Source organism: Notamacropus eugenii, chromosome 4 (genome assembly GCF_028372415.1).
Source record: "Notamacropus eugenii isolate mMacEug1 chromosome 4, mMacEug1.pri_v2, whole genome shotgun sequence".
NCBI lineage: Eukaryota > Metazoa > Chordata > Mammalia > Diprotodontia > Macropodidae > Notamacropus > Notamacropus eugenii.
Window position 1 is genome coordinate 410,915,665 of NC_092875.1, and position 72,089 is coordinate 410,987,753.

The following is a 72,089-nucleotide window of genomic DNA, read 5'->3' on the forward strand; positions in this document are numbered from 1 at the left end:
CTCTTTATATTATAGATTCTCAATTAAAAAGAAATCTTCTGATTGTAGTCTATCCACCCATGTGATCATTGCAGTCATGCATCCATTGATTTTTCTATCATTTATATTTCTCCTGAGGTTAAACTATGCAAGAGTCTTAGGGGAAGTGATATAATGTTGTAATTCATTTTGCCTGGGATGACCTACATCTTATACTCCTCAGCTATCCCATGGAACATTCTAATGGTAAGGGAGAGAGAGAGAGAGAGAGAGAGAGAGAGAGAGAGAGAGAGAGAGAGAGAGAGAGAGAGAGAGAGAGAGAGAGAGACAGCAGAGAGAGACAGAGAGAGAGAGACAGAGAGAGACAGAGAGAGACAGAGAGAAGAGAGAGAGAGAGAGACAGAGAGAGAGAGAGAGAGACAGAGAGAGAGAGAGACAGAGAGAGGTAGAGAGACAGAGAGAGAGAGAGAGAGAGAGAGACAGGAGAGAGACACAGAGACAGAGAGACAGAGACAGAGAGACAGAGACAAGAGAGGACAGAGACAGAGACAGACAGAGAGAGACACAGAGAGACAGAGAGAGACAGAGAGAAAGAGACAGAGAGAGAGACAGAGAAGCAGAGACAGCCAAAGAGACAGAGACACTCAGAGACAGCTAGACACACAGAGGGAGACAGAGACAAAGAGAAACTTAAATATATAGATGATTAGATAGGTATATAAATAGATGATGGATGACATGTAGGTAGTTAGGTAGATGACAGATAGATATTTAGATAGATAGACAGATAATAGATAGATAGATAGATCAGAATCATTACTGAAACCCAGCTCCTCCTTACTCTGAGACCAGCACTCTTATTCATCTCACCAGGCAGATACTTTGTTAAAAAATATTTAACATGGCAAATAGCAAAATAACCCTAATTCCTAGGTGATTCCACATTGCATCTCTTCATAGAGAAAAGTAGACAGTTATCCCTTACAACTTATTTAAAGTTCAATACAATAGACATTTCTTTAGTACAAATCATTGTGTTGAATAGAGTTATAAATATAAACATTAAAATTTCCATGCTTTGAAGGAGCTTACATTCCACTATGCAAACATAAGTAAATACCAGATGATCTCAGAGTCCACAGAGCACTATTATCCTGAAAGACTTCTGGAAGGATGTGGCATCCCAAGTTAGACTTGAATAGGAAGGTGAGAATTCTTAGAAGGCAGATGAAGAGATAACATGTACCCTGGTGCTGTGATCCCACAGAGAAGGCACTCAGTATTGTAACCTGATCCCATCTTCATTTATGTGAAGTTTCCCTGTGTCCTTCCACATATCCTTCCTGGAATATTTGCCCATTGTCCTAGAGACCTTTCATTAGGTCTGCAATTATGTCAAGGTTCTGTAATGGTAAGGGTATTTGAAGATCTTAATAGGCCCATGTGATCTTCTATAAGCTTTGGTCCATCCCACAGTCTTAGTCACATGGAGCTGATGGCAGGAGGAGCTTGCTGAATGTGTGGAATAGGAACAGAGAGTGAGGCAGAGATGGGAAAGAGCAGTCAGAGTAGAGCGGAGCAGCTAGCATGAGTGAGAGGGGGAGTGATTTTGCCTAAGAGAACGTGCTTGTGGGGAGACCTGATGGAGGGAAGGCTTGGCAATGGCCCTGCTCCCTGAATTGATAATGTGTATAGATTTCTTTGTTACTGTGATGCGTTTGGCTTTCTGGTGTTTGGATAAATTTCTTGGTTTTATCTTTGAGGAAGAGAGTTTATATTTTGCAAACTTACCCTGGAAATATGCATGCATATCCATAGTGGCTGCTGTGGGTATCTCATTGGTATTATAGCTTCCAGTCTAGTACTTTCTCTTTACATCTTCTATCTTCACCCTAATCTGATCCTACCTTGTTACAGGAGTGGCCCACCTCCTTTGTCAATTGTCCATGTTCTCGATGATGTATTTTTGCTCTATCCCTCATAGAAAGTCATCATTGCTAAAGAAGATTCTCTTTTGATAACCAAACAATGCCCAATTCACCCCAGTCCACAGTTGTCATGGTAGTAACTTTCTTTTAAATGATGCAGAACTTTGTCAAGCACTTTTCAAAATTCACAAATCAGGTATTCTATACAATTGCAAACTTCTCAAGTCAGGGACAATAACTCTATTAAAGGCAGTTTCTAAATAAAGGTGCTTGGTAGGTCATATAACTAGTCTGAGAGACATCAGACTTTGCATTTTTTTTTTCACAATGATAAATTTTTATTTTTCAATCTTTAAAAGTTCTTATTTTAGACAGACTCTTGAACTGGTGGTTCATAGCCATCAGCCCTTTCTACTTCTGTGCCTGTTTCATCTCCTGAAGTTTTTCAGAGCCACCACCTTCACCATGCAGTTCCATTAGCTTTCCCAATTCAAATTTGGACTTCTTGAGCATCTTGACTTTTCAGACAAATACGTCATGGAGAGGATAAATAGACTGGTAAGCCTTTTCTATGTCTTTTCCAATGCTGTCTGGAATTAGTTTATTGACAACTTCTTTCAGGTCTTTTTTCTGCACCTCTTGGGTCATGATTTCCATCATTTTCTTACGAATTTGATGGACCTGTTGGTGCTGGGTATGAGTTCTTAGAGATCTGGTTTTGGTGCTTTTTGAGCAACACAAAAGAGGTGGAACAAGTACCCATCATTAGTTTTGACATCTACATGGGCTTCAATCATGGTCTGCCACTTTTTGACCATGGAGCACATCTAGCTCCAGGTAAGGTCCGTTCCATGGAAATTAGTCAAACAATTTTCACCCTGAACATCTTCTCTAATTAACTTGAACTTATGAAAAGCAACCTCATCATTCTGCAGATCAGCAAGGTTCACTTCAAAACCTGATCCTTGAGACCATTAGAGACAATTTTTGTTCCTTGAGTCCTCCTAACCAGTGTCTTGCCAATATTATGAATGTTGAACATAACTGTTGCTTTTACATCATGCCAATCCTTCTTAGAAAATGAATCAGCCCCTTTCTTCTTGGCTCCTTTTTTTGCCACCTTTGGTGAGATGCTTATTCTTGCTCACCGGCCATCATCCTGCTCTGAAAGCCCAAAGCAGACTTGGCATTTTATTCAACAGTCGATCATGAGGACCAAAATGTGATAGGATCAGCTGTTGGTCCAGCTCTTTGCATAAAGATGGAAATATATACATATAGGTATATCATTCTACTATTTATTGGCTCTGTAGTTGATTGAGTTAAACAACATATAGGTAAAAATAAATAGAATATAACCACTCTTTCCCCTGTCTAATTTATGCTCCCCTGGCTAGCTCTACAGAAATTATAAAAACACCAATATTTACTACTACAATACTAATATTTTAAACAAGTAGTGGCAGCTCCACAAGAATCAATCATTTAGTCAATAAGTTATTTTATTAAGTACCTACTAATTGCCAAGACTATGTTATACACTGAGTATATAAGTGCAAAAGAAACAATAGTCTCTACTCACAAAGAACATACATCCTAATGGGAGAGAAACTAAGTATGATGTATTTACTTCAGTGCTCAGTGATCTCAGTTTTTCAGATAGATTCCTCCAGGCTGCCAGGATAGATGTGAGACCCACTACATGAGAATTTTTTTCTTTTTTTTAAACTTATGGAATAAAATAAGCATTTCCATAAAATAGTATAATAAAAAGATGATTGTACATGAAACTACAAACCTATGATGTACAAGTTGCTATTTCTTTTAAATACATAAAGAAGTTATGTAAATTTCTTTTTTTCTTCCCCCTCCTGCCCTGAAGGAGGCTATCATTAGACACACACACATACACACACACACGTACACATATATGTGTAAAATTATTCTATACATAGTTCTATTTGTCAGTTCTTTCACTGAATGAAGATAATGTCTTTCTTCATAGGTCCTTTATAGTTAATTTGGGTATTAATAGTAATGAAAATGACTTATTCACTCAAAGTCTTTCTTAAAACAATATTGTTATTAATGCATACAATGTTCTCTTGGTTCTATTCATTTCCCTTTTCATTATTTCATGCCAATCTTTCCATGTTTTTCTATGATCATTGAGATCACCATTTCTTAGAGCTCAGTATTGTTCTATCACAATCATGTGCCATAAATTGTTCCCAATAAAAAATGAACATCCTTGCAATTTATAATTCTTTGCTACCACTAAGAGAGCTTCTATAACATTTTTAGAATATAGAGGGTTTTTTTTTTCCTTTTTCCTTCATCATCTTTGAAAATACACCTAGTTGTGGTGTTGCTACTCATTCAGATTGTCCTCTAAAATGTTTGGATTTTCTCACAGATCTACCAACAGTGTATTAGTGTCCCCATTTCCCCACATTCCTTTGAACACTTGTTTCTTTCCACTACAATCATTTTAGCCCATCTGATAGGTATAAAATGAGATCTCAAAGTTCTTTTAATTTACATTTCTTTAATTAATAATGATTTAGACTAATTCTTAACACTCCCTTCTCTTATCACGGAGAAACTCTGTGATATCATGGAGAGAGCTGGATTTAATATAATATCTGCATGACTAACCAAGTCACAACCTCCTTGATCTTTGGTTTTTTATTCTGCAAAATGGGGCTGTTGTTTTCAATACTTACCTCATGAGGTTGCCATTAATGTCAATAAGATCAAAGTATAAAAATGTGCTTTGTAGAATTCGATGTGCTATGTAAATGGAAAACTTTATACTTATATTATTGACAGAAGCTACATATTATTTAATAAAAACCATGAAAAATATTTGAATTAGTTCTTATTATCACTCAGTGCACATTTTTGGTGCTTTATCATTAAGAAGTATGGAGATCATACAACTTGGAAATAAACTATCTCTAGCATTTATTTTGTACTCTCATTTTTTTCCTGTTGTTAGAGATAGCTGTACCTGAGTTGAGATAGACTATTTTAAATTCATATGATATCAAAATGACTACCAATGGATTACATTTGTACAATCCTTCTACCATTCATAAAGTGCTGACTAAGTTCTTTCCTTTGATGTTCACTGTAACCTGTGAGGCAAGCAGGTCAGACATTATAATTTGCCTTTAACAGAAAAAAAAAAAAAAAAAAAAGCAATGACAGATTTAGAGCAGGGAGGAACCTTAGTGGTAATCTAGGGCAATTACTCCACTTTACAGATGAAGACACTGAGGTCTGCTAAGGTAAAGTGACATGATCAAAGTCACATAGTTAGTAAATAGCTGGGATTAAAACTAATGCCTTCAGATGAAAGGCTGTTTTTTCTTCTTTTTCCTATACCCACTTTGTTGTATTTCCCAAGCACTTCTGAACTATGTAAGTCACAGATTTTTCTGTTTGGTATTTTAAAAATCACCCACACATCAAATACATATGTATCTATGCCTATATATATGCATATGTATATTATGTGTGGGTACATAAGCACACAAAAACATACATATGCATATATATGTAGGCATCAATGTGTGTGACTTGACATTTACTTCTCACTATATTTTTGGCTTCCTTGAAATGCCTTCGAGTCAGCACAGTATAATTATGGCTCCATACCAGAGGCTACAAATTGATTCCAAACGAGAGATGTGGTGGGCATATTTGCCAAGGTAGGACCCGCCTCTGTTCCTTTTCATGATGTCAATTTTCTTTGTCCAGGATCTGCTTGATTTCAAGAGGCAAGGCTATATTAACTCAGCAGTATGCCTGCATTCTCCAGTATTTGAGTCTGGCTTGGTTGGATTCATGGTCTGGAATTGCCTGCACAGAAAAGAAAAAAAAATCCAATGAGTAATGCAATTTCTCAGTGAGTGTGAAATTCGACCTGGGGATCCCTTTGGTCTTTGACTCTAGTAATTCTGGAACTGCAATGGGAATTCTTTTTTTCAGAACTTTATGGAAATACCTAGAAAATCCATTGAGCTTATCTGGGATAAAGATGGAAGGGATTCCCCAATTTCTTAATGACTGCTAAGGAAACTTGAGTTTCCTATTCTTACTTGACATGTGATTCTAACTAACTTCTTTCCAAATATTTAAATCTATATATTTTTCTTAATTTCACATAGAACATTGCTATACATAAATAGATGAAGAGACTAGAAAGCCAACAATTCCTGTCAAGAGAGCAGGATTTTACTTCTAGAACTACTGACTATGGGCCTTTAGGCAAATTATATAGGATCTTCCTCTTAAAAACAGTAATGATATACGTCCTTCTTCACAGGGTGATTATGGGAGAACATGAACGAATAAATGCAAAATGACTTTTAAAAATATTTACAGATTAAAAAAGATTGGAGTTGTTAAATAATTAGCATTATTAGTCATTAATGTAGAACTGCTATTGAGATATTAAATATATAAGCATGGGGATATTTTTTTCCAAATGCTGTCAAATAAATAAGATGATAAATATGATTTTAGCTGTGTATCCTTTAACAGAGAAAACTTTTAAAATTACTCAAATGTTTTAGTTGTAATGGAGAATTTGAAATAGCAATAAAATAAAATAAAATAGTTGTCTCTAAACTGCTTACTCAGGTACTTGTCTCTGATGACTAAATAGGAAATATAACTCCAAAAGAATATTTTAAATTTCCTTTAATCTGTTTTCACAATGTCCACATCCCATATCCAAAAAAAGCCAATGACAAGATATTAAAGATAATATTTTCTAAGTCACTCTCCTAAATCCATATGCCTTTTATAAAATAATAAAATTACTTCTAATTTATTTAAAAATTAAAATGTATTTTAATGCTTATATACACGGACTCTGCCTCTATTTACTACATTGCTTCTAATTGTCTACCTAGTATCCTGTGAATCAAGATAAATTGCATGGGATTAAAATAATGAAAGTAACCTATGTCCTCAATATGGAAAAAAGGTTCCTGGAAAATAAGACTAATTATATACTGAATTATTCCCTTGCTAGATTAAAAATACCATTTTCCATGAATAATGTGTTTAACACAACAAAAGAAAACCAGGTATATATCTGTTCCATCATTCTATAAATTATCATGCGGAAAAATATGAGAAGTGATTAGAATGTAAAATTAAACTTTATTCTTCACACCTCTAACAGGAAAGGATAAATTTTTTCAATTTTTTAAAATATTTAGTTGGGGAGGAAGAAAAAAAAAATGCCTGCCCATACTTCCATCCAATTTCCCCTCCAAAAAAAGTAATGTTTTTCGCTATTATTTTGGATAATCATTTTTCTGTTTTGAACTAAAATTTCTTCCTTATTCTATACTATATCTATTTTTTTCCAGAAAAATGAGTGAAACAAGAATCATAATATTGAAATAGAAAAAGCTGGCACATGCACATTGAGGACTTTACCGTTCTGAGATGTAATCACCCTCTCATTTGTGGTATTTAGTTTCTGCTTTTCTGCCTTCAATTGCCCCCATAGCTTTATATCTCTCGTAGTCCTAAGGGCACTGTGGGTGCTCAGGCAATGATGAATAGCAGTAATAACAAAAATAATAATATAGCACAGCTTTTTCTGTCGGGTTAGCAGTGAAAAGGAATATTGAGATTAATCAGAAATCAAATGAATCAGAATTATAAAGCCTGCACTTGGAGAATGAGAAGGAAATCCCAGAAAACTACAGTACTTGAGTTATCTCATTTAACACCATTGTACTGGGAGGCATAGAACAGACAGTCTAAAGCAGCTTATAGAAAGGTGGTTGAAGCTTAAACCTTTTATGCTGCCTATACTCAAGTAAAGGCCAGGATATTGTGTCCTTTGTGAGTAGACCAGGTGCTGAGGGGAAATCTTGAAGTATCTCTAGTACGTTGCAATGGAGAAAGGGTTTATAATATTAAACATAAATCCTAATGGAACACTACCGTGCTTGGTGGGTCCATTACATTCTGATTTTTCAAGTTTACAATTTCAAGAATACCAAAAGAAACAGATGTCAATATATTTATATTTGCTTCTATTACAATTAAATGAATATGTCCCATAGCTAATGTATGAGCCAACTGAAAGAGCTCAGTTCAGCAGTACTATTCAAATCAAATTAATTTCCAAATTGAATGAAATTAAGCATATACTCCATATCAGTGTTTAGCAAATTCTTTATCCCTGAGTAGTGCTGCATGGGTTTATGAAGTTTGTAAAGACCACTGACCAACATCAAGAGATTTTTAGACTAGGAAATGGAAAAAAAAAACAGGGGAAATTAGGAGAGGAAAAAGAAAAAAATAACAGAACAGTAGTAGTGCAGGAAAGGAGGAGTAAGAGAACAAAAGAAAAGAAAGAGTTTCTCTGATGTAGAGCTATAGCATGCCCCCCCCAAGCTTTCCTTGAATGATGTACATGGGCACTAATTGGCACTGGTTTGCCTGCTATTCCTTAATATATTGCCCAAAATAGTAATGGGGTATAATTTAAAGCATAATGAAGCTTTTATTTTTGATACAGAAGAGGCATCTTATTTTTTTCCAGATATAGATAGAACCAGGAATGCAAATGAAACTATCCCAAGTAAATGCAATTCATGATTGAATCTTTGCTAATTGGATGCCAGAAACATATACGATTAGTAGACCTTCCTCAAGATTTCCTAATTTACTGTCATGGCCAATTACCTAGCTCCTTGTAGTGCAAATGTGACCATGACCTGATTCAAAAATTATGTTTAAGTTTCCTTTCATCCTATTCAAGTGTAACTTAAGTATATTATTACTTATTTTTTTTTAGATTAATTGATTCCTAAACTTGTTTCAACCATTAATTCAAGTTACTTTTTCCTAAAGAAAATAACAAGTGCAACAACAAACATTTATGGGAGGAGAGTCAGTGTCATAGTAAATAGATAGTTACTGACTTTGAAACCAAGAAGATCTAAGTTCAAATACCCATTCCTGACCCATACTAGACAAGCCACTAGACCCTAGACAAGCATGACCCTAGGCAAGCCATTTAATGTTTCTTTATGATGCTACAACTAAGTTTCAGGAAACATTATTAACTGCATCATTGGAGGGATATATTTTTGAACCTGGGAGTTCTTTATATCAATCTAATTACCATTCTAAGCTTTATCTTCAAATAAGTGCATCCTTACTAAAATACATACAGCCTTTCTTTAACTATTTATGATTTATAAAATATTTAAACACTTTAAAATATTAAACAATATTGCTGTAGAAACTTGAGGATTTATAAAGATCTAAAAAGATGAAACGTAAGGCTCCTGTCCTTATTGAAGAGCAGAATTTTTTTTTTTAAATTAGAGTATTTGACTTACTATATTTTATTCAAAGATAGTCAATCACTTTCCATCAGTGGTTATCTTTGTAATGGTAATTCTTAGATAAAAAATATTGGTTAATGCTGGGATGGTGTCCACAACCAAAGTATCATATCATTGCATTCCTGTAACATCTAACTGGTTTCAGGAATTGCTCCTACATGTTTGAATTGACTAAAAGTGGGGGAGCTATTTATCTGGAACATAAAACTACCAAAAGTATACAATGAAAATTCCAGGGCTGTGTTTAAGACTTCAAAAGTAGATGATAAAATGTTTCACTACTTGATTCCATTTATGACATAAGAAAATTGAACTTTAGAGATGCAAAAGCATTCTACAATGGACAAGAGAATTTGGGAACAAGTGAAAATGATGATTTCCTTTCTTCAGTGATTGTGCTTTTTCTGTGATACAATGTAGTCTACATGCTAGTCTTGAGGGGTAACCGACTTAAAGATAGGCAGTTTAAAAAGCAGATAATGCCATGGTTATGATTAATTGGTAATTTATTCCCAAATTCTAAGAGTCAAGATGCTGATGATCATATCTGGCATAACAGAATGAGCTATATATAACTCATTAGTATTTGTGAAACAGTATTTTAAATGGGGAGGCCAGCTAGGTGATACAGTAGATAGAATGTCTAACTTCAAGTCAAAAAGACTCCGTTTTCTGAATTCAGATCTGGCCTGAGAAACTTCGTAGACCTGGGCAAGTCACTTTGTTTGCCTCAGTTTTCTCATCTGCAAATCACTCCAGTATCTTTGCCAAGAAAACCCAAATGGGATCTTGAAAAGTTGGATATGACTGAAAAATGAATGAGCCACAATTTTAAGAGGGAAATAAAGAAATGTAGTATATTGGGAGAAAAGCGAGTTAACCTTTGCATTCATTGATTGAAGGTGAAAGAGGGACAGGAAGACAAAAACAGAGAACAATAAAAAATGTTAAAAAGTGAGGGAATGAGTTGGTGAGACCTCTGTCAAGTGTTCAGTACATGAGTGATAAAGTTCTGAGTTGCCAGTAGTCTTTGCATAGAAAATAAAAAGAGGCCCTGGAAAGGGGAGACGATTGGATTGAGGGTCAGGATACATCAGCAGAACTTGCAAAGAGGTCTAAGAATCTGAAGAGTGATTGTAGTCAAAGGTCTATAACAACATATATCCCAAATGACCAAAGTTCTATGTCATTGAGCTGAATATTTTGGTAATTTAAAAAAATCTCTGGACTGTATGATCAGATTGTCTAAATCTAATGATAACTATCTCAATTTATTTTGAAATGGTTACATTTACAGTTTTTGATCTAGACTGATGGCTTTTAGTAGATTTGTCAACCCCAAAATATAACCTTATATCTTTGTTTCTATAGAATGATGTATGTCATCTGTAGGAACTGTGTATCTATAAGGGAATTGGATGAAATAACCTAGGAGTTCCTTTCAGACCAGGTATTCTGGGTTTCTAGGCTGTAGTTTTAATAATGCCTCATCAGATATTATGAGTTTCATTTTTTAATAATGATAATGGAGAGGATAAATGTCTTATTTCTGATTATGAAGGTAGAAATTCCTCTGTCCCCATGGAGGAAAAATAGCCACCAAAAACTCACACTAGAAAGTTAGAAACAGACAGACATAGGTAATGTTCATGACTGGAGAGATGTAAGCAGGGATATTTAATATTGCAAGCTGGCATCAATATTGTTAAGTGGAATTAGGCTACAGATATCAAATATTTAAATGGACTAAGCAAAATCAAATTATTTAAATATGTATCTTTTAATAATCTTTTAATTTAAAAACAAACAAGCAAACTAGGTAACATTTCTCTGTGGGCATAGAAGGCAGATTTTCTTTTCTGCCAATGCACAAACCATTCTCCTTATTCAGGGAAAGAAGAAAGGCGTTTAGCTGCAAAATTTATGTAGAGTATAACGCATTCTTCAGGTCATTTTTAGCCTAAAATAGAATGAAGTGGCCCAGATTATGGTTTCAAAAGAATGAAGAATTTATGGAAAAATAGAAAGAAAAAACAAGAGCAAAGTGGGATGTTTGAAACTCTCAATTTTCATGTCAATTCTTTCAAATGTGAGGAGAAAATACAAGTTTTTTTTAAAAAAGAAGATGCAGAGGGCAGAACCAAGATGATGGAGTACAAAGACTCATGTACTATAGCTCTTCCCCTATAGCCCATAAAATACCTGTAAAAAATGAATCTCAACAAATTCTAGAGCAGCAGAAGCCACAGAATGACAAAGTGAAAGAGATTTTCAGCCAAAGGTAACCTGGAAGGCTGACAGGAAAGGTGTATCCCACAAGACACTGAGCAGAGCAGAGCCGAGCCCTGGCCCCCACAGCACCAGGACGAACAGGACTGGAACAGGCCCCTGAAGCAGAATCCTCAACAGGGAGGTTCTCAGATCCTTCAACCCACAAGTGTCAAAGACAGCTTCAAAGGTCAGTGAGAGGACTTTCCCAGCTGGGTGAGAGGGGAGAAGGATCTCCCCCAGCATGGGCTGCAGGCAGTGGTGGCAGAAGTAGCAGTGGGGCTGCAACACTGTCTGGCAGTGGCTAAGTCTAGCAGCAGCTTCCATTGTTGGAGCAGCTCAGCTTAAAAGCCCTAGGGGAATTGAGAAGCTGATCTGAATCTTAGCCCTGAGCATGGTCCTGGGGTAAGGAGGAGCACTAGGACTCTACTCTTGGCAAAGGATTCAGAAATCAAGTAACTGGCTGAGAAAATGCCCCAAAAAGGGGGAAAAATAAGACCACAGAAGGTTAATTCTTTGGTGAACAGGTATTTCCTTCCATCCTTTCAGATAAGGAAGAACAATGCACACTGTCAGAGGAAGTCAAGGCTTCTACATCCAGTACCTCCAAAATGAATATGCAATGGACTCAGGCCATGGAAGAGCTTTAAAAGTGAGTCAACACCTTGCTAAAGGAGACCCAAAATATGCTGAGGAAAGTAACACCTTTAAAAATAGGCTAACTCAATTGAAAAATGAGGTACAAAAACCAAAGAGGAGAAGAATGCTTTAAAAAGGAGAATCAGCCAAATAGAAAAGAAGGTTCACAAGTTCACTAAAGAAAATAGCTCTTTAAAAATGAGAGTGGAGCTGAAGGAAGCTAATGACTATATGATAAATCAAGAAATTTCAAAACAAAACCAAAAGAATGAAAAGATAGAAGATAATGTGAAATATCTCATTGGAAAAACAACTGACCTGGAAAATAAATCCAGGAAAGACAATTTAACAATTATGGGACTACCTGAAAGCCATGATCAAAAACAGAGCATAGACATTATCTTTCATGAAATTATCTGTTAGGCCTAGAGGCCTAAGGGCTACCCGAGTCTTACCTTACCTATCGCAGGTCTTCAGCTGGCCAAACCAGATAAACGTATGAGAGAAGAGACTTTCCAGAGTCGAACAAGGGTTAGGCTTTATTCAGGATCTTGGTTACATGTGCAGGGGGAACTCTTCCTGAGGAGAGAGGAATCTCCCAAGGAGGCAAAGATCTTACAGTAAGAGATTGGAAATGGAAGTGGAAGAGGGAGAGAGGGGAGAGGGAAGAGAGAAGAAAGGAGAGAGGGAAGAGAGGCCTTCTGTCCTCTAAGGGCCCCTCAGCACTAAGAGCACCTTCAGGCTTTCCTGACCCTACTTAAGCTCTCCTGCCGCATAGTTTGCACCTGAATACCGTGCCTGTTAGACAACAATAGGTGTGCTCAGACCCCAGGCCAATCTCGAGGGCGGGGATGCTCTCTCCCAGCACGTATCCCAGGGAGAAGAGGCGGAGACGCACGAGATAGCCCAGGTCTCACACCTCAATTCCCTGCTGTTCCCTGGGGGGCCTCATGAGAACTCTAAGGTTTAGAAGTCCTCACCTTTACCTGCCCGAGACTGTCCACATGGAACTGAGCTTACACCCCCAACAATTATCAATGAAAACTTCAAGACTTCATGACCCTAAGACACTTCCCAGTGACCTTCCAGTCTGTCTTGGAGTGGAGATTTGCTTCACTCTGTCATTCTGAAGGTTCTGCAGCTCCAGAATTTGTTTAGAGCCATTTTTTACAGGTATTTGACTGGACTTGTGGAAAGAGCTCTAGAAATTCCATGCTGTTACTCTGCCATCCATAGCTAGCATTTTCAATACAATATTGAAAAATGGACATTACACAGAGGGGAGGAGGAAGAGGAACTTGCAGCAGCCACAGCAGCAGAAGCAGCAACTGTTTCTGGAGATCTAGACCTACAGATTATGGGGGAATCAAGCACCTAACACTATATGCCTCACCTTCACTGGAAGCAGAGAACTACCTTGACAAAGAGCAGCTCAAAAGGCAAATAAATGGCTGAGGCAATGAGAAAACAACCTGGGAAAAGAATCAGACTATAAAATCAATGACAAAAGAGATACAAAAAGCAAATGAGGAAAAGAATGTCCAAAAAACCAGAACTGACCAGATGGAAAAGGAGGTTCAAAAACACTGAAGAAAATACTTCCTTAAACTTTAGAATGGAGCATATGGAATCTAATGACTTTATGAAAAATCAAGAAATTATACAAATTTATACAAATTTATACAAATTATACAAAACCAAAGGAATGAGAAAATAGCAGACAATGTGAAATATCTCATTGATAAAACAACTGACATGGAAAATAGATCCAGGAGAGACAACTTAAAGATTATGGGACTACCTGAAAGCCATGATCAAAAAAAAAGTATAGACATGATTATCAAGAAAAACTGCCCTGAAATTCTAGAACCAGAGAGTAAAATAAATATTGAAAAAATCCACTGATTTCCTCCTGAAAGAGATCCCCAAAGGAAAACTCCTAGGAATATTGTAGCCAAATTCCAGAGCTCCAAAGTCAAGGAGAAAATATTGCAAGCAGCCAGAAAGAAGCAATTTGAGTACTGTGGAAATACAATCAGGATAACACAAGATACAGCGACTTCTATATTAAGGGATCTCAGGGCTTAGAATATGATATTCCAGAGGTCAAAGGAACTAGGATTAAACCCAAGAATTATCTACACAGCAAAACTGAGCATAATACTGCAGGGGAAAAATGGTCATTCAATGAAATAGAGGACTTTCAAGCATCCTTGATGAACAGACCAGAGCTGAATAGAAAATTTGACTTTCAAATACAAGAATCAAGAGAAGCTTGAAAAGGTAAACAGGAAAGAGAAATCATAAGGAGCTTACTAAAGTTGAACTGTTTACATTTTTACATGGAAAGATAATATTTGTAACTCTTGAGACTTTTCTTAGTATTTGGGTAGTTGAAGGGATTACATACATACAGACAGAGTGTGGACAAAGAGTAAGCTGAATAGGAAGGAATGATATCTAAAAAAATAAAATTAAGAGGTAAGAGAAGAATATATTGGGAGTGGAAAGGGAGAAATAGAACAGGGAAAATTATTTCTCACACAAAAGAGGCAAGTAAAGGCTTTTTCAATGAAGGGGCAAAGGGAAGAGGTGAGAGGGAAAAAGTGAAACTTACTCTCACCACATTTGGCTGAAGGAAGAAATAACATGCACACTCAATTTGGTATGAAAAATCTATCTTACCCTACAGGAAAGTAGGGAAGATGGGGACAAGTGGGGTGTGCGGGATGATTAATTTGAGGAGGAATAGAGTCAAAAGAATGAACTGAATTAATGGGGGCAGTGCAGGATGGAGGGAAATATATTTAGACTTTTACATGACTTTTATAGAAGTCTTTTACACAACTACATAGGTATAACATATCAAATTGCTTGCCTTCTCAGTGGGTATGGCTGGGGAGGGGGAAGAAAGGGGGAGAAGTTGGAAGTCAAAGTTTTAAAAACGAACATTAAAAACTGTTTTTACATGGAACTGGGGAAAATGATATAAGATAATGGAGTATAAAAATCTTGCCCTTCAAGAAAATAGAGGAGATGGAGTTAAGGTAAGGGAGGGGTGTGATACAAGGGAGGGTAGATTGGGGGAAGGGGTAATCAGAATGCAAGATGTCTTAGGGTGGAGGGGAGGGGAGAGATGGGGAGAAAATTTGGAATTCAAAATCTTGTGGACATGAATGTTGAAAACCAAAAATAAGTAAATGTTTTTTAAAAATGCTTGCTATAGCAATTAGACAAGTAAAATTAATTTGGAAGAAAAAATAGACAATAAAAAAACAAAACTATCATTCTTTGTTTATGATATAACCATTGAGAATCAACTAAAAAAAGTGGAAAAAACTAGCAACTTTAGCCAAGTTGAAGGTTATAAAATATACTCCTATACAACATCAACCTTTCTATATAAAACTAGTTGTCAATGTAATTGAACCTTACAGTATGAAGACTTTCCTCTCCCCATGTGGGCTACACGTAGCCCCAGAGCCTTTGGTTCTGAGGACCTTTCACAACTAAAGCAGCTTCAGTGCTTGTAAAAGATTCCTGTTCTGAGGCTGCACTTCACTACCACCTTTTCTCTGTCCCTACCTTCTTGGAGCCAGAATCTGAACCCAGACCTCTACAGGGTCCTGCTGCTTCCTGCCTGGAAATCAATTTTGCATTATGCAAATTAGGTAAAGCAAGAACTGTGTGAAATACAAATAAAAGCCAGAAGGAAGTGATAGAGACATTTCATTTAAAATAATGGCAGATATTATAAAATACTTGAAAGTGTGCTAGCCAAGACAAATTAGTTTACAATACGAACACAATTAAAAAAACCTTTTATTACAAATACAGATCTAAATAATTGGTGAAATATTCATTACTCATGGATAGGCTGAGCAAAGATGAAAAAAAGAAATGACAACTCTATGTAAGTTTATTTACGTATTCAGTGCCATACCAATCAAACTACCAAATAATTATTTTATAGATTTAGAGAAAATAATAACAAAATTTTTTCTAGAAGAACAGTAGGTCAAGAACATCAAGTGAATCACTGAAAAAATACAAAGGAAGGCTACCTAGGAGTACCAGGTTTCAAACTATATTACAAAGTAATAAGCATAAGAAAGAATGTGTTATTCACTAAGAAATAGATTGGTGGATCACTGGAATATATTAGATACATAATACACAGTAATAAACGACCACAGCAATCTAGTGTCTAATAAACCCAAAGATCAAAGCTTTGGGATAAGGACTCACCATTTGACAAAAATTACTGGAAAACCTGGAAAGCAGTTTGGAAAAGAAATAGCCACAGACCAACATCTCATACCATTTTAGCTGAGATAATTTAGAGCATTTTTTTCATATGACTATAGATTTAATTTTTCCTGAAAACTGCCTGTTCACATTCTTTGATCACTTATCAATTGAGGAATGACTTTTTATTTTGATAAATTTGACTCAATTCTATTTTCAGTATCTATTTGAAAAATGAGGCCTTTATCAGAGAAACTTACTATAGAAATTTTTGTTTATGGTACCTTTTAGCATAATGTAGTTTCCTTGATTATCTCTTTTAATTAGTTCTATTTTTTTTTTTGCTTTGTCTGAGATCTTAACTGATACCTCTTTTTACTTCCACTGAAACGTATTTGAGTCTGCTCCAGCAGCTTTCTGTTTTAAGTGTGTCTCTTGGAATCAGCTTCTGGTTTCTAATCCTTTCTGCTATTGGCTTCCATTTTATGGGTGAGCTTATCCCCTTCCCATTCAAAGTTGTGATTAAAAACTGTGTATTTCCCTCTATGGAATCGTTTTTCTGTTTCTTCCTCTGTCTTTTTATCTTGTCCCTCATCAAAAGCTTCTAACTACTGCCTCCCATAATCTGCCCTTCCTTTAACCTCCCCCTCCTTTCCCTTTTCCCCTTCCTTTCCTATTTCCCTATTGGGTGAGATGCAATTGTATATACAACTGAGCTTTTATGTGTGCATATGTATGTATGTGTGTGTGCTCACATAAACTGCACCTCTTTGAACCAATTATTGCAATGAGAGTGAAGTTCAGGCACCCCCCTGTCCCTGCATTCCCCCTCCATTGTCAAAGCCCTTCTTTGCATGTCTCTTTTACATGAGAAAAATGGCCCCATTCTTCCTCTCTTTTCCCTCTTCTTTGGTTGCATTCTTTTTTCTCTCCCTTTTATTTTTTTTTAAATATTATCTCAGCATAATTGACCCATACTGTTCCTCAGGGTCCCTGCTCTGAAGAGGACCAAAAGTCCTCTTCTTTGTCCAGTAAGTGCTACCCAGAACTGGGTATAAGCAATGAAGTTGCCTAATAGCATCTCATTCTGTGTCCAGTGTTTGCACAGAATATAATTTCCTAAAGACAAGTTGCCAGACCCCCTTAATGTCTCTTGTTTGAAAGCTTCTATAGCTGCTTCTGCTTTTGTCTCTACCATCAAGTCCCACCACTGGTGTTGTATCCACATAGGTTTTGGGCCAATCTCCACCTTGTGCCACGGATCTCTCCTTTCAGTTTCCTAAATTGTCCTGTATTGGAAGAATATCTCTGCCTTCCTGAAACTTTTTTGACTCTGCCATTATTAGTAAAGCCCATGTATGAAATATTTTTTTTGTCTTCTGTGTATTTATTGTTTAACAGCAGAATGCCCAACACAGATCATCATAACTGCCAAATAATCAGCTGTGCAAAATAGTATATATGGTGCTTAAGTACAAATGGGAGACATGATTTTTTTAAATAAATACTTAAACACAAATTTATGGTCCTACAAAAGAGCATTTAAACTAGATGGTCTAAGTTGATCTGCCTACTTGGACCCACAGAAACTGTTATTTTCCCAAAAATCATGTAATCAACATACTGAATCATCATCAGTTCCACTGTGTGAATAACGGATCACAATAAATGAGTCCCTTTTTCTAAGAGCTTTTTCTGGTTCCCCTACAAAACATGATCTGGCCTGGATAAAAAGACAACAGGAATTTCTTGAAGGTCAATGGTCCAAAATGCTAAGTATGGTTAAGTATTCTACATGATCTATATTCGCTAGTTCCTTAGTTAGAATGTACTTAGATTACTTTCTTCAATTCATCATACAGGACAAGCACGAAAGCTCCACCCATGCCTCTAAGAACTTTGGACCAGGCACCCTTGAAGAAAGCTTTGCCACCCTCATCTTTAGCAATCTTCTTCCAGCAGTCAATTGTCCCAGTGTACAAGATATCAGCTCCTTTGTGCCCAGACTGCATTAGCATTTGCCGCCTTACTGTATCAAAGGGATGAGACCACATATGCTACAGCAGTCACTGTTTGTGCAATCATCCAGCTTATCACAATATGAGTGTTCTTGGGATCTGGGAGCATACCTTTTGCTGTTATCATAGATGCCAAAGTAAGCTGCTCTATAGATAATGATACCCTTCACTGAGACAGTGAAACCTTGATACAAGCCACAGATTCCATCAGACTTGGTGATTTTCACAAGGCAGTCTCCCAGGCCTTTGAATTCCCTCTCAGTGCCAGATTTCCCAACATCAGCTGCCAAGCAGGTTCACGCAAGATCCAAGGGGTAGACAAAGCAGAGAGAAGTGGCTCCAGCTGCACCACCAGAGGCAAGATTGACAGCAATATACCTCTAAAACTGTGTGTGCTTGTCCACTCCTCCCAAAAAACACCTGCTTCTACTTATCCTTAAAGGCAAAGTTAAGGGCCTGGGTGGGGAAATATCTGATGACATTTGCTGTTACCCCGCCAGAAGGAAAGCACCCCTTGTTCCTTAGGAATTCGGACTATACAATCCATTATGCCTTTGTACTGCTTATCTGCAGCAATTTGTTTACTTGCATGCTGCACCTGCAGTAGTAGCTTGACTCTCTCGATGGGGGCACGGCCATCTTGGAGATAGCAGCGATGATGCCACCAGCCAGGAAGGAGGAGATGGCGAAGGAGATGGCCTGCTCCGTCATGGTTACGGAGGGGGAAGGTGTGGGAGTTGGAGAAAGAAAGCCAGGTGAGAGAGGGCTGAAAGCTGGGGAAGTCGCTGCCGCCTGCACACAGCCCCTTGCTACAGCTTGGACCGAAAGGGATGAATTTCTTAACAAAAGTTTATATGCCATCAGAAAAATGGCACGAAGTCTTTGTTGACATTTGATTATTAACCAAGCTTACTGTTAACAGACACTCTAATCTCTGAGGATGGAGTGTCCACAGATATTCACAACTGAGTTTATCTCTCAGCTAAGAGCGAGGTCAAAGGGAAGTTTACCATATAGACGTATTATCTTCAGCTCAGAAAACTGTTGAAAGGAATAATTTAAAATATGAAGCTTGAGTATGTTGTCAAGACCTTCAAAAAAGTTACATAATTCTGCTGAGAAATCTTGGTTTTCAAGGTATAACATATTTGACAGAGTGATGGTAAGCTACCTTATATCTAGTTGTAGAGAAACTGAACCACTTGTCTTTTTTTTCCTTTTTTTAAAAAAAAAAATGGTCCCAAAGAGAGATGGTAGCCTTGCAAAGACATTTCATTAAGCTACTTATGACCAATTGGTGAGCTGGTTGGACTCCCTAATGAACATGGGGAAATTGATGGACACTCAATTTAGTACACTACGAACAAACAAACAAACAAACCAATCAACAAAAATAATGCCTAGAAATTATGGAAAGATTAACTGATCCAGACAATGGTTCAGAAACAGACTTTTCAAGTGAAGATGTCTCAATGTACTATACATATTAGCCCAAATAATTGAAGAGAGTTAAATCCAGAAGCAATGTATTTGTGGTTATGCATAGCTGCTCTTGTTACATGAGAAAGCATGTTTCACTGTGACATGAACATGTGAGATGTCCTACATGTAATTTTTATCTGTAACCACTGAACAGCTTGTCAAGTGATACCTTGCATTGTGCTCTGTCTATTCCTTGCATTGATGATGATACCTTAAAGTGATTATCTCAGATGATGATTTTATAATTCATATTGTCTTAAGACCTGCTGTGTATTTTCATACTGTACTTTATAATATGAGATGCCAAGCTTACCCCAGCTGATTTTTCAAGGGAATACAAAATTGCAAAGCCTGGGATGGGAGTGGAAAATATACCAATCATTATTTTTCAAGGGAATACAAAATTGCAAAGCCTGGGATGGGAGTGGAAAATATACCAATCATTCCGACAAGATTTGGGCTAGTTGCTTTGAAAGGGGAAGTGAAGGAAGTACATCAGTTCAGAGGGCTATGATCCTAAATTTCCTGGGAGTTTCCCCATTTCAAGAAGGGATGTAGATCAGGATGGGAAGGTAGTGTTTTACCACTGTAGGAGCAGTGTTTGAGAATTTGAGAGACTGAGAGGTGGAGTTAGCAGCAGCAGCATTTGGAGGATCCTTTCCAGGAAACTTGCTCTAAGCCTTGTGCCAACTGAAAACTTGCCATTTTCCTAGCTTACCTTTCAGTTTATTAAGAAAATATACAAGGAAATGATTGAATTCTTCCTGCTTGGAGAAACTGCTGAAAAATGGGTGAATTTATTCCACTATCTGTTTCTCCCCTCTATTTTCTTGCCATACAAACAATAAAATGGATGATACGATTCCTTTTTATTTCTGTGCAATTTGAAATTTGGCATACTGATGGTTTTCTTTTAAATGATGATTGTCTAGATAAAGACATGATTAATTTTAACTATGTTCAGAATTTGGGGTTTTGCTATTAAAATGTTATTTGCTTAGGAGAGGAAACTTATAAGTAATTAATTTTACAAGCTTCAACTGGCTGAGCTATTTCTTTTTCACTCTGATAATTAAAAAAACAACATGGAGGTTCAGTATGTTATACAGTTTTTAAATAATTTTTATTTTAAGCTTCCTAATTTTTCAGAGAAGAGAAGCAGAATGGAGCTATTTATTATCTTTACCCTCATGAGGTAAGCAGTTAATTTAATTATCTTCAAACAGGCAGGTCATTCTGCATAACAACTACTACTACGTTTATATTGCTTAAATATGTGCAAAGTATTTCCCTTCAAAACCCCTCATTTTATCCTCACAACAACCCTGGGAGATATTATTATTATCCCCATTTGACAGACAGGGAAACTGAAACACACAGGGATTAAGTGATTTACCCAGATCAAAGAACTAGTAAGTCTATGAGGTAGAATTTTTAAAGGTAGTACTTTTCAGAACTAAAATTTCAACACAGATTCTCTACCTCCAAAACCAAAACTATTTATACTTTACCATATCACAACTGGTTTTTCTTGCTATGAGGAAATATGCATCTGTCATATCTATATCTGTATCTCTCTCTCTCTGTATACATACATATATATACATATATACATACACATGAATGCAAATATGTATATATGTATATTCATATGTGTATACACATAGGTCTATATTTATCTATATATCTATATCTTTAGTGATGAATATATGTTGATCTAATAAATCTTGGGGTATTTACTTGTTTTTCAAAATGAAATTCAGATTTTAAAACTTTTGGTGCTTATTAAGTTTAATTCTGAGAGCTAGGGATATAGAAATGTATAAAATAGGGTACCTGCTAATAGGGGTAACTGATGGCAAGGGTTTTATTTCCCTGTGTTGAGGAGTTCAGGATTTCTAGGTTCATCCTAGAAAGAAGGATGTCCTCAGCACTGACTCTGGGAGTAAAGAACATATGATGAACATCAGGTTACAAATCCCAGGGTCTGAAGTAACAATCTTCATATTGTGAACTACATGGAGCTCCTTTATAAGCTGCTCCTCATTAATCAAATTAAACTCTTTTGACAAGAGAAGACATAGTGTGGACCAGAAGCAATACTGGATTTTAAAAATTCATTCACATAGCCTACTCAATGAACATACACATAAGTAAATAGGAGGGGAAGAGAGAAAAGATGGAGACAGCCAGAAGAGACACATGGGTAGATAGATCATAGATAGATAGATAGATAGATAGATAGATAGATAGATAGATAGATAGATGATAGATAGAGCAAGCAATGAAGTATTAAATATTAGATAGAGCACATATTAAAGTATTAAATGCATACCATGTGACTGAACACCATTACTCAATCCTCCATTAACCAATAATATTTTAAGAGTCAAGGAAGCAAACAAAGCCAGTGCAAGCAAGATTAGAAGGAAAGCAAAAAGCAGATGGGGACAAGGGGGAATCTTTATAGCAAGTATCTCTAATAAAGGCCTCATTTTTCATATAAATATATATATATATATATATATATATACATATATATATACACATATATCTGAGTCAAATTTATGAGAATGCAAGCTGATCCCCAATTGATAAATAGTGAAAGGATATGAACAGAGAATTTTCAGATGAAGAAATCAAAGATTTTGTGTATATATATATATATATATATATATATATAGGCATATGACAAAGTACTCTAGATTGCTTTTAATTAGAGAGATGCAAATGAAAACAACTCTGAAATACCCCTTCACGCCAGTTAAATTTTATAATATGACAAAAAGAAAAATCATAAATATTGGAGAGGATGTGAAAAAAAATTGGAATACTGATCCACTGTTGGTGGAGTTGTGAACTGTTCAACCCATTATGGTAGGTAGTGCAGAATTATATGCAAAAAGTTATAATACCATGCATACCCTTGGTTCCAGCAATAACACTAGAAGGTTTGTATCCCAAAAGGGGTCATAAAAAAGAGAGAACTACCAACATGTGCAAAAATATTTATAGCAGCCCTACTTGTTGTGGCCAAATATTGTAAATTAAAGGAATGCCCATCAATTGGGGAATGGATGAGTAAGCTGTAGCAGATGAATGCAATGGAGTACTATTGTGTGATAAGAACTGAGGAAAAGAGAGATCTCGGAAAAGCCTGGAAAGACTTGTGCAACTTGATGCAAAGGGAAATGAGCAGAACCAGGAAATCATTCGACACAGTATCAGTAATATCACAGGGTGAGCAACTAAGAATGACTTGGCTCTTCTCAACAACACAATGATCCAAGCCAAGTACAACAGACTCATGAAGACAAATGCTATCCATAACCAGATAAAGAACTTATAGACTTGGAATGCAGACTGAATCATATTTTTTGCTTACTTTGTTCTTTGCTGTATATTTTTTGCCCTTTTGATCCGTTTCTTCTTCTACAACTCTGATAACCATGGAAATATGGTTTACCTGATAGAATATCTATATCCTATATCAACTTGCCTACTATTTTCAGAAGAGGGCATACAAGGGAAAAAAACTGAAATTGAAAATCTTGTAAAAATATATGCTAAAATTTTTCTTCATATGTAATTGGGGGGAAAAATAAAATGCTACTTAAAGCAAAAAAGATTAAGGAAGTAGCTTTATGTAAGTAGCATACATATATACATAGATAATTTTATTATTCTGCCCAACAGAAAAGGGGGCTAAGAATTAAATAGTGATTCAGCAATTTCAAGTCATCCATAGAGGAACATTTTCAAAGCTATTCAATACAGCAGTGACATATCAGCTTATCTGCACTGAAATGGGCAAAAAGCTTATTAGGTCTAGGTCTATAGTCTCTACTAAGAGAAGAGAAAATTGGAGAAAGCTTTTTGGGTATAAGAAAGGAAATAGTTTAAGGAAGAATAAAATGATTGCATTGCAGGGAGATCCCAGTTGAAGCCATTTGATACAAATTTATAATATCACGAGTCAACAATTTTGCATAATTTTGTCCAGCTCTATTCAACAATTCATCTTTAAGAGCAAAAAAGGCAGACACCGAGACTAATCCAGGACTAGGGATGGGCATCAATAGGGCAAAGTGGCAAGGAATTTAAGAACATTGGAAGTGTAGAGTAGAATTGGCTATGTATATGGTCAAAATAGGAAAGGGATGGAAATGGAGTCAGAGACAAGGTAATGGTCAGAGTAAGCACTAAGAAGTTAAGGTATTACAGATATCGATAAGGAAAAGAAGGATATTTAGAGATGGAAGGTATAGATAAAAATGGAACAAGAGGAGATTATGGTCATTTTGAAGAAAGTCAGAGTATTTTTAATTAAGAAAGTACAACCATTTAAAGTAATAGTGAGATCAACTATATGACTATTTGAATGTATGGCTGGGTGGAGAGAATGGATATGTGACGAGAGTTCAGAAGACTGAGGAAATGGGAAATTCAAAGGTCTGAAGTTATGGGTTTTTAAAGGCACTTAGTATAAGGGAAGAAAGCAGGTTAGAAAGGAAGACAGTAAACCAGGCACTGAATATCGTTGAGAGAGAAGAAAGAAATACTCAGAGGTGGTTTAGGAAAGCTATCAAGATTGAATCTGAGTGATAATTATTTTCTAGAGCTAGAAAAAATAATATCAAAATTTATCAGGAAGAATAAAAGGTCCAGAATATCAAGAGAACTAATGAAAAGAAATGCTAGGGAGGGTGGCCTAACCATACCAGATCTCAAATTTTTGAATTATAAAATCATCATCATCAAAACCACTTGGTACTGGCTAAGAAACAGAGGAATAGACCAGTGGAATATGTTAGGTAGTCAAGACACAGTAGTCAAGACACAGTAGGCAATGAATATAGCAATCTACTGTTTGATAAACCCAAGGAAGCCAGCTTCTGGGATAAGAACTCACTGTTGGACAAAAATTACTGGGAAAACTGGATAACAGTGTTGCAGAAACTGGGCATACACCAATGCCTGACACTGTACAAAAGAATAAAGTCCAAATGGATACATGATTTAAGTATAAAGATTGATACTGCAAACAAATTAGGAGAGCAAGGAACAGTATGTTTGTCAGATTTATGGAGAATGGAGAAAATTATGACCCATCGAGAGGCAGAGAACATTATGAAGTGCAAAATGGATAATTTTGATTACATTAAATTGAAAAGTTTTTGTACAAATAAACCCAATGCAACCAAGATTAGGAGAATATGTGGGAGAGTTAGAACACTAATTCATGGTGGATCTGTGAGCTGATTCAACTCTTCTGGAGAGCAATTTGGAACTATGCCCAAAGGGTAACAATAATGTGCACATTCTTTGACCCAGCAATATAGCTACTAGGACTGTATCCCAAAGAGATCATAAAAATGGGAAAGGGTCCCACAAGTACAAAAGTATTTATAGCAGCTCTCTAAGTGGTAGCCAAGAACTGGAATTTGAGGGTATGTACAGGAATTGAACAATGACTGAACAAGCTTGTAGTATATGAATATAATGGAACACTATTGTGCTAAAAGAAATGATGAACAGGAAGACTTCAGGAAAGCCTGGGAAGACTTATATGAAGTGATGCTGAGTGAAAGGAGTAGAACCAGGAGAACGTTGTACACAGTAACAACCACAATGTGTGAGGAATTTTTCTGGTAGACTTAACCCTTCACAGAAAAGCAAGGACTGAAAACATTCCCAATGGACTCTTGAGGCAAAATGTCTTCCATATCCAGAGAAAGAATTATGGAATTGGATTGGAGAATGAAGCAGAATATTGTCTCTTGTATTATGTTTTGCTTTGCTTTGTTTTTTTCCCATAGTTTCTCCCATTCATTGCAATTCTTCTAGGCAACATGATTAAGGTGAAAATGTATTTAATAAGAATGTATGTGTGAACCCATATAAAATTGTATGCCATCTCAAGGATGGAGGGAGCCTTAGAGAGGGAAAGGAGTGGGAGAAAATCTGAGACTTATATAAGTAATTGTAGAAAACTGAAAACAAATAAATTAATAAAAAAGCGAAATAAAATATTAAAAAAATAAAATTATTCTAACTCAAATGGCAAAAGATATCCAAAAAACCAATGAGGAGAAGAATGTCTGAAAAAGCAAAATGACACAAATGGAAAAAGGGGTCCAAAACCTGACTGACAAAAATAATTTTTTCAAAATTAGAATGAAGTCAATGGATGCTAATGACTTTATGAGAAATCCAGAAATTATAAAACAAAACCTAAAGAATGAGGATATTGAAGATGATGAGAAGTATCTCACTGGAAAAACAACTGACCTGGAAAATGAATGCAGAGAGAATTTTAAAATTATTGGCCTACCTGAAAGCCATGATTAATAAAAAGAGCCAAGATATGATCTTTCAAGAAATTATCTGGGAAAACTGCCCCCCTATTCTAGAACCATAAGGTAAAATAGAAAGGGAAAGAACCCACTCATCACCTCCTGAAAGCGAACCCAAAAGGAAAACTACTAGGAAACTTGCAGTCACATTCCAGACTTCCAGGTCAAGGAGAATACATTACAAGCAGCCAAAAAGAAACAATACAAGTATTGTGGAAACACAGTAAGGATAATAAAAGACTTACTAGCTTCTACAGTAAGGGATTGGAAGGCTTGGAATATGATATTCCAGAGTTCAAAGGACATAGGATTAAAACCAAGAATCAACTACCCAGCAAAACTTAGTATGATACTTCAGGGGAAAAATTAAACTTCATTGAAATAGAGGACTTCCAAGCATTATTGTTGAGAAAATTAAGGGCTGAGAGTAATATTCTGGGGAAAGGTAAAAGGAGAGGTAGAATGTAATAAATCATCTCTTAAATCATCACAAAAAAGAGACAAGGAACACCTTCTACATTGGAGGGAAAGAAGGGGAAGGTGAGACACAATAAATGAGTCTTCTTTTCATCAAATTTGACTTCAGGAGGGAATAACATACAAACTCAAATAGATATGGAATTTTTTATTACCCTACAGGAAAGCAGGGGGAAGGGGATGAGAGGGGAGATAATAGAAGGTATGGCAGATTGGGGGAAGGGGTAATTGGAAGCAAACACTTTGGTAGAAGGACAGACCAAAGGAAAGAACTGAATAAATGGATGATGTGAGAGGACAAAGGGAAATGTAGTTAGTATTTCAAAGGATTACTGTTATGGAGGTGCTTTGCATTACCACATATGTATAACTGCTTACCTTCTCAATGAGGGTGGGTGGGAAGGGAGAAAGGAGAGAATGTGGAACTCAAAGGTTTAAAAATGATTGTTAGATGTTGTTTTAACATGCAACTAGGAAATAAGATATATAAGCAATGGGGTGTAGAAATCTATCTTACTCTACGGGAAAATAGAAGGGACTGAGATAAGGGGGAGTGAGAAGGGAGGGCAGATTGAAGGAAATGGCAATCAGAATACATGCTGTCCTGGTGTGGGGGTGGAAGGGAGATGGGGAGTAAACTGGAAATTCAAAATTTTGTGGAAGTGAATATTGAAAATGGAAAATAAATAAATTTATATTAAAAAAAGAAAAAAAATCTTAGAAAAATACTGTTGAAGTGATTGGCCTTTATCAATGTTTCTCCTTCATTTGGGGCCACTGACTTGAAAAATATTTCTAGATGTCATCATGGACCCTATGAATATGACAGAACATCTGTGGCTTTGCTGTCATGCGAATAACCAAATTCCCATGATCGTAGTTGACATGAACTGCTACCACAGTTTCTGAACTTCTTTTGAAGGACTTTGACTGGCAGATTTCATCAAGATGGCAATTCCTCTTACAGAATCTACTCTTCACATACATATTCAATTAAATTCAAGAAACATGTAGTAAGCATTGACTATGGCTAAAAATCTGCAAGCTGAGCATTGCTGAGCTAAGCTAATATGCCTGATTGGTGCCACAGATCTTGTGGAGCATGCATTTTCCTGCATTAGGCTGTTAGAGGAAGCATTTATGTAAGTTACTTCTTTATTTTGGTGAGATGTGAAATATAGTCTCATAGTCTAGGGCCCTGCCTTAGCCCATTATAAATGATAACTTTGTTTTATTCAAGAGATGGCACTGTAGAGTTTCATCATGATCTCTTTGCTTAAAGAAATTTCATAAAAAAAAAATCATCTAAAGAAAATAACCAAGTTGCAAAATTGGGAATGATGGCATAGATCTTCAAAGGAAATAAGAATATCCTTATAGGCTGTTAGGAAATTTAATTCCAGTCTCGTCTTGACTTAGTTTTAGATGAAACATCTGACAAATAGGAATTTTTTGCTTTAATTTGGATTCTACAGAGAGTCATAAACATGACACGCAAGTCCAAAGCTATCTACTTAGTTTGATTCAAGAAAATAATAACAAATAACTAGCATTTATACAGAGATATAAAGTCTATAAATCATTTTATATATATTATCTTAGTTGGATCTCACACTAACCTTCTGAGGTGGGTACTATGATTATATTCACTTTATAGTTGAGAAAACTGAGGCTGATGGCCCATGGCCATCCAGCTAGTAATTGTTTGAGAGAGAATTTGAACTTTGACCTTTCTAATGTCAGGTCCAACATTGAACCTGACTTATTTACAGAGTAAAAGTTTCAAAATGTTAAGTATCCCAAGAAACTAGCTTTACAAACTTCAAACTTTTCAATATGGCCTCAAGCACAGAATCTCCTCTGGTTCCATGATACAGTCCTGAATAACAAGTTCCTTAATCATCATACTTGACAATATGCTTATACTGCATGGTAAATTAGTTGATTTATTTTTAACTTTTCTTAGAATAAGTATTGTGTAAAAAATGAATAAAACTGGGAACAGGCTTTCAACATGAACATCTTTTCTTAAGCCAAAAAGATTTTATCCTAACATTGAAAAAAATACACTTAAATCAATACTAAAGAAATGAAAATCAGCAGGAAACAAACCAAGTATGATACATCTCAACAAATCCTGCCATACATAACAATTGACATACTACAACCTTTACAACATAATTATTGCACTTCTACATTTGGCAGGTATATTTCTCAAAATGGAAAATTTTAGCAAATTCATTTTTAAGACATTTACCATTTCTGATATGAAATGTGCAATTTTCATCATTCTGGATGCAATTTAAAGAATGAACTTCCTTTGAAAACAATGAACATGCATTATTTTGAGACAAAATTTGTTTATATAACTGAATCCTTTAGGAAAATACATAGGTTTCTTTAAACGTATATTTATGTGAAAATGTGTATGTAGTTGCTTTCATTAATCAGCATTGAGGGGATAAAGAATCCCATATTTTCCGGTTGAACTATCTGAGGTAGACATGGTACTTGTATTTTGATATGAAACAATTCTCCTCAAATCCCATTTGAAAGATTGTTTAGTTTTACAAGGAAAGAACCAGCTCATCCCAACCTTAGACTGACCGATGGCACCCATTTTTCTGCTTTTGCTAGGGAGATCATCGCAGGCGGCCTCAAGCTTGGACTCTGCTTGGGGCTTTGTTTATTCCTCTCTGACAGCACTCTCATCCTTCTTTCAATGCCCAATGCATGGACTTTGTCAAGTTAAGCTGCTGACATGATCCCATTGGCCAGAAATCTGTCACTAAAGACTGAGAAATATTCTCACAGACATGTGCCTGGTGAAACTCAGGAAATGTGGTATTCTTTATATTGCTTTGTGAAAATAAAGTTTTTCATCTTTAAAAAAACCACTTTGTCCTTCCTGTCAGCTTGATGTCTACACTATGATACTGCAAACCTTGCATAATACAGTTAATATATGCTATCATATACCATTTTCAAAATTTAATTCATGATTTTTGTAAGAAATTTTCTCAAAGAAACATTATTAGCATGATTCATTTTAAAAAATGCACATGAAGAGTCATTTTGATTGTGTTGAGTTGCATTCCATTTGAAGGCTATTGGAATTTTTATAAGGAAAAAAATGTTTTATTATTCATCCCATTTTAATGTAATTGCCCCAACTGTGCAATTTTGAATTTTGACATCAGTACACAGCTCACCTCAAATAACATTTTTGTTTGTTTTTTTGGTATCCCAGAGATTCAGAACGTATTAAGGTATAAGTCTTCAAGGATTCAAAATCCTGTCCATCTTTTCTTTGTTGCACATCAATTTTCTAGCTAACTAGACACAATTAGGATTTATGTTTGGAATTTCTGGGGTCCAATCAACTCTTCAATTAATAGTGATGGCTGAACGTCACAGACTATGAGGTTCAGTTTAATTTTTATAAAGAATGGTTTGTTTGGATCTTTATCTCAAACTTATTTAAACCAAATTAGCAAACTAGTCACTCTGCATTCCCACTGCCAGAAAACTGATTTTACACATCACTCAGGGCAGCAAATAAACAGATCAACTGATAAGAATGCAAAGAAAGAAATAGCAAAAATCTTCCGCTTCTTTCTTTGTATTCTGCCCTCTAGGGGGATAGGGGGAAACCTCCTGAATTTATGTAACAGTAAGGGTTAGGATTAATATCTTCATTTATATTGTTTGTAGGACAGTTAGAGACATCTTTATTTGTTCTACCAGGACAGGCAGAGTGAACTATTCTTCCTTCTTCCTCTTTTGGTTTCTCAAAAAATTTCATAAACATCTTGCCATATATAGATCTTCTATTATTTCTCTATCTTTTTTAATTTCACCTTCTTTCCTGGAATCCTTAACCCCATCATTCAACCTTTTCAGAATAACTCAGCTAGTTTTCACTCTGGCAACAAAACAGCTACATTTAACCAACTTAAACCTTTTTTTGATAATTATATTGAAGTCTTTTATTTTTACATCATTATCACTTCCAGATAATATCCCAACACACACACACACACACACACACACACACACACACACACACACACACACACAGAGGCATTTATGCACACACTTTTTTCAGTGCCCATTTCCCTCTTTCCTCCCCAGTTAATTTTCACTTTAAAAAAAAAAAGAAAAAATATTTTAAGTGAAACCAACAGGCACAATGAATTCATTTGATGGTATATGCATCATATCAAATCTATAGTCCATACACCTCAAGGTAGAGGAGGTAGGAATATTTCCTCATCAATTTTGGACTGTCAAGATCCTTCAGTACAGTTCTGATGTGTTCACTATTTTTTTATTTTCCCTATCCATAGCTCTTTTGTTTCTTTCTAGAGCAAGTAAATAATGACTGCAGAGTAAATTAGAGATTGACTGAGGCAAAGACAAGGAAAGATTCCTTTCAGAAGATGTAGTTACTAAAAAGAAATGCTTAGTTGAAAAAAATGTGATGAATCAATTTTATGTAATTTGAACATTATCTACATTTCTTCTAGATTTCACCCACTTTCTAAGTTCTGCAGTTCATTCATACAATAGTTTGCTGTAGAGGATAAAAAACTACCTCAATCACCAAGTCCTAGGATCAAGACAATCTTGACACACGTTGGCCTTGTCAACTCAGGCCAGTGACTTATTCTCTCAGGAAACAGTCTGAGATTCCAAGTTGCAAAAGAAATGCTTAAATGAATTGGTAGAGGTTCCTTACCATGGACAGTCTACGCAAAAAAAAAAAAATCACAAAAGTGAAAAACAAACAAAATCATTTGACATGAGAACTTCATGTGTATGATTGATGATGATCATAAAGATATCAAAAATTAGTTAACTGATATGAATAACCTCATACACCTAAAGTTTCTTTTATATTTAAAAAAACAAATAAGTTATACATGAGGCAAATAATTTTTCTTAGGTTTATCAAGTTTTACTACAATATTTCCATGAATTTTGAACCATATCAGAAGAAAGTCAAAGATGTATGTTTTTGTATTAATGAGATGAAGTGTTTTGTCTAGAGTGACACAGGCAACAGGTATCAAATTTTTCCTTTCTTTCAACATTAAAGACCTCAGACCCTGAAGTAATGCCCCTTCCAAGGCATGGGGCTTTGGAAAAGTTTTAAATGTATATTTTTTCTACTGAGTGAAATTACTTTTTGTAAAAAAAAAAAAAAATACAACTCATTTCATGCTCCATATATATATATATACACACACAGTGATGTACATATATATATACCTACACATACACACCCCTACACACATATACATATATACACACACATACATATATATACCTATATGTGTGTATGTGTGTGTATATGTATATATGTATGTATGTATGTATGTATTCCCTCTAACTACCCTGATACTTAAAAGGTCTCATGAGTTACAACTATCATATTTCCATGTAGGAATATGAACAATTCAACTTTAATGAGTTCCTTATGACTTTTCTTTCCTATTTATGTTTTCATGTTTCTCTTGATTCTTCTGTTTGAAAGTCCAATTTTCCATTCAGCTCTAGTCTTTTCACAAGAATGTTTAGAAGCATATTTCATTGAAATTCCATTTTTTTCTCTTAGTATTATACTCAGTTTTGCTGGTTGGGTGATTCTTCATTTTAATCCTACCTCCTTCGACCTCTGGAATATCATATTACAAGCCTTTTGATCCTTATCCTGATTGTATTTCCACAATACTCAAATTGTTTCTTTCTAGCTGCATGTATATTTTTTCCTTGACCTGGCAAGTCTGGAATTTGCCTGCAACATTCCAAAGCATTTTCTTTTTTTTAGATCTCTTTCACGTGATAAGTGGGTTCTTTCCATTTTTAATTTACCCTCTGGAGGTAAAATATAGGGACACTTTTCCTTAATAATTTCTTGGAAGATGATGACTAGGCTCTTTTTTTGATCTAGTTTTCAGGTAGACCAATAATATTGAAATTATCTCTCCTGGATTCACTTAAACCTTATTTTCCAATAAGGTATTTCACATTGTCTTCTATTTTTTTCATTCTTTTGTTTTTTTTTTTTTATAATTTCTTGATTTCTTATAAAGTCATTAGCTATCATTTGCTCCATTCCAATTTTTAAGGAACTATTTTTTTCAGTGAGCTTTGGCACATCCTTTCCCAATTGGCTAATTCTGCTTCAAAAAGCATTCAAAAGCCTTAAAAATGCATTATTTTCCTCGTTGGCCTTTTGGCCCTCATTTGCTATTTGAGTTTGCCTATTTTTAGAAATATTATTTTCTTCAGTATTTTTTTGAGTTTCCTTTAGTGAGTTGTTGACTTACTTCTCATGATTTTCTTGTATTGCTTTCATTTCTTTTTGTAGTTTTTCCTCCACTTCTCTTACTTGATTTTCAAAATCGTTTTTGAGCTCTTCTATGGCCTAAGACCATTTCATATTTTTTTTTTTTTTTTGGAGGCTTTGGATGTAGGAGCCTTGAGCTTGCTATCTTCTTTAAGTTGTATTTTTTGTTTTTCCTTTGGCTATATACTTTGATCTTATTCCTGAAAGGATGGAAGAAAATACATTTTCTTCAAGAAAAGAACTTTCTGTAGTCTTATTACCCCCTCTTTTGGGGGGTATTTTCCCAGTCAATTTTTGAGCCCTTTGTGAAGTGGAGAGTATACTACCCTAGGTTTCAGAGGTTTTGTGTAGCTATTCTGTAAGGTATCTCTAGGGACCTGTAAGTTGTCAGTATCTCCAAGGTGGCATAATCAAGGGAAAGGTGTTAACTCCTCTCTCGGCCTGCACTCTGGTCTGTGAGCAAGCACAAGCTCAAGCACTTTTTTCTGCCCTAGAACTGTGAGTAGAATTCCCTCTCCACAACTCCCACCAGCTGCGCCCTTTCAGTGCTCCTTCTCACCCCAGGACTTCCACTCAGATCTGAGGCCCAGATCAGCTGCTCAGTTTCTCACCATCTGTAGCTTGAGAACTCCAGAAGATGCTGGTGCTGTGAAAGTGGCTGCTGTCACCCTAGGGCTGGGGTTGGGGGCTGGACAATATTCCCCTCTCTTCCTGGTGAAAGAGCTTTCTCACAGACCTTTGGGGCCATCTTTGGTGTTTATGAGTTGAGAAATCTGGAAACCTGCAGCAGCTTCCAGTGATTCAGTACCATGAAGCCTGCTCCAGTCCTGCCTGTGTGGTGATGCCCATGTCAGGCTGTGCTCCACTCTGAGTTCAGTGTGATACACCCTTCTTGTCAACCTTCCAGGCTGTCTTGGGCTAGAAATCTGTTTCACTTTGTCACCTTGTAGTTTCTGCTGCTCTAGAATTTGAGTAATTTTCTACAGATATTTTAAGGGTCCTCAGGGGAGAGCTCCTGCAGGTCCATGCTGCTCCTTCACCATCTTTGCTCCAACCCCCAAGCAATTTGAAGTTTTAAAGAATTATTTCCTTCAGTGAGATTTTAGGTCTTTTTTCCCCATTTAGGGTATTCTACTTTTTAAGAAGTTCTTATCTTTAGTGAATTTTTAACCTGTCTTTCCATTCAGCCTACTCTATTTCCACAGGAGTTTTTTTCTTCTTGATGGAGGAGCACACAGCACATAGCACAGCATGGGCCAATCAGAAAAGCCTCGGGATGGCCTGAGACAATGGCAGCATGGCAGAATATCAGCCTGGGTGGAAGAGCAGTGGAGCCAAGCAAGTGAGAGCTATGAAGACCCAGTTATCAGCAGCAGCTGCTCCTGAGACTATCAGGCCGCACATTAAATGTGTGTAAGTCACCTACTTGAGCTTCTGGGAGCCAAAAAGGCAGAGTGATGAGTAAAAGCTCTCCCCTTCCCCTTGTTGACCTTGAAAAACCATAAAATATTTCCCCAGAAAAATTCTGTAACAATGGGATCAGCAGAAGGGGAAAACAGTCTCATAGCATGTGAGGCTAGGGAAATTGCTAAGGAGTATTCCTCTTACTGTGGTGCAGGACAGGAGCTATCCCAGACAGCCCCACCTCAGGGAACTGGGAGGAGATCTGGAGCCCCAGGGAGCTGGAGCATCACAATCACCAATATCAGCACCCCAGGCACACCAGAGCACTCCAGGGGAAACAGGAAGACAACAGGGCAGCCAGGATCACCAACCCTTGAACTTGCCTTTGCTCTAGCCAAGTTGAGGAGATCTCTCATGACCAGTTCCCCCTCCCCCCCACACACACACTTAACATGCTAGCTCTAGGGAAAATATGGGGAAACACAAAAAGAAGGAATTCACCTGGTCTGGGCTTTCTCACATCAGCTAGCCCAGCACCAGGTTCTTTAGCTTCTAGCTGAAAGAGCCAGATGCAACAATACATAAAGTGTCGTTATCAAGAGTAAGAAGAAGCAAATCAAGAAGGAAAAGACCATAGAATCTTTCTGTGGGGACAAGGACCAAAACATGAATACCAAAGAGGTTAGTATTGAGACTGTACTCGCATCAGAAACTTCAGAAGGGACTATGAACTTCTAGAATTCACAAGAAGTACTCCTGGAAGAGCTGAAGAAGGAAATAAAAGAAAAAGTGACCAATGATTTTAAAAGTATGAAAAAAGAATTCCCTGAAGAGAACAGGTCTTTATAAAGAAAAATTGAACAAATGGAAAAGGAAATACAAAAGCAAACTGGAGAAAATAATTCCTTAAAAGGAATGATTGGACAGTTGGAAAAGGAGATGCAAAAGTTAACTATAGAAACCAATTTGATAAAAATTAGAATTGGAAAAGTAGAAGCTAATGACTCTATGGCACATCAAAAATCAGTCAAACAAAATGTAAAGAATGAAAACATAGAAGAAGATGTAAAATATCTAATTGGAAAAACAACTGACGTGGAAAATAGATCCAGAAGAGAAAATTTAATAATTATTCATCAACCAGAAAGCAATGATAAAAAAAGACCATGGACAATATCTTTCAAGAAATCCATAAGGAAAATTGCCCAGAAGTGCTAGATCCAGAAGGCAAAATAGTCATTGAAAAATCCACCATTCACTTCCCAGAACGGATCCCAAGCTAAAAACATCAAGAAATATTGTTGCAAATTCCAGAACTGTCAAGCGAAGGAGAAAATATTACAGCCAGCTAGAAAGAAACCATTCAAATATAGAGGAACTATGATCAGGATCACAGAGGACCTTGCAGCTTCTACATTAAAAGACTGAAGGAATTGGAATGTGATATTGCATAAGGCAAAGGGGCTGGGACTACAACCAAGGATCAGGAAAGTTCAACATAACATTTCAGGCAAGGAGATGGACATTCAATGAAATAAGGGATTTCCAGACCCTCCTGTTAAAAAGACCAGAACTCAATAGAAAATTCCATCTTCAAACACAGGTCTCAAGAGAGGCATAAAATGGTGAACAGGAGAAAACAAAAATTTGGTACTCAATTAGGTCACACTGTTTACCTCTCTATAAGGGAAGATGATACTTGTTAATCTTGAGAACTGTATATCTATTATGAAATATAAAAGGGATATACATACATATATAGATAGAAATAGATACAGATATAGATAAATAGATAGAGGAAATGAGTATGAAGTAAATGATGTGATGATAAAAATATGATTTAAGCATGTGAAGGGATTGTAACAGGAGATGTGAAAAGGAGGAAGCAGAAAATGTTAAATTACATTATAGGAAGAAGTACAAAATTGTATTACAGTACAGGGAAAGAGGGGAGGGAGACTTGAGAGGTACTCTGATTGGATTTGGTTTAAGTAGGGAACAACAAACTTAATTAAGTATATAAATCTAACCAGGTCTATAGGCAGTAGGAGGGGAAGGGAGAAAGAAAGGGGAGGGGAGGCTAAAAAGGGAGGGAAGAAGTAGTAAGGGCAAAGGAGAGTAAAAGGGAGGAGGGCTGAAAGAAGGAAGGGAAGACTGCAGGAGGTGGTGCTCAAAAATTAAAATGCTATTGTGGAGGGGAAGGGAGCAGGGACAACTAAAAGCACAAATGGTGGGAAAGAGGATGGAGGGAAAGGCACAGATAGTAATCATAACTATGAATGGGAATGGGATGAACTCTCCCATAAAATGAAGACAGATAGCAGAATGGATTAAAAGCCATAATCCAACAATATGTTGTTTACAAGAAACACAGTTGAAATGGAGGTGTACACACAAGGTAAAAATAAAAGGCTGGAGCAGAATATATTGTGCTTCAGCTGATGTATGAAAAGCGAGGATAGTGATCTTAATCTCAGACAAAGCAAAAGCAGAAATAGATCTTATCAAAAGAGATAAGGAAGGAAATTATATCCTGCTAAAAGTCACCATAGAAAATGAAACAATATCTTTACTAAACATATATGCTCCAAGTGGTAGAGCATCCAGATTCTTAGAGGAGAAGTTAAGGGATTTACAGGAAGAAATAGAAGGCAAAACTATACTAGTGGGGGACCTCAACCTCCCCCTTTCTGAATTTGATAAATCTAACCTTAAAATAAACAAGAAAGAAGTTAAGGAGGTGAATAAAACTCTGGATAAGATGGATGTGATAGATCTCTGGAGAAAATTGAATGGGGATAGAAAGGAATATACCTTTTTCTCAGTGGTACATGGCACATATACAAAAATTGACCATGTACTAGGCCATAAATACCACACAATCCAGTGCATAAAGGTAAAGATAGTCAATGTGCCCTTCTTAGATCATAATGCAATAAAAATTATATGTATTAAAAGGCCATGGAAAGATAAACCAAAAATTAATTGGAAACTAAACAATCTAATCCTAAAGAAGGAATGAGTTAAACAACAAATCACAGAAACCATAAGCAACTTCATTCAAGGGAATGACAATAATGAGATAGCCTACCAAATGTTATGGGACACTGCAAAAGCAGTTCTTAGGGGAAACTTTATGTCTTTGAATGCCTACATGAATAAAATAGAGGAAGAGGAGATCAATAAATTGGACATGCAGCTGAAAACTGTGAAAAAGAACAAATTGAAAATTCCCAAGTAAATACCAAATTAGAAATACTGAAAACTAAAGGAGAGATTAATAAACTTGAAATTAAGAAAAGTATTGAAATAATAACTAAACCTAAGGACTAGGTATATGAAAAAAACAATAAAATTGATAAACTTTTTTTCAATTTGATTGAAAAAAAGGTTGAAGAAAATCGAATTACCAATATGAAAAATTAAAGGGATGAACTCACCTCCAGTCAGGAGGAAATTAAAACAATAATCAGAAATTATTTTGCCCAATTTTATGCCCATAAATTTGACAGTCTAAATGAGATGGATGATTACTTTAAAAAATATAAATTTCCCAGATTAACAGGAGAAGTTGAATACCTAAACAACCCCATCTCAGAAAAAGAAATTAATAAGCCATTAATGAACTCCGTAGGAAAAACCTCCAGGGCCAGATAGATTTACAAGTGAATTCCATCAAACATTTAAAGAGCAGTTAATTCTAATACTGTATAGATTATTTGGGAAAATTGGGGAAGAAACTTCAATTCATTTACTTATTTAGTGCCATACCAATCAAATTATCAGATATTTATTTTCTAGAGCTGGAAAAATAATATCAAAATTTATCTGGAAGAACAAAAGGTCCAGAATATCAAGGAAACTAATGAAAAGAAATGCTAGGGAAGGTGGTCTAGCTCTACCATATCTCAAATTGTATTATAAAGCAGCAAGTATCAAAACCACTTGGTACTGACCAAGAAACAGAAGGATACACAAGTGGAATAGGCTAAGCACTCAAGACACAGTAGGCAATGAATATAGCAGCCTACTGTTTGATAAACCCAAGGACCACAGCTTCTGGGATAAGAACTCACTGTTCAACCAAAATTGCTGGGACAACTGGATAACAGTGTGGTGGAAACTTTGCATAGACCAATGCCTGACACCATACACAATAATAAACTCCAAATGAGTACACAATCTAGGTATAAAGGTTGATACTGTGGACAAATTGGTGGAGCAAGGAATAATGTATTTATCAGTTTTATGGAGAATGGAACAATTTTTGACTAATCAAGAGATAGAAAGCTTTATGAATTGTAAAATGAATAATTTCACTCACATTAAACTGAAAAGTTTTTCACAACCAAAACCAATGCAACCAAGATTAGGAGAGAAGAAGAAAACTGGGAAAGAAATTTTGCAGCTAGTATCTGTGATAAAGGCCTCATTTCTAATATATGTGGAGAACTGACTCAAATATACAAGAATACAAGTCATTCCCCAATAAATAAATGGTCAAGGATACGAACAGGTGGTTTGGAGAGGAAGAAATTAATGCTGTCTATATCATATGAAAAAATACTCTAAATCACTATTGATTAGAGAGTTACAAATCAAAACAACTCTGGGATATCACATCACACCTGCCAGACTGGCTAACATGACAAAACAGGAAGATGATAAATGTTGGAGAAGATGTAGGAGAGTTGGAACACTAATTCATTGTTGGTGGAACTGTGAGTTGATCCAACCATTCTGGGGAGCAATTTGGAACTATGCCCAAAGGGCTACAAAAATGTCCATACCCTTTGACCCAGCAATACTGCTTCTAGGACTGTGTCCCCAAGAAATCATAAAAATGGGAAAGGGTCCCAAATGTACAAAAATATTTATAGCAGCACTCTGTGGTGGCCCAAAACTGGAAATCAAGGGGATGTCCATCAATTTTGGGAATGATTGAATAAATTATGATATATGAATGTTATGGAATACTATTTCATTATAAGTAATGATGAACAAGAAGACTTTGGAGAGGCCTGGAAAGACTTATATGATCTGATCCCAAGCAAAAGGAGCAGAACAAGAACTTTGCACATGGCAACAATCACAGTGTGAGAGGATTTTTTCTGGTTGACTTAGAACTTCCTTGCAATGCAAGGACTTAAAAAATTCTCAATGCTCTTTAAGGCAAAATGCCTTCTACATCCAGTGAAAGAAGTATGGAATTCAATTGCACAATGTAGCAGATAATTTTCTTTTGTACTATGTTTTGATTTATTATATGATTTCTCCTGTTCATTTTATTTCTTCTATACAACTTGACTAAGGTAAAAATGTATTTAATAGGAATGTATATGTAGAACCTATATAAAATTTTATGCCATCTTGAGGGGGATGACAGATGTAGGGGAGAAGGAGAGGGAGGGAGGGGAAAAAATCTAAGGTACATTATAGTGATTCCTGAACACTGAAAATAAATAAATAAAAGTGTTTTTTTCTTTAGTGTATTTTTTTGCCTTTTTTTTTTTTTTTTTTTTTTTTTTTTTTTTTTACCATTTGGTCAATTTTGTTTGTTTAAATGAGATTTTCTTCAGCATTTCTTGTGTCTCTTTTATCAAGTTGTTAATTTTTGTTAAATTTTTCCTTGCATCACTCTCATTGCTTTTCATAATTTTTTCCTCTACCACTCTTGTATCTTTCTTGATCTCTTCCAGGAATTCTTGGTTTTCAGCCCAATGGCCATTTTTTCTTTGAGGCTTTGCTTGTAACTGTTTTTACATTCCTGCCTTCCACTTGTTTTGCTTTGATCTTCCCTGGTTTCACATTAGCTTTTTATGATCATATTCTTTTTTTGTTATTGTTGTTTGCTCATTTTTCCCACCTATTTTTTCACTTTGAACTTTATGTTAAAGTTCTATTTTACTCACCTAGGGGTAGGGAAGTACTCTGCCAAGTTTCAGGGTTTATACTTCTGCTATTTTCAGATGTAGTTTTGAGGTCCAAAAATTTTAAATGCTTCCAAGGTCATGTTATCCTGGCAGAGGATGTGTCACTGTTTTCTTTTTCTGTTCTCTGGGCTTCAACAAGGAGTGACTCTTACTCCCTTTGTAGCCACAAGAGTCACAAGCTTTCTTTGGTCTGGCCTGCAACCAGGGCCCCTGCTCCATTTCGACCAATCACAAGCACTCCTCTCCTCTAATGTAACTGCAACTCACAACTGCTTATGGGCAATAGTTATGAATCAGTGCCTGCTGCAACCAATGCCAGCAAAGCATCCCCTGTAACACCTTTCCTACAAGTTGCCCAACCCTCTTATTGTTTCTGTGATGAGAACTCCAGAAGCTGCCACTTCTGTTGTTTCAGGTCCAACCTCTAAGGTCCAACTTGTGCTCCTGCTTTGTTATAAACCTGACCCCACCTTCTGGTTATAGAATTCACCTTTGTGCTTCTTGAATTGTCTTAGCTTGAAAATAATGTCTGATGACTTTTTTTTGGCTCTGTTACTCCAATATTTGATTTGAAGAGATATTTTAAAGTTGTTTGGAGGGCACTGTTGGGAGAACTCAGTTGGGCTGCAGTCCATGCTCTGGTATTTGACTCCTCCCTCTAAAATAAGTGGAGTATTTCGTCTCATTCTTGTGGAATCATGATTTGTCATTGCTTTAATACGATTCTAAAGTATTTAAAAGTAGTTTCTTAATGCTCTAATCATCATGTTAATTGTTCAACTAGTTTTGTTTGCTTTGTTCTGCATCTATTCATAACGCTCTTCTCAATTGCTTTGGAAATTATTCATTTCATCATTTTTTATAACATTACTATTTCATTGAATTAATATATCACAATTTATTTAGTCATCCCAACATGTCCATGATTTTTGGCTACCATGAAAACCTTAATTATATATATTTTTGTTGTTGATGAACTGTATTTTAAATGGTACATTATTGGGCATCTCACTTTCAAGTATTACTCAAATTAGGTATTGTCTCTCAATTTTTCTAGTGAGCTCATCTTTTAATAGAAGTATTCATGGTAGTCCTAAATGTAAACAGTTAAACTAGATATAACATTGTGTAATAGGCATATCACTAGAAATGGTGTTATAGGGATCTGCATTTGAATCCTATCTCAAAAACTTGTTAGATCCATGACGTTAAACAATGGACTCAACTTTTCTTGGCCTCAATTTGCTCATCTGTCCAATGAGGAAATTTAATCTGATAATGAATAAGGTCCTTTTCAGCTCTAAATCTGTGATTCTATGATCAACAAATCTATGACCTAAATGAAATATGTCTGTAATGATATATTTCCATAAGCATTCTTTTCTCTGATGTGCAAAAGAAAACTAAAGAGCTGGATGTGCTGATGCATGTCTGTGTTCCATGACACTGATAGACTGAGGCTGGTGAGTTTCTTGAGTGCAGGAGTTCTGAGCAACTGTGGACTAAGTTGATCAGATATCTGCAAAAGTCTTATCATTGACACTGTGAGTGACTATGAGAGGTTTTGGGGAAGGTGAGATGATCAGGCTTCCTAAGACATGGAACTGGTCCTCACCTGGACCATTGCACTTCCAGCCTATACAAGACAGGGAGCCCCAGTTTTCCCTGCCCTTCTTCCCCATAAGAAAAGAAAGCTGAAGAATGGATCATAAGTAAGTCTATTGGTTTCATGGAGATGTTCCCAATGTTATAAGAATTTTCAAATACTTGAATTCTCAGTAACCAAAATTATAGTATTTAAAGCATGTTATATAAAAAATTAGCATGACCTAGAAACATTAGCATAGCAAATAAGCTTTCTGTAGTCTTGACAGAATTTTTGAGCTAGTAATCAGAGCTCTGAAGAGCTCTGAAGAAATGATTTTCTTCTTTGTAAATGAGTTTTATGTAAGCATTTGAATAGTACCTTGGCAAGTCATTCCCCAATTGATAAATGGTCAAAGGATATGAATAGGTAGTTTTCAGAGGGAGAAATTGAAGCTATTTATAGTCATCTGAAAAAAAAAGCTCCAAATCAGTGCTGATTAGAGAGAGGCAAATAAAAGCAACCAGATTACACTTATCAGATTGGCTAACACAACAAAACAAGAAAATGATAATTGTTGGAGAAGATGTGGGAAAATTAGAACACTAATTTATTGCTGGTGAAGCTGTGAGCTGCTTCAACCATTATGGAGAGCAACTTGAAACTATACCCAAAGGGCAAAATTATGCACACCGTTTTTTCCAGCAGTACTACTTCTAGGTCTGTATCCCAAAGAGATCATAAAAATTGGGAAAAGGACCCACCTGTACAAAAATATTTATAGCAGCTCTTTTGGTAATGACCAAGAAGTAGAAATTGAGGGGATGCCCACAAATTGGAAAATGGCTGAACAAGTTATGGTATATGGATCTAATGAAATACTATTGTGCTACAAAAATGATGAGCAGGCAAACCTCAGAAAAACCTGGAAAGACTTCTATGAACTGATGCTGAGTGAAGTGAACAGAAACAGGAGAACATTCTGTACAGTAATAGCAGCTGTGTGTGATGACTGATTTTGATAGACTTAGCCATTATCAGCAATACAAAGACCTGAAACAATTCCACAGTTACAGTTGATAAGCATTTTCCTGAAGATTAATCTAAATCTATACTGTTGCATTTTAGCCCAGGACTAAATTTCTATTGCTGGGGTTCTAGTTTCAATCTGTTGCTATAATCAGCGGGGGACATTGAAGTTAATTTTATTAATACATAAAAGACCTGAGTGTGCGTGTGTGAGGGAAAATACCATCCAAATCCAGAGAAAGAACCCTGGAGTCAGAAGGCAGAGCAAACCAGACTATTTTATTTCTTGTTTGTTTGTTTTGATTTTTTCTTATGGTTTCTCTCATTCATTATATGTCTTCTATACAACACAACTAATATGAAAATGTGATTAATAGGAATGTATGTGAAGAAAAGTTTGAAAAGTTATTGGAACAAATATAGACCTGGAAATGCAGAAAATCTAATAACTTTTTCTTAAAAAATAATTATGAGAGTTTAAAATTGAATGTTTACTTTCTGCTTATGAGATACTTGCCAAAGTAGCAAGAAGAAAATCAAATATTGATACTCAGTTAACTGAAGTAAGAAACATGGTGGTCTTGGAATTAGAGAGATTAGGGTTTAAACCTTGCCTTTACTGCCTACCAACTGTGAGAGATTGAAGAAGTCACCACATTTCTATTTGGTTCAAGCAGTTGCCTTTGATTTTTCCTTTCAATCATAGGTTGTGTGCAATCTAAACTGGTGGGGAGAGTTCTCAGTGTGATTAAGACACACACACACACTCAGGTCTTTTAGGTATTAATAAAATTAACTTCAATGTCCCCCCCTGATTATAGCAACAGATTGAAATTAGAACCCCAGCAAGAGAAATTTAGTCCTGGACTAAAATGCAATAGTATAGATTTAGATTTATCTTCAGGAAAATGCTTATCCACTGTAATTGTGGAATCATTTTCATTGTCAGATTTTAGAAAAATAAGTTTTTCTTGTACATGAAAAAATATTTTTGAAGGCCAGTTAATTTTATGACTAAGGTTTTAGTGATTATCTTGAATAAATAATTAAGATAGAAAAACTTTGAAGTGGAAATGAAATTTTAGCATTTAAAATGCATTTAAATAATCCCAATAATGTAATGCATGACCTATACCAATGTTATTTAATTTTCATTGAAGTTGATTTTAAGAGAACTGTAATTTTGTTCTTTATTTTATTATATTTTCACCCCCAAATAGTTGATGGTTATTGCTGTCATTAAAAATCATTACTGTGTCTTCTTTCTCTTTCAGGAAGGGGCAGGTCATGCACATGCTCCCTTTGAGGTGACCTAGAAGCTGAAGCCCAGCTTGTGGGGAGACTGGAGGAGCTGGAGCAACTTTTTAGTGTCAAGGAACGTTCGAGATAGCTGCAGCATCAGGGAAGGGAATTGATATGAAAACAACATAATTTACTGTAAAGATATCACTAAATAACCTATATATTATCAAGTATATATACTATATTTGGAAGTGCATAAGTGATACACACTTCATATTATAGACACTGGAAGAAAGATTTAAACATGTTGGACTTCAAAAGATTGAGAATCTAAAGAAGAAAAAAAAATGGCCTTTTCCAAAAAGACAAACCAAAAAAAAAAGAGTACTGTTGATAATGATGAAGTTTCAAAGAAAAATGAAACAGAAATCAGCCAGAAAGTACCAGGATGGACTTCTGTACATATCAGGAAACAATTTGCTATTGGAATTATGTTACCAGAGCTCTAGAGAAAAATAAACTTCCTTTAGTCCTTGTGTGCAAATCTGTCAAACCTGCTATAATGACCTCCCACTTGATTCAGTTGAATATCAGCTGGGCTGTATCTGCTTGCCAGGTTCCTCACCTTAGTGATAGTATGGCACCTGTTATTGGTTTAAAGTGTGTTCTAACTCTGGGTTTCAGAAAAATAAAAAACACTGGAGCCTTTGTTGATGACTGAAAAAACTATAATTCCCAGGGTAGGTAGTTCACATGTGCCATGACTTTAAGACAAAACTAAAGATTCCCTGTAAGATACAGAATCTGAAACTTTCAAAATACAAGATGCATGTGTTTTAGAAATCTCCTTTGAAGAGTTTACTAAAAATAAGTGGAAATTTGTTGAATGTCAAGAAGATACTTCTGCTGTAAATTTATAGCCACTAAAAATAAAGAAACTGATTCCAAATCCCAATAAGATAAGGAAGCCACCAAAAAATAAAAAAAAATGTTAAAATAACATGTGAAACATAATTTGTAAAATATTTTTCATAGTTAAAACTAATTTCTAAAAATGAAAAAAATCATTACTGTGTATTTAATTCTACATGATATACTAGTAGGTAGATGCTTGCAAAATGCATTAAATAGAATCAAGGTTTAGAGTTCAGGAGGAACTTTTAGAAATCACTTAATATAAAATACCCTTTTTTACAGATGAGCAAATTGAGTCTCAAGGAAGTTAAATAACTTCTCCAAAATCAATGTATTTCAGCTACAGAGCTTGAAGTAGAACTCTACACTATTGATTTTTCAAGCAAGTACTCTTTCTACTTCACTCTAATAATACTGTGGATGAGAAATCAGTGTTATTTCATTTTGGTCCTTACTTGAAGACATTCATATAACCATTTTCCCCATGGTTGGTTATTCTGAAGAGTAACCACTTCTAATGAGAAAACAAAGGAAAGAAAAGAAGATACTACACAGAATGAGATACTGAGTCCTGCTCTAAATTAGTACATTGATGCAAAAATATAAAAAACATATAGAGAATTGTATTTGAAGTATATGTGATTTCCTTTTTATGAACTAGTGAGATCCAGAAAAAGTTTTGCTAAAAAGTCATCCTCTGTGAAAAACTGCCGAGTATCCCTGAGTTACATCTCTGGCAATAGTCTACTTTACTCGTACTTAAAAGCTTGAGGAAGTGGAGAGAGATAACTTTTCATATTCTCTTGTCAACTGTGACTACCTGAGAGCCTAGAGAAGTAAGAAGAAAAGATTAGAAAGTGATTGGAGCAGAAACAGGATACATGGAGAAACTCCATTTATTTTTGTCTGAAAGGGAAAATAAATGGTAAAGATCTGTGAGTTAGTTTTTTGTGTGTGTTTTTTCAAAAAAAAGGAAAAGTGTTTAGTCACATATGAAATTAGAAATAGGAAGCCAATTAGGAAAGTATGTTGTGTATAATATACATTATGTTGGGGAAGAGGAATTTAAAGGAAGTTGGGTTCACTTGAATTTTAGTAATATACATTAAATTAACATTTCCCCTTAAAACCAAAATCCTTGTCTCATGAGAACTATTTATTTTAGAATTTGAGAAGGAAAAACCAAAGGTCATTCCTCAACTCTAACGATTTGGAGGCTTTGAACTTTTCCTAGCTGACTCAAATGTCATGAGTTATCCTCCTTTGTAGCTATTATTCTAATATAGTGAATTTTAATGACACTGTGTACATATTAGCACCATCTGTCCTTGACCTTCTTAAATGAGAAGTTACTCAACCTTTGACAATGTCTCCAAACACTACTCAGGTTTCTAAATGATCACTAATAGATTTGCTATTTTGCCCTTTCTTTACTGAGCCTGCCTTTATGTTGTTTCTTTCATGTTTATGTGTGCCTTAAAATATAACAATCAGTCAAACTTGAGTGTTATTTTTAAGAACATAAACTTATTTATAATTTTTCTTCCTTTTCTCTTTTTTTTTTTTTTTTTGCAGGGGATACAATTAACAACTCTTTTCATTTAGCATCAGGTACAAATGTCTATTGGGAAGTAGACTTTTCTATTTTAACATTCACTTTTACAAAGTGTTCTGCCACAAGGTCTTCCAAGAAGAATTCCTATTTTAAAACAATAGGAGCATGTGACCTCCAATAAACTAATAGAATGCTGGCTTTCTCCATTCCAGACAAATAACTTCTCAAGGACTGTATATCATGGCTAGGAAGGTGCTACCCTTTATTTAGGAAAAGAACCTAGTCCTTCTTGGAACTTAGTCCTGTGAAACTTTAGGGGATCATGTTCACATTAGGCAAAGCTAGATGAAGAAGGGATATAATCATCTGTGACTGCAACCCCAGTGCTAGAAGTTGCTCTGGGTCAAATAACGTAGTTCCTAGAAGAGTGGAGCTAGGGACACTTAGTTATAAGTTTTGTGAATGGCCTGTGTTCTTTTTCTGATCATATTTTTTTGTTTAAAGGTCATTGTTAATAAAATGCTACAACCTCAGCATGTCTCATATCATATCATAGTGAGGCTCATGTATAAACAGATGAATAAATAGGAGATACAACTATAATATATGGAGAAAGCTTCTCATGCCAATGATGGAACCAGTTTCATTAACACATGGGCATATCCCTTTATTTTAATTTATAAATAAAATGACAACTTATTTTGTACTATATAAGGTCTAGTAGTTGCTTGGAATAAACAACACTCTTCAGGGCAATTCAAGACACTTGCCACTTTTTAGTCAGCAGAGTACGTGATTGATAACTATGAAAAGGAATTTACTATGAATTAAAATATTGTGAGGACTAAATGAAAACATACGTAATGTTCTTTACAAAATTTAAATGAAGGGGGCAGAGCCAAGATGGAGGAGTAGAAACACACAAATACGCTAGCTCCAAACCCACAGCCCATGAAATATCTGTAGAAAAGAGCTGTCAATAAATTCGGGAGCAGGAGAAGCCACAGAAGCGGAGCAGACGTGATTTCTGTTCCAGAGAGCCTGAAAACCTCTCGCAAATGGTTCTTCATGCTGCGGACGCGGAGCAGAGCCCAGCCCTGTATTGACTGCCTAGCACCGAGAAGAGCAGATCCGAGCAGGCTTCAGGGACAGAATCTCCAGCAGCCGCGTGGGTCCCTCCACTCACAGGTGACAAGGGTTGGTGGGAGGCTCTCTTTGGCGGGTCGAGAGAGGCGTGGGGACCCCCCATGACTCAGGGCCCCTCGGGAGGCAGCAACGGAGGTGAGAGCAGACCGGGGCTCTCCAAGCAGGCAGGAGCCTGGATCCATTGTTGAAGGTCTCTGCATAAACCCCCTGAGGGAACTGAGCCCTTGTGGTGGCCCTGCCCCCACCCAGGCAGCTGAACTTGATCTCACACTGAATAGCAGCCCTGCCCCCACCCAAAGCCCTGAGGCTGGGAAGCAGCATTTGAGTCTCAGACCCCAAGTGCTGGCTGGGAGGATCTGGAGGCCAAGTGGGTGTGAAGAGAATATTCAGAAGTCAAGTCACTGGCTGGGAAAATGCCCAGAAAAGGGAAAAAACCAAGACTATAGAGGGTTACTTTCTTGGTGAACAGGTTTCTTCTCCCCTCCTTTCTGATGAGGAAGAGCGGTGCTCACCATCAAGAAAAGACATGGAAGTCAGGGCTTCTGCATCCCAGCCCACTCAGTGGGCTCAGACCATGGAAAAGCTCAAAGAGGGCTCAGAAAATTTTGAAAATTATGTTAGAGGACTGGAGGAAAAACAGGAAAGAGCAATCAAAGACATGTAAGCAAAGTATGAACAGTAGATCAGCACCCTACTAAAGGAGACCCCAAAAAATGCTGAAGAAAATAACACCCTGAAAAATAGGCTAACTCAATTGGCAAAGGAGGTTCAAGAAGCCAATGAGGAGAAGAATGCTTTCAAAAGCAGAATTAGCCTAATGGAAAAGGAGATTCAAAAGCTCACTGAAGAAAATAGTTCTTTCAAAATTAGAATGGAACAGATGGAGGCTAAGGACTTTATGAGAAACCAAGAAATCACAAAACAAAACCAAAAGAATGAAAAAATGGAAGATAATGTGAAATATCTCATTGGAAAAACAACTGACCTGGAAAATAGATCCAGGAGAGACAATTTAAAAATTATGGGCCTACATGAAAGCCAGGATCAAAAAAAGAGCCTAGACATCATCTTTCATGAAATTATCAAGGAAAACTGCCCTAGTATTCTAGAACCAGAGGGCAAAATAAGTATTTAAAGAATCCACTGATCACCACCTGAAAAAAATCCCAAAACAGAAACTCCTAGGAACATTGTGGCCAAATTCCAGAGTTCCCAGGTCAAGGAGAAAATATTGCAAGCAGCTGGATAGAAACAATTCAAGTATTGTGGAAATACAATCCGGATAACACAAGATCTAGCAGCTTCTACATTAAGGGATTGAAGGGAATGGAATAGGATATTCCAGAAGTCAAAGGAACTAGGCTTAAAACCAAGAATCACCTACCCAGCAAAACTGAGTATAATACTTCAGGGGAAAAATTGGTCTTTCAATGAAATAGAGGACTTTCAAGCATTCTTGATGAAAAGACCAGAGCTGAAAAGAAAATTTGACTTTCAAACACAAGAATGAAGAGAAGCATGAAAAGGTGAACAGCAAAGAGAAGTCATAAGGGACTTATAAAAATTGAACTGTTTACATTCCTACATGGAAAGACAATATTAGTAACTCTTGAAACTATTCAATATCTGGGTACTGGGTGGGATTACACACACACACACATGCACATGCACACACACATAGAGACAGAGTGTGCAGAGTGAATTGAATAGGATGGGATCATATCTTAAAAAAAATGAAATCAAGCAGTGAGAGAGAAATATATGGGAGGAGAAAGGGAGAAATGGAATGGGGCAAATTATCTCTCATAAAAGAGGCAAGCAAAAGACTTTTTTAGTTTGGGGGAAAAAAGGGGAGGTGAGAGAAAAACATGAAGTTTACTCTCATCACATTACACTAAAGGAAGGAATAAAATGCGCACTCATTTTGGTATGAAAACCTATCTTGCAATACAGGAAAGTGGGGGATAAGGGGATAAACAGGGTCGGGGGGGACGATGGAAGGGGGGGCATGGGAAGGAGGGTGCAATTTGAGGTCGATACTCACGGGAAGGGACAGGATCAAAGGAGAGAATAGAAGTAATTGGGGGCAGGATAGGATGGAGGGAAATATAGTTAGTCTTATACAACACGACTATTATGGAAGTCATTTGCAAAACTACACAGATTTGGCCTATATTGAATTGCTTGCCTTCCAAATGGAGGGGGAGGGGAGGGAGGGAGGAAAGGAAGTTGGAACTCAAAGTTTTAGGAACAACTGTCGAGTACTGTTCTTGACACTAGGAAACAAGAAATACAGGTAAAGGGGTATAGAAAGTTATTTGGCCCAACAGGACAGAGGAGAGGATGGAGACAAGGGCAGAGAGGAATGATGGAGGAGAGAGCAGATTGGTGATGGGGACAATTGGAATGCTCGGTGTTTTGGGGTGGGGGGAGGGGCCAAGGGGGGAGAAAATTTGGAGCCCAAAAGTCTGTGAAAATGAATGTTAAAAGTTAAATAAAAAAAAAAATAAATGAAGTGGATCAGAAGTCCCTGATAAAATTGAGTTTACATAAATAATTACCTAAAAACATAAAAACAGATAGTTACAAGGTTTCACAAATTACATAATAAAAATACATAGTCTTGACTATTTGATAAAGGCAAATTCTCTGAGTACTGATGTCCCTGATTTCCTTTAAGTTCCAACCAAAATTTCCCCTTCTAAAGGAAATCTCCCCTGCTCTTGAAATTACAGAACTTTTAATCTGGTAATTATTTTCTAATTATCCTGTATATAACTTTCTTTGTATATATTTGTTTATGTGGTATCTACTCTGTTAGAGTGTAAACTCCTTGAAAGAGCAGTGGTTTTGGCTCTTTTTGTATCTCCAGTGTTTACCATATTACCTGGCACATATTAGACTCCTAATAAAAGTTTACTCATTAATTGAATGATTAGTTGTGGTTTTACTCTGCTATAGTAGAAGGGTTGGTTATTGATATGTAAATAAACATCTCTCGTATGTGGCCACTAATGCATCATGTTTGAACTTTTCTTCTGTCCCTGTTGATGATATGTGTTTATAGGAGTATGTATGCCTTACATTTATGGAGAAAGAAGTTCTATTGTAAATTAACAATATTCTACACTATGAAATTCTAGTGAACATCTTTGACTTGAACTGATACTGTCATATAGCTGACTCTTAAAGATAAATTTTTTGTAGGGGCTCAGGAGCCTCTGGAGTGGGACTCACAAAATACCTTGAACTCAGGGTCGCCTAAGGGATCAATCCTGAAAATATAATATGAAGTAGTTGCTCTGCAAAGCAGTGTAATGGAATGCATAAATGTGAGTGATGATAATGATGATGAAGCCATTCTTATAGAAACAGTCACAAAACTGGTTTTAAAGTTTATGGAGATTCTTCATTATTCCACCATTCAAGAAAACCCCAATCAAATTTCATTTCATTACCTATTCTATTGCTATTGACTTGACAGTCTCACCAAATACCTTGCTGCTGTTTGTGTGTATCCCTTTCTCTTTCCCATACCTTACTCCCTTCTCTTCTGGAACCATAGTCAACTAAACTCTGCTATTATTTCTCGATAGAATATGTTAAAATCATCCCCTGTTGCCCCACTCATCATTCTTTTAACCAAAGTAACCATCTCCGTCCACCACTGCCCTATGTGTGGTCTCCCCATAGAATGCAACAGTTCTAAAGACAGGGGCTGTCTTTTGAATTTGTGTCCTCAAGACTTAGAACTATGTTTGGCACTTAGTAAGTGCTTAATAAATACCTTAAATTTATATTTCACATGAGAATAAGTTGATGACCTTAGGGACTTCTATCTTAAGCAGGAAATGCATTAACTGTTTTCCAGTATTTGAAGTTTTTTTTATGTTAGGTAAAAAAAAAAAAAAAAAGAAAGAAGACAAAATCTGCTTCCTTGGAAAAATAATAGAATATAATCACCATTGAAAGCCACCACAATGCAAATTTCAGTGAAATAAAATAAGAGACTTCCTAATAATTAGATTTGTCTGAAATTGCCATGAACTACATTGACTTCGTGAATTACCCATCCATAGAACTTGTGTTTGGGTTGAGGTTCTAAGACCACATGTTGAAGATATTTCAGAGGGCATTTATGCATTACATAGGATTGACTGGATGATATCTGAGGTGTGATAAAATTAGGTGAATCTCTATTAATCCTAATTCCCATTACTCCATCTACATCTTTTCCACTAGTCATGAAGTTAAAACAACATAATTGGTGTCAATATTGACCTGAATCTGAATCTCTCAAATCACTCCATTGAGTTTAGTTTTAGCCAGAGATTTAATAATTTAAAAAAGACTTCTAATCTTCTCCATTCATATGCCAGATAATTGTAGAAATGATTCATTAAGTTTAAGACTTCTTTCCACCAACGATTTTTTTTTTCAGATTGTGAAGGCTTTTGGTGACAGCACATCATGAAGACCATCTTTGCTGTGTCAAAAACAGGTTCTGATCAGCACTGATGGAGTTACAGGTATCAACGAAATTACAGGTCCTTGAAGTTTAGAAATATTTGAATACTACTTTTTTTATTTTTCTTCATCTTTTAAATGGGTTACATAAATTAATTTATCTCACAGGAACATTGAAGCTTAAGGAATAGAAATATTTGGATAAAATTTGGTATTTAGGGAACCACATTATGATATATATTTACTTAGATTATTATATTTTTACTTAGTAAGATTTTTCAGTATGTAATCTTTAAGTCATCCTCTGAGAGGCATCCTTTTTAAACACCAGCTTTCTCTGTAAAATGTTGAAGAAAAGAATCTCTCATCTCTACAATTGATTCTCATGCAGCAACACTCTTGACCATTTTCAATATGAGGGTCATTCTGACAACAACACAGACACCTTTGACCTCTAAGTAATTAATGGCCTTTCTCTTCATTCTAATGAATACTTTCTTTACTCTCCTTACCCTCTGTAACCTTAATACAAACCCCACCACTGTTAAATACTCCTTTCCTCTAGACTGCAATTGTCTCCCACTCTCTAATGTCATGGTTTCACTTCAACCAATGCTATTGAAACACTTTACCTTTTATTATTACACCTTTTAGGGCTAAAACTGTTCTGTGGTGGATTTGAGAGTTCAATTTGTATTTCTTTGTTTTTTTTTTCTGTAATCCTTATCATTAAAAAAAATTACCCTGACCTTCAACTGTGTAAGTTTTAGTTAATGATGATAATCCTGTTTTGTTTTGTCTTCTGTCTGTAAAAAAAAATCGTATGTGTTGATTTCAATTTCCTGAAGAGAGATATTTTAAAGGGACACATGCTGTTTTCTAGATAATGTATGTGCAAAAGACCACTCACATACATTTCCCTTCTAGAAGACAATGATGCGTATATGGCTTTTGCCTCTATGTTGAGCTTCCCTTTGAGTCTAAGATATTCTTTTGCAATTTCTTTTGGAAACAGGCTATATAGTATGATTTTGCAAACCAAGGTCAGAATAGGTTATTAACTGAAAACACATTAATATGTGAGTGGTGTGATAACAAAACAGAAGACAGGAAGAATACCTTCATATTCTTAAATTTCCTATATGCCCTATAAAGATGGCTCAAAATTATTAGAAAAAAATAAATGAAAACTTATAAAACAGTGAGCTTGCTATCATGTTTATATGGGTAGTAAGCTGGCCTCAGAACCAAGAAATTCCTCTTCTTACACATTCTAACTCTGTGATCACAGGCAAGTCCTTTACCTTTCTATTTTCCAGGCAATGATCATAAGACTCCAAGTTCCAGAGAGGTTGGCATCTAATATTGGTAGATCTTGACAATAAAATATTATGCAGTATTATAGTAATGTTTTTTGGGAGGAAGAAGAACTTTGTTATAATTTTTTTTTTGAAAAGTGATAGCTTGATAGTCATTCGTCTGTAGTATCACTTCTGTGTAGGCATCTGGACAGGGGCTCATCTGTGTCTTTTCACAAGTCAAGTAGGAAATTCTGATTTCTCCCTACACCTGTTAAATTCTGGTTTTAGGCAAAAATAAGTGCTTGTCATTTTTTTAACTTCTTCAAAAATTGTGCACTAACGATTGGGGGAATTGGAGAAGGTCTTGTGTAGGTGTTTGTTCTTCAGTTTAACCTAAAATAAATTAAGGAAGAGATGAATCTAAGAAGGGATTAGTGCGCTGCAATCATGAGGGCTATATGCTCTAAGGAAGAAGGAATATGGTGTAAGAAAGGCCAGTTTGATTGGAATGTAGAGTGAATGAGAGGTCATAATATGAAATCATTCTGAAAAGAATTGGAGCTAGATTTTAAAGGGCTTTAAATGATAAATAGCATTTTTTGTATTTTATTATAGATGTTATAGGGAACAAATTATATTTCTTGAATAAAGAAATGATACAGTTAGATCTATGATTTAGGAACCTAACTTTGGCAACTATAGGGAAGATGAAATAGAAATAGAATTAGCTAATTCCAGGGCCACAGATCAGGAGGCTATTGCAGTGTTCCAGGAAAGAAGAGATGAGAGCTTGAGATAGAGAAGTGATTAGTCCAGATGGGCAGAGGGGAAGAGTAAGGTAGAATTTAGAGATGTTGTAAAAATAGAATGTTGTAAAAATAAGAATATCACTGGAAATAGAAAAATTTTAATTAAATTAGGAAGTTTAGACCTTAAAAAATAAGTTATACATAATACAAATTTATAGATCTATATCTAATTACTTTTCTTTCTTTTCCACTGGGGAGGAAAGGTATGGGGGAAGTAGCTGAAGTGAATAAACATTTGTATAGTGCCCACTATGTGCCAGGCATTGTGTTAAGTAAGTGTTTTTATATAAATATCTCTTTTGATACAAGGTATATGGAAATGTTATTCTTCCTCTCTTTTCTTGGTGCTGGCTAAATAAGAAATTAAACAACACATATGCATATATGAATATAAATATACGTTTATATTTGTGTATACATGTGTATATATGTATGTGTGTATTCCATAGGAAAATTCAAATTATTGGATGTGTGGTTGTGAGGGAGAAGGAAATGTCAAGGATGGTTGTGATGTTTTAAATATGGATGAATTGAATCAATCAGTTGGCAATCATTTATTAAGTGTCTATTACATTTCAGGTAGTGTGATGAGTGCTAGGTCAACTTAATCTAGTCAATGAACATTTATTAATTGCCTGTTGTATGTCAGACACTATCTCAAGCACCAGGCATACACATATGCTAAAAGAAAAAAAAGTACCTGCCCTTCAGGATATTACTTTCTAATAGAGAAGATAACATACAAAAGAAGACTAAAAATCAGTAGAAAGAAAGGGAGGCACCAAGGGAGTGGGGCAGAGAGCACAGTGGATATGTTGAGAAGTCCAAAATGAAGTCAGTGAGATGGAAATGAGGAGGCATTAAGGTCTAAGTATATAAATAGAAAAAAAATGAAATAACCCCTATTCTCAAACAGCCTACATTCTACTGAGAGGAATCAACAAACAGCATTATATTTAGAATAAATATAAAGATGCATAAAAGAAAGACTATTGGAGGTTGAGTGGATCAGAAATGACTTCATTTAGAAACCAGTATTTACACTGCATCTTGAAGAAGGATTCTATGAAGAAAAAGGTGAGGAAGCACAAGAGGGGCAAAGGCAGGAGATGGAGTGGCATGGGAAAGAATCAAAGAAATTCCAGTTTCATTGTTTTGAAGCAAGTAGAAGACAAAGTAAGAAGACTGGAAAGATAGATCATGAAGAGCTTAAAAATGGAGACAAAGAAGTTTGCATTTTTTTCTCTAAATGCCATAAGAAATCACTGCTACTTATTAACCAGGGTAGTAAAAATAGAAGTTGGGATAACATGTGGGCTCAGACACTATTCTTCATGAAGTTTTCTGCAATTTCTCATAAACCACCAAATTTTTCCTTCTCAAATGTAATTGTTAATATATTTCACCAATCAATCCCTTTTAAGTCATCCATATGATTTCCTTCTCCTTTTTTCAGCTAAATTCTTTCTCTCTTGTCAACAACCCTCACTCACAGGAGCTAAAAGTAAAAAACTGAGTTTAGACTTGTTAAATTGGGTTGAAGGGAACAGGTGTAAAAGATATTGTCAAGATATACTCAGCAGAATTTGACATGTGATTGGATGTGAGGATGGAGAGGGGAAGGAGTTGGCAGAGTCAAAAATTATTCCAAGATTATATGTCTATGGGACTGGGAGAATGGTGATGCTGCCAATAAAAAAAAAAAAAAACAAAATAACATGAAATTGAAGGGCAGCTAAAATTTTAGGGAGAAAGTAATGAGTTCGTTTTCAGCCACATTGAGTTTGTGATCCAAAAAGAATATCCATCATATGCTTAACAACATAGATCAAAAGCTCATAGGAGAAGAATACAAGCTGGATAGACAGAATTTGAAGTAATTTTCATAGGGGCATTAATAGTATCCTTTAAACCTTTGTAAAAAGATAAAAACACTAAAATGAGTTATATAGATGAAGCAAAGGAGATGATTTAGGACAGGCCTGAAGGAATGGGAAGAGATAGATGAACATTGAAGGAAACTAAGAAAGATTGGTCTGGAAGTTAGGAAAAAAATGAGCAGAGGAGCCAAGACATAGAAGTGGAGTTAAGTAAGACTATCAGAAAGAAAAGGGTAGTCAACAGTGTCCAATACTACGCAAAAGTCAGAAATAACGGCTGTCTCTCTTTCTCTTTCTCTGTCTCTGTCTCTGTCTCTGTCTCTCTCTCTCTCTCCCCTTCTCTCTTTCGCTCTCTCTCTGTCTGTCTCCTAATCCAGCTTTCATGCTGCCACTAAGTTTATATGTCTTATGCAAAGATGTAATCACATTGGTATATTAATCAAAATCTTTAATATCTACCTTTGACCTACAGAATAAATTTCATGCTCCTACCCTAAGTTTATGATAAAACTCATCATAATCTGTACCACTCCACCTTTATAGCTTAATTTCGTGTTACTTGAGTTTTTGGTCTATATTGTAGTCAAACTGTACAATTAAGTATTCAACATACATGCTTTATACTTTCCCACGTTTCTGCTTTTGCTCAGACTTTTTTTTGTACCTGAAATGGCCTCTTACCTCCACCTATTGAAATAGTAAGTATCCTTTAAAGTTCCACTAAATAGCTATATATACCATTAAGTATTCTGTGATGTTCCCAGTTATTAAAGACCTTTCCCCACTGAGATCTTACATAGTAGTTTGCATCTCTCTTATGAGTAACAGCATGGAGTAGTGAATAGGCCAGAATATGGAATCAAATGACCTAAGTTTATCACCTGCCTCAGATATCCACTATTTATGGTAATCTATTTAACCCCCATGAACCTAAAGTTAGTCATCTATATATGAATGTATGTTGTGGGAGTTCTACATGTGAAGCAGGGATATGCATTTATTAAGGATCATCTAATACCAAGCAAAGAGAGATACTAGCAATAGAGTCAAAGGGTGCCCTCAGATATTTCTACACCAATACCTACACTTCCTCTTCACTTGCATATTTGTTTCCTTACTAGCTTTTTCTTCAAGTTCAAAGGCATGTAAATCCAACAGGTATGCCTTGGAATAAACCTGGAAATTACCCAAAATAAATAAACTCTCTAATTGGCTCATCTTTGTTCACAGATGAAAACAGAGAAATCTCTTCCCTCTTGGCCTGGCTTTCCCTCTATCAAAATGTTAACTCACAGATTTAGACAAAATCTAGTACCTTAACAATTGTATCACGTGGCATAAAAAACAGCCAAGCAAACAAACAAAAAAAGCCATCAAAGAAGGTATAGAAGACTCTAATAGGATTTGCATTGCAGATGTCCTTTTTATCCCTACAGCTTTTTCCCAGCTTGCTTTTGGAGGATGAAGGAAGGAATTTAAAATCTATGTGTTCAAACACTGTGCTCTGAGAAAACAGACAGGAAGAAAGGAGCTATAGGCAGCTGCCCCAGCTGCTGCTCTACTCTGTGCCCTTCAGGTCAGTCTCCATCCATTCCAGGGTAACATTTCTCTGGGCAGAACTACGAGGTCAGTGTTATATGTTGAAAGTCATGCCAATAGTTCCTCTTTCACAAGGGTGTTAAGGAACAAATAAAATCTTGCATTAAAACTCTGCAATGCTTGAAGCCCTATACAAACACCAGTAATTCATTTGGCATATATTAGTTTTTATTTTCACTGAACTATAAAAATCCATAAAGTTGAAAACTATACCTCACCTATTTTTAATCCCTCCTATCACCTCGAGTAACAATCTTGAGGGAATAAGCATGTAAAAATTGATTGTTGAAGTGGTTCTGAATTTGATGTCATATTCTTCTTGTCAACTTTTCCAAATGATTCACTGTCCTCTTAACATAGTTTTCAGTTTTCTTATTAACTGCCACTTTGCTGAATGATGTGTTGCCTAAGGATTCAAATTCAGGCCTGGTTTTTGATTCTGCTTTGAGGAAAGACCTTTTGGATGCTTTCATACCTTGCTTAGTACAAGTTCAAAAGACTTTGGTCTTTTTTTGGCTTGTTTTCAATTCAGAGAACATTAACTCTTGGGATTGATCTGTGATCATTTGTATAACCTGTTCACTTTCTTCTACATATTCTGTGTTCACCATGTCCAAGGATGAATCCTAAAAATCTTAATATAATGAAATGGAAAACAAACATCCTACATGCTACCTCCCTCAAATAATCTACTATGAGGGTAGAGCTCCTCTCTCTCACTTTACAATTTATTCATTTAATAAGCATTTTTCATGTGCCTGCTTGTTATATGAAAGATGGAATAAAGGGCTTATTATCTAGACATGGTACACACTGAATCAGACAAATTATTATTTTCTTATGTAATAATTGTGTCATCATACAAAGAAACTTAAAGATATTGTCTTGTTTTCTTTTAGAACCTTGACACACAAATCATTGTTTCCTTCATTGCTCATCTAGGTCTACATCCTGTACTCTTATGTCTCATCCTCTGGATAGTTAGAGTATTAAAAGTCAAAAGGCCAAAGAGTGTCTCATTTACATTGAAAGGAGTGTAGGGGAAAAAATCTAATTAGTAAAACTTGTTCAACACATAACTGCTAAGCACTCTAAAGGATATTTATCCATTACAACTTTGTCATCAAATATTGCATGTGGCCTATAGTTAGTGTCACTGTACATTTGCTTTTCAACTACAGAAAAAGACACCTTCTTTTTGTCTTTGCTGATTAACATTTTCAAGCTCTGTAATTTTCTTGCTGCTCACAGAAACAAAGCAAGCCAGGCTCATGGAGAAAGGCTATTCTCTAAGATATAAATATTTGCTATTCAGAAAGCCTCAATGAGGGTTTAGTTATTTTAAACTAAAGAAAGAAAATTACTAGTAATGATTGGTTTCAGCTAACGAAATGCTTTTATGCAAATGCGTGAACCCTAAATATGACCTGGAAACAAAAGACTGCTTAACAGTTACTATTAAGCAATACATTAGTAGATCAATTAAACAGAACTTCTTTCTAATGAATATGCGGTACAAGGGTTGCCATGGAAACGTGGAAAGGAAAAAAAAGCCTCAAATGAAATTTATCATTTCAAGACCACAACATGTTATAGAGATGTTGGAGCCAATAGGACCTGAAGTTTTAGAAGGCTGCCTAGAAGCAACAAACTTCCTAAGATTGTAAGTTCAGTGTGGTCCAGGTGATATATAAAACTCCCATTCTTTTCATCCTTATAGCTAGGTCAGTGTTTGTGTGGCTTAATGGACATAATCTTACTGTGCTTTTCTTTTCCATATAGTACTAGGTGTATAAGAAGGGGGAAAATGACATTATAATTTATGATATGCCGTAGCCATGAAGGCTACTGGCTTCTCTGGTTTCCTTCAAGTCCCAGATAAAAATCCCCCTTTCTGTAGAGAATATTACTTGACAACCCATCCACCCCCCATTAATTCTAGTGCCTTCCCCTTACTGATTACTACAGCAAATGTGTCTTGCATGTATTTTGTTTAAACATTGTTGTTTGTGTATTCTCTTCTCCCTGGACTGTTAGCTCTCTTAAATCTTAATTTTTCAATATAATTGAAAGTACTAATTGGGGTATATGCTATCCCTCTCCCATCCCCCATAGAATTTAAGCTAATTAGAGGCAGGAATTGATTTTGTTTTCTCTTTGTGCACACCCCCCAAAGGCAGTAATATATGTAGATGTACAGTTATAGATGGTCATTAAATATATTAAGGATATACATATATTATGTCCAATAATATATGTACATACATCATGTATCTATATATTATTTGTCTCTGTGGTTGTCCAGAAGTGATCATATACATCACACTACTCCCAAGTTTCAGTAAAAGCCAAAACACTGTTTTAAATAGTCTCACAGAATGGATGCCATATGCATCAAGCTGGCATGTACTTATATTTTATTTATAAGACTGAATGGCAAACTTGGAAGTAATTATCTTGTGTTATGGTCCACTAATTAATTACCTCAAATGAATATATATTAGCTATAAAAATTAATGACTTTAGTAAGATTATGCCAGTTTCTGTATGTTGACCCTTCCCACGCTATTGAAGGTTTGAATATTCATCAATCTACCAACAGTAAATCAACAAATAATTATTAATTGCCTACTTCATTATAGTAACTGTGTTGATGATCTCAAAGGGAGTATAGATAATACAAGAACTTTTATTCAGGGAATCTAGAACATAATTGGACAGATGAGTCATAAACATGAAAATGTTCAGGTTTTGATTTTGAAATTCTTGGTAAAGCCACTGCATGCTATGAGTTCAAAAGAGGGCAAGAACAGTATAAACTAGATTTGGCTGGATTGATTTCACATAAGAGGAGGTACTTAACCTGTTTAGGGAAACATGGGTAGGATTTTATTAGAAGAAGAAAGAATGTTTCAAGAGGGGGAGAGAACTTGAGAAAAGACATTGTTTTGCTTCTTTTTTTACCAGAAACTTGTGTGGTTTTTTAAAATTTATTTCTTCTTAGTTTTCAAGATTCACTTCCACAAAATTTTGAATTTCAAATTTTCTCCCCATCTCCCTCCTCCCCCCACCCCAGGATAATGAATCTTCTGATTACTCTTTCCTCCAATTGGCCCTCCCTTCTATCACCCCTCCCCTTATCTTCTTTCCTTCTATATTCCTGTAGGGCAAGATAGATTTCTGTACCACGCTGCCTATATATCTTATTTCCTAGGTGCACACAAAAACAATTTTTCACATTCATTTTTAAAGCTTTGAGTTCCACATTCCCTTTTCCCTTTCCCACCCATTGTAATTGAGAAGGGAAGCAACTAAATATAGGTTATAGATTCGTAGTCATGCAAAACACTTCCATAATAGTCATGTTGTGAGAGATTAACTATATTTCCCACTATGCTGTCCCACCCTCCATTTATTCTATTATCTCCCTTCATCTGTCCCTCTACCAAATTGTTTGCTTCAGAATACCCCTTCCCCTAATCTACCAACCTTATTATTATTCTCCCACTCTTATCCCCCTCCTCCCTGTTTTCCTGTAGGGTAAGGAAAACTTCCATACCCAATTGAGTGTTTACGTTATTCCCTCCTGAAGCCAAATCTGATGAAAGGAAGGCTAACTTATTCCCTTTCACCTTCCCCTTCTTCTCCTCCATTATAAAAGCTCTTTTCTGCCTATTTTATATGAGATGATTTACTCATTTTACCTTTCCCTTTCGCTTTCTCCTAAAACATTCCTCTCAACACCTAATTTTCTCTTTTAGGTACTGTCTTTTCATATTCGGCTCACCCCGTGCCCTGTCTGTCTCTTTCTCTCTTTCTGTCTCTCTCTCTGTCTCTCACTAAATATCTATGTCTATCTATGTATCTATCTAGATATATCTATCTATATAGATCTATATCTATATAGATAGATACACATATACTTATACATATATATATATATATATATATATTCCTTCTAACTATTGTAATACTGAGAAAGACTTGTGAGTTAACAAGTATTGTCTTTCTATATAGGAATGTAAACAGTTCAACTTTCATAAGTCTCTTATGGTTTGTTTTCCCTGTTTATCTTTTTATGCCTCTCTTGATTCTTGTATTTGAAAGTCAAATTTTCTATTCAACTCTGGTCTTTATAACAAAAATATTTGGAAGTCTTCTATTTCATTGAAATTCATTTTTTCCCCCTGAAGTATGATACTTAATATCAGACTGCTAGACAGGTGATTCTTGGTTTTAATCCTAGCTTTTTTGACCTCTGGAATATCATATTCTAAGCCTTCTGATTCCTTAGGGTAGAAGTAGATAAATCTTGTGTTATCCAGATTGTGTTTCCAGAATACTTGAATTATTTCTGTTGGGCTGCTTGTAATATTTTCTCCTTGACCTGGGAACTCTGGAACTTAGCTACAATAATGTTAGGAGTTTTGTTTTATACTTTCTTGATTTCTCATGAAGTCATCAACTTCCATTTGCTTTATTCTAATATTTAAGGAATTATTTTCTTCAGTGAGTTTTTTTTTTTTACCTCTTTTTTCATTTGTTTCATTATGCTTTTTAAGGCATTCTTCTCCTCATTGGCTTTTTGGACCTCTTTTGTCATTTGGGTTTTAAAGCTGGTTTTTTCTTCAGCAATTTTTGGGCTTTCTTTTAGAAAGCTATTGACTTGTTTTTCATGATTATCTTGGATCACTCTCATTTCTCTTCCAAATTTTTCCTCTTCTTTTCTTACTTGATTTTCAAAATCCTTTTTGACCTATTCCAAGGCCTGAGACTAATTCATAATTTTCTTGGATGTTTCAAATGCAAGAGCTTTGGCTTTTTTGTCTTCTTCTGGGTGTATATTTTGATTTTTATCATCACCAATGATGTAAGAAAATTTCTCTTCACTGAGAGTGTAAGAATCTATAGTCTGTTTCTTTTCCCCCTAATTGTTCATTTTCCTGCTAATTACTTCACCTTAGCCCTTTGTTAAGTGGAGGGCTGGTGAAGCAGCCTCCCTTTCTGCTGTGACTGCCGCTTACCTGGGGCTGGGGCTGGAATTGGGTCTAGCTCTAGGGCCAGGGCTGGGGATGGGGCTGGACCACATTTCCCTTTCAGCCACCTTAGAGACTTTTCCCACTGACTTCCAAAGCTGTCTTTGGTGTATATAGATTGAGAAGTCTGGAAACTACAGCAGCTGCCAGTGATTCAGTAAACTAAAATCTGTTCCAGCTCCATCCACTGTGGTGTGGACCATGCCTAACTTAGCTCTGCTCCCAGCTTGGTATATACTCTTCCTCTTGACCTTCCAGATTTTGTTGGGCTGAAAATATGCTTCAGTCTATCAATGAATGCCTTCTGCCGCTCTAGAATTTGTTCGTTCATTTTTACAGGCTTTTTGAGATATTTTAGGGGAGAACTCTAGCAGGTCCCTGCTTCTACTTCACACTCCAGATAATGCTGATATGATATTTTCTCAAAAATTATTCAACTTTTAGTGACACAATCATATTTAATGTGTTTAGCTTCTTTGTTAATATTTCATTCTTTTTTTTGTGGTGATATTCATTAGTGGTATTGAGAGAAAAGGAAATGAAGGAATTAGTGTTTATTTTCTGTTACATGCCAGCCATGACATTAAACACTTTATAAATGTCATTGCTTTTGATAGCATACTCTAGTTTTCTTTCTCATTTTATCTCATCCTCAATTAGATGTCAAGAGGTTTTCTAAAACCTTTGAAAATAATGCCTCAAACTGAATTTTGTAGCAACAGTTAAAAAAAAAATAGATCAAGGTGAGATATTTTTTCCAGTCCAAGACAATTTAGGAAGTTGATATGAAGGGTATATGACACAGAAGTGGGAGCTGACCAGAATCATATGTGGCATCTATACCATTGGTTTCCTCAAGAGGTGGATGCAGTAGCATCAGCAGTAGCTTGGGAGACACTCAGTCCAGAGAGTGTAAGGGGGATGGACACCTGGTGAGAAATTCTTTACAGGGTACTGTCTGCTGGCTCAAAGTGTAGCTGGCGCAATACAGCTGGTTCTGATTGGCAATATATATTGCCCATACACAGTTCCAGGACAAAGAAGAGAATTTATGATCAGTCATAAAAGAACATGGTCCCTCCTCACTGCTCCAAAGCAGAAGGAAGCAATAGCTTTTGAGGCTGAAGGAAAGCAAAGGGTTTCATCACAGTTCCAGAGCCAGGAAGAGCACTAGTTCTTTCAGCTGCAAGAAAACAGGGGCCCTTCCTAGGTAAAAACTGAAGAATACATCAGGAGAGAAGGGGCCACATCTCTCTCCAGATTACACCATCTTTGAAGCTCCAAAAACCTTGCAGACTTCCAGAACTGAGAAAACAGCATCATGAAAAAGTATGAAGTTTAGAACAGTGCCTCCCCACCCATAGGTCCAGATAGCATAACTTTAACGTAAAGTTCCAAGAAAATAAGTAGGTTCCAAACTGAGCAAACAAAAAAACTGAATTTGCCTATAAAAACTACTGTGGTAATGCAGAAGACCAAGAGAGAGGAAGGCAACAGTGTGAAAACAGCTAAAGCCAAAACCTCAAAGAAAAATACTTATTGGATCCAACTTGATAAAAAATCCTGAAAGTATTAGAGAAAAAAATAAGAATGGTAGAGGGAAAATGGGGAAATGAATGAGAGTGAAGCAATAAAATGAAGAAAAGCTAAGAGCTTCTAAAAGAGGCACAAAAATTCTGAAGAAAATAAAACCTTAAAAACCACAGTTTTCCTGATTTTAAAAGAGGCACAAAAATTCAACAATGAAATAAACTCCCTAAAAAGCAAAATATGTTAAATGGAAAAGAAAGTAGAAAACTCACTGAAGAAAATTAATTCTTTAAGAATTGAAGTTGGCTAATTGAAAGCTAATGACTTCATGAGACATCAAGAAACAATAAAACAAAGTCAAATAAATGAAAAACAATGAAAGAAATTTGAAATATTTAATTTGAAAAACAACTGACCTGGAAAATAGATCAAAAAGAGATGATTTAAGAATTACCAGACTACCTGAAAAGCAAGATTAAAAAGAGAGTGGGATAAGGAGGGCAGTGGTAAGAAGAAAAATAGACTTATGAGTAATGACAGGATAAAGATTGAGGAGGATAAAATGAAGAAAAAAAGATGGAGTGAAATGCACAGTAAATATAACTGTGAATGTGAATGGAATCTGCAAACCCATCCCATAAAATGGAAGTGGATAGCAGAATAGTTTAGAAACCAAAAGCCAATAAGATTTTATTTAAAAGAGAGACATGTAAAACAGAAAACACAGAATTATATAAGGAGATGAAGGAGAATTTATTTGCTTCAGCTGAAACAAAAAAAGGCATGGGTTATAATCATGAGGTTATAAAAAAACCAAAAATAGACCTTATTGAAATAATCATGGAAACTACATTTTGCTAAAAGGTACCATAGGCAAGGAGATAATTTCAAAATCATTTTGAACAAGTTTCTCTGATATAGGCCTCATTTTTAATATAAAAATAAGAGCCATTTCCCAATTGATTAATAGCCAATAAAAAGTAATTCTAGTAATGAAAACACCATTCTAAATCATTATTTATTAGAGAAATACAAATTAAAACAACTCTGAGCTACAGTCTCTCATTTATCAGACACTACAGGGGATGAGGGTAAATAGGTACACCAAAAAATTACTTGTAAAGTTTTGAACTGGTCCACTCTTCTGAAAAAGAAAACAAAACAAATAAACAATAACAGTGTGGAACTATGTCATGTCTAGGACATACACCATTTCAAACACTTTGACTGAGCAATTAACACTTTTGCATCCATACCCCAAAAAGATCAGGAAAAAAAAAGTATCTATATGTAAAAAAAAAATTATAACAGTTTTTTTTTTTTTTTGGCTGGGGCAAAGATTTAAAAATTGAGGCCTAGCCCATCAATTGGGGAATGGCACATGTGATAGAGAGCTATTTTGCTTTAAGAAATCATAATGGGGATAGAGTCAGAAAAAAGAAATGGTAAGAATTGTAAAGAATTTGCACAAAGTGAAGGGAACAAAACCAGGATATCATTGTATTGCAATGATGATCAACTGTGATAGACTTAGCTATTCTAATCAATGCAATAATTTGTTTTTTGTGAGGTTTTTTGCAATAAAGCTATTATATTTTATTATGTATATTTTGAAACATTCCGCATGTACAATTGATAGCATATTGCTTTTCTTCTCTGTGCAGGAAGAGAGGACTTAGAGAGAGAATTTGTACCTCAAAATTTTTTTAATTCTTCAAAAATAACACTATTTGAAAGAAAAGATCAATTTTGGTAGTGAGATAGAACCCCTTTTCTCTGTTTTTATAAATAACTTACATAATGTCGGAATTAGCCCTTCTGCTAATGAGTAGGTATTGTTCTTTGAATGTTTGATGGAATTAGGTTTTTATCCTTCATACCATGCTATTTTCTGTATTTGATAATTTTTTAGTGATTTTTAAAATGTCTTTTCCCGAAATTATTTTATTTAGCTATTATATTCCTTGTTCTATTAATTTAAAATTATTTTATATTTCTTATTAATTTCCTACTAATACCCATCCAAGATTTTTAGTGTAAAATTATGCTAAATAGGTTCTAATAATTTCCTTTCCATTTATTATAAATTTATTGTGGTTTTTTGGTATAATATTTTGGTTTTCCTTTCTTTTAGAAATCAGATTTTATATATATATATATATATATATATATATATATATGTATATACATATATATACATATACATATATATATATATATATTTCATTAAACAATCCAGCTCTTGGTTTTATTTAATTCATTTTGCTTCTATTTTATTAATTTCATCTGTAGTTTTTAGACTTATTATTTTTGTATTTAAATGTTTTTTTTTTTTCCATTTCACATTTTTCTGGATTTTTAGTGGGGTGCCCAATTTTTTTTAACTGAATTCTCTCTTTGTTTGAGATATGAATTTTTCCCTAAAGATTGATATGACTATATTGAATATTGATACATTATCCCAAAGTTTTCATCTTCTTTGATGAAATTATCTTTTGTTTCTTTGCTTTATTCTTTGACATATGAATTCTTTTGGATTAATTTATTTAAATTCCATTTAAGTTTAAATTCATTCTTAAAAAGCCATTTATTTATTCCAGTTTGAATCATGTAGTTATCAGAGAAGGATGTGTTTAATAAATATTATTTTCTATCTTCATTTATGATTATTTTTTCTAGCATATGGTGAAGTATTGTAAAAATACTATCCCTACTTGTTGAAGAAAAAAACACATTCTTTTTCTACTTCTATTGAGTAATTGTCAAATATTTATCATATATAAGTTTTATAAAATTCTTATTAAGCCTTTGCTTTCTTTCTTATTTATATTTTCTTTAAATTTGTCCCCAACTATTCTAGTTTTCCTGTCTCTCTAGTTAATTTATACTTCAAATACTTGGATTCTATGTAATGACATGTGTATGTATATATATATATATATGTATATATATATGCATATATATATATACATATATATATATATTTACACATATTTTACAAATTACTAACCTTTTTTTAAAATTTATTATTCATTTATTTTGAACATTGTTTTCTTTTTTAAGTTTTGATTTCCAAGTTCTCTTCCTTCCACAAACCCCTTCCACACCCTCTGAGAAGGTAAGCAAAATTATATCACTTATACATGTGAATTCATGAAAAACAAATTTCCATATTGGTTATATTTTTTAAAAGCAAGAAAAGCAAAATGGGAAAATTATACTTTAATTTGCATTCAGAGATCATCTGTTCAGTATCTGGATGATTTTTTTTAAACATAAGTCCTTTGAGATTTCCCTGCATTGATCAGAGCAGCCAGGTCTTTCACAATTAATCATTTCAACATGTTGTTACCATGCATAATAATTTCCCAGTTCTTGCTTTACTTTGGATAGGTTCATACAATTCTTGCCACATTTTTTTTTCTGAAGTCACTCCTCCTGAATTTCTTTTACTACAGTAGTACTTCATCAAAATCTTATATCCCAAAAGATGGCAAAGCAGAAGCAGAGACTTACAAAGCTCTTCCCTCAAGCCCAGCCAAACACCTGACAAAATGACTCTAAACAAATTCTGGAGCTGCAGAACCCACAGAATGATAGAGCTAAGCAAATCTCCAGTCCAAGACAGCCTAGAAGGTTGATGAGAAGCATCTATTGTTCTAGGCTAGAAGCAAAGTTCAGTCCATTGTAGTCCTATTTGGCACAGATGAGACCTGGGCAGGTACAAAGGCAAAGAAAGTAGGATCTTTTGCTGTTTTAGTCTAGTACAATCAAGAAGTATAATGCCTCCATTTGTTCCAGGATCCATGGCCATTTAAATTGTAAGGCCAAGGATCCTGGAAGGGTGGAATGTAAGAGTAAGCAAAGTAGAATCTTTTCCTATTTTTGTTTTACTAAAAGTCCCTCTGATTGAATAATGTGAGTAAAGAGGCTCTTTCCCACCTATTGTTGGGCCTGGGAAGAGTTTTAGGAAGGCCCACAATTTTTGTTAATGAGGCAATGGTTCTGAAGTGATGTGATGTCTTTTTACTCTAAAAAATGTGTAAAGGCTCTGAGGTGCAGTTTTCCTTTGGGGCTTAGTTTTTGGAAGAATATTTGTGGGCCAAATGAGACTCTGGGGAGTAGCTAAGCAGTTCCCTGGCTTTGAAAACCCAAATATTGATGCTTCCTCTTTGATAACTATGGTCAGACAATGAACCTGTCTGTTGATTTATGATATATGTATGTCAGACAGTTTGGAAGCTCTGTCTGTTGACTTGATTTCTTGGTATTTTCTTGAAATTCAGAGTGCTTACTTTTTTTCCTGAACTAACCGAATGATACATGTGCTTGATTAAAGGAATTGTTTACCCCTGAAAAGTTGCCTTTCCTTTTATGAATCCAGGTCTGAGAACCTGTGATAACAATGCTCATCCCCCTTCCTGGTATGTTAGGGTGCTTATTCTTACACTCTGGCAAGCAGCCAGAAAGAAATAATTAGAATATTATGGAAACACAATCAGGATGACACAAGATCTAGCAGGTTCTACTTAAATGGATTAGAGGACTTAGAATATGATATTCCAGAGGTCAAAGGAGCTAGGATTAAAGCCAAGAATCACATACCCAGTGAAACTGAGTATAATACTTCAGGATAAAACTGATAATTCAATGAAAGAGAGGACTTTAGAGCATTCTTGATGAAAAGAACAGAGATGAACAGAAAATTTGACTTTAAAACACAAGAATAAAGAGAAGCATGAAAAGGTAAACAGGAAAGAGAAATCATAAGGGGCTTACTAAAGTTGAGCTGTTTACATCCTTACATGGAAAGATAACATTTGTAACTCTTGAGACTTTTCTCAGTATTAAGGTAATTGCAGGGATTATATAAATGTAGACAGAGGGCACAAGGTGAGTTGAATATGACTGGACGATGCATAAAAAATAAATTAAGGGATGAGAGAGTAACATATTGGGAGGAGAAAGGGAGAAATAGAATGGGGTAAATTATCTCTCACATGAAAGAGACAATAAAAAGCTTTTCAATGGATGGAAGGAGTGGTGGGAAGAGAGGGAAAGGAAAAAAAGATCTTATTCATCAGATTTGGCTTAAGGAGGCAATAACATGCACCCTCAATTTGATATGAAAATTTCTGTTACACTAAAGGAAAGGGATAAACAAGTGATGTGAGAATGATAGAAGGGAGGGCAAATGGGAGGAGGGGGCAATTACAAATAAGCACCTTTGAGTAGGGACAAGGTCAAAAAAGTGAATAGAGTAAATATGTGTTCAGGATACGATGGTGGGAAATACAGTTAGTCCTTCACATTATGACTGCTGTGGAAATGTTTTGCATGAGTACACATACATAATCTGTATCAAATTTCTTGCCTTCTCAGTGAGGATGGGTGGGGAGGCAGGAAGGCAGAGAAATTGGAACTTAAAGTTTTAAAAACAAATGTAAAATTGTTTGTACATGAGACTGAGAAATAAGACATACAGGAAGTGGGTTATATAAATTTATCTTGCCCTACAAGAAAACAGAGGAGTAGGGGATGACAGAAGGGAGGTGTGTGACAGAAGGGAGGGCAGATTGGGGGAAGGGATAATCAAAATCCACAATGTCTTGTGGGCAGAGGGGAGAGATGGGGAGGAAATATGGAACTCAAAATCTTGTGGAAGTGAATGTTGTAAACTAAGAATAAATACAATAATAAAAGAAATCATATGCATAAATTGTTGTCATTCCCCGACTGATGACCATTATCTTGATTTAAATTCTTTTCCACCACAAAAAAAGCTGCTGTAGATATTGTTTTCCACATTGGTACTTTTAATTTTTTCTTTGATCTTTTTGGGATACAGACTTAGTGGTATTGCTAGGTAGCACAGCTTAATGACCCTTTGGCTCTAGTTGCAAATTGCTCTTCAGAATGGTAGGACCAGTTCACTATACCACCTGCAAGTCATTAGAGTACCTTCTTTTCCCTCATCTCCTCCAACACTTGTCATATATGAGAGGTATGAGGTGGTACCTCAGAGTTGTTTCAATGTGTCTTTCTCTAATTAATTATTTAGAATTTAGAACACTTTTCCACTTGACTACAGATAGCTTTGATTTCCTCTTCTGAAAACTGCCCTATATTTTGACCATTTATCAATTGTGGAATGGTTCTTATTTGTGTAAATTTTACTGTTCTATACTCAGTATATATTTAAGAAATGAGGTCTTTATCAAGAGAAATTTACTGCAAATATGTTTTATATTGCTTCACTGTCTGTGGTACTTTTTAGAATGATTATATCATTTAATTATCTTTGATATTCGCTTAATTATCTCTGATTATTTTTTTTTAATTAGGTCTCTTTTTGCTTTTGCTTTGTCTGAGGTCATGATTGCTACCCCTCGCCTTTTTTAAAAAAAATTTCAGCTGAAGCACATTAGATACTGTTCCAGCCTTTTATGTTAACTCTGGATATCTTTCTGTTTTAAGTGGGTTGCTAAGAAAGAACATATTGTTGCATTCTGGTTACTTATCCATTAGGCTATCTGCTTCTGTTTTTATGGGTGAACTCATCACATTCAAACTTGCAGTTAAAACTGCTAACTGTATAATTCCTTTTATAAATTTTTTTTTCTGTTTCTTCTCTCTCTTTTGCATGTCCCTTCTAAAAAGTCTAATGTGCCCTCTCTTTTATTATCTCCCCACTTTATCTTATCCCTTACCATTCTATTTTCTTGTTGAGTAACATATTCTTTACACAATTGAGTTTTTGTGTATGTACACACATGCACCATGCACATATACATTTTTCTCTCTTTGAACCAATTTCAACATATGCAGGGTTTAAGCATTGCCCTTCACTTTTCCACTTTTCATCTCCCATTGTAAAAGCTCTTTCTTGTATACTCCCTTTGTGTGAGAAACATTTCCCTATTTCTACCTCTACTTTCTCTCTCTACCTCATTATTTGGAGATCAATCCAACATAAGTGACTCACACCCATCCCCTCTATCTTTGTAGACTTCTAATTTCCCTTATGTAGACAAAGTTCTCAAAATTAGCAAACATCATCTTCCTGTATAGGAAATGTAAACAGTTTAATTCCATAGAGTCTCTTATCATTACTCATCATATTTGCCTTTTTTATGATTCTTTTGAGTCTTCTTTTTGAATGTCAGATTTTCTATTTGTCTCTGTTCTTTCATGAGGAATGCTTGAACATACTCTATTTAATGAAATATCCATCCCTCCCTCCACCCCAAATAATTACCAATTGGTTTTTCTGGGTAGGTTATTCATGGTCATTATCACAGTTTCTATTCTATCCAGAGTATCATATTCCAAGCCCTCCACTCTACCATGGAAGTCACTAAATCTTGTGTGATCTTCACCGTGGTCCTATAGTATTTGAATTATTTCTCTGAATCTATATGACGTATTTTGTCTGGGAGCCCTGGAATCTGGCTATAATATCCCTTGGAGTTTTTTATTTGGGGATCTCTTTCAGGAGTGATCAGTGGATTCTTTCA

At 35.5% G+C, this 72,089-nt stretch overlaps 3 pseudogenes; 1 reads left to right on the forward strand and 2 right to left on the reverse strand.

The window, feature by feature from the left end:
- Positions 1–2,226: 2,226 nt before the first annotated feature.
- LOC140498595 (small ribosomal subunit protein eS1 pseudogene) lies at positions 2,227–2,734 on the reverse strand (annotated as a pseudogene).
- Positions 2,735–18,215: 15,481 nt separating this feature from the next.
- On the reverse strand, positions 18,216–40,697 carry LOC140502665 (ADP/ATP translocase 3-like; annotated as a pseudogene).
- Positions 40,698–40,753: 56 nt separating this feature from the next.
- LOC140502666 (ribonuclease P protein subunit p38-like) lies at positions 40,754–45,329 on the forward strand (annotated as a pseudogene).
- The last annotated feature ends 26,760 nt before the right edge of the window (positions 45,330–72,089 follow it).